Consider the following 55,641-nt stretch of genomic DNA (forward strand, 5'->3'; position numbering starts at 1 on the left):
TTGTCATGGGGTTGGGGAGAACCCAGTGAGGTGGGAAACAGGACCAAGGCAGGGGTGGGAGGATGGGGGCAGAAGATAAACTGGAGTACCATTGCAACATTGTTCACAAGGGTGGGTGGAATACCAAGTACCTAATTTTGTTCATGTGGCTGTGGGGGGCACTGTAATTGCCGTAACTTAGGAAGGGGTTGTAAGTTTCATCATTAAGGATCATTGTAATTTCAAAAAGTTGTTGAATGAACAGTCATAAGTTGAGAACTACTTGTACTAAGAGCCGCGGTGGTGCAGTGGTTAGAGTGCAGTACTGCAGGCTACTTCTGCTGAAAGCCGGCTTCCTGCAGTTTGGCAGTTCAAATCTCACCAGGCTCAAGGTTGACTCAGCCTTCCATCCTTCTGAGGTGGGTAAAATGAGGACCCAGATTGTTGGGGGCAATATGCTGACACTGTAAAACCATTAGAGTGGGCTGTAAAGCAATGTGAAGCGGTATATAAATCTAAGTGCTATTGATATTTCTGTTACTTTGAAATGAACCAATAGCTAAAATGTCCACCCTAAACTTGAATATTGCAGGTTGTATACCACAAAAAAACAAATCTCCTTATTCCCATTCTATGCAGAAGGAAAAGAAAGAAAAGGGAACAGAAAACCAGTTCAGTCCTATAAAATTGTTCTCTTCATGATCATAGAACTCTCCACTGCACTCATAATGATGATGCAGAAGCCTCATGTGAAAATGCCCAGTGCACAGATAACATGAGACCAGAACAGTTATGACATAAGAAGATGCATCCTCAAGTTTTACTCAAATTCATCTTTTTCCCAACAAGGGAGACCCATGTTTGTAGCAGATGACAATCTACACATCTACAAAATTATCTGGCTGCAAGTAAGGTTGCCTACATCTGCTCCTACCAAAGAGACAGAATGGAAAGAGATGGCTTATGACGATGGCTCCTTCCAGTTCCATGCTTCTATTATTAGAATGGGGAGAAATTGCATTGGAAACATCTCTTCAAATTTGTTTATGTATTTGCATGGAGGTGGCGTTTCCTTTTTCCTCTTGGGAAGAAAAATCCTTACAAAGTGCCACAACACAGAGAAATCTTTGAGAAAGAAGTGTTTACCCCATCTTCACTGTTTATCAAAGCTTTTACAGAGGCATCACTTACGCAAAGCTGTGAGTCACTGTCAGAACAGTGTATAAAATTACTGGCACTGTAAATGATTTTTTTTTCTGCATGACAAGAAGGTCAGTAATCTGCCCGTACTACATTAGATCACTAAATGCACTGCTTTACAAATATGACTATAAAAATATCTACAATTAACTAGAGGAACAAAGAAGAGAAGGAGAGGAGAGCCAAGGAGAATGAGATCAGCAGACTGTAACCTGAGTCCATTTATTACAATTTCTATCACTACAATCACTACATTCCCACATCCCCTCCCCTTATATGGTTACACATCATCTCTCAGTTCAAAATGGGAAATATTATTTCGCTAATTGGTAACCTTTAAGCCAATCTGATGTCACATTGCTCTGACCTGGGAGGAATGTCTATGAAATGTGCACACTAAGCTTGAGATGTGCATATAAAATAACAAAATAAATTGTTATTTCCCAACACTGATGAATCTTAAAGCTTCAGTTGAAGGAGACACCAGCACCAGTGCATTGTTATTCTCCCCCAACTCAACTCACAAGTCAGGGTTATTGTTGTAGGAAAAATAGGAGGAGGAAGGAGGATTACATAAGTTTGCTGCCTTGAATTATTTATGAAGTAATAGAGATGGGATAAAAATCTAATAAGTAGTAAATAATAGCCAGCTCTTCAAGGGCAGCAGCAGAAATTACTCTTTGTTTCATGTTAGAGACTAAACCTGGCAAGTTTTTAAATAATACAACAGCCACATTGGTTATATAAAGTAACACAGACTATGGTATGTTGCATTTATTTCAGTTTAATATAGTTGGGTTGTTTCCATGGCCCAGTGCAAAGACACCCGAAAGGGGGCTTTTAGGATTGTAGGGTTGGAAGGGAACTTGGAGGTCTTCTAGTCCAACTCCCAAATCCCACTCCTGGATGGCCCTGCCCACCCCTCCCCTCCCAGGAGTCCCCATGTGGCCCATTTGGGATGCAGGTAAGTGCAGGGCATGCACGGAGGCATGAGGAGGGCAAAAAATGGGCCTCCCGGAAGTTCAGGAAGGACAGAAATGGGCCTGTTTCCAGCTTCCAGAGAGCCTCCGGAGCCTGGGAAGGGCAAAAACGTTCCCCCGCTGTGTTGCAGGAGGCCGACTAGGCCACACCCACCATGGCCACGCCCATCTAGCAACTGGGAAGAGAATCCTTTGTTAAAATTTTTTGAAGCCCATCCCTGCACTTACAACTTCTTGAGGTAAGCCGTTCCATTAATTGTTGTCACTGTCAGGAAAATTTCTCCTTAGTTATAGGAGGGATCTCTCCTTAATTATCTTAATGACCCATTATTTTTGTCCTACTTTCAGGTGCTTTGGAGAATAGATTGGCCCGCTCTTCTTCATGACAGCCACTCAAACTGGAAGACTGCAATTATATAACCCCTAGTCCTTCTCTTTGTTACGCTAGACATACCTAGTTCCCTCAATTATTCATTGTACGGTTTAACCTACAGATCCCTTATCATCTTCGTTGGTCTTCTCTGCACATACAGTGTGAGATATAATATGACTAGGAATTTGGGCTAGGCAAAATCCTTAAATCAGTGCTTCACAATAATGAAGATATCACCTCTTCAAAGGATTACAGCATGTGCATTCTTTGCAAAAATACCTTGAAAGTTATCCATGGCCAGCTCTGCATCCAAATACCAGCACAGGCACTTTGCTTCATCAGTGGTCCCAGTGAAAGTATTATCTACGTAGGCATACACATATTTAGATGTCCAGCAACAGCTTTCAAAGCCTACTGACTTGGTGGGACATTTCTTTTAGGCATTTTGCATATTTCTAATAATTAGTGTAGCATTCTATGACACAGCACCTGTACAGAATTGAAAAGATGCATTACAGAAGATTTTTATGGCCTCGTGGAAGAGTTTGTGGTATTTCAGCAGGCTTGCAAAATTTTAATGAAGGATACGGATGCCCAGACAATGAATGACATAACGTTGCAAAAATATGCTGAGGGATAGGAAAAAGTTGCTGGCTATTGCCTTAATTCACATTTTCTTTCACTTATTTCCCAGAAAATGTATTTCCTTTTAAAAAGGGGATTTTATTGTCGTGGTGGTGGTGGTTGTTTTGCCATATGCTCAGAATAATTAGAATTTGAGTTCTAGGCCAAAAATTCTTTATGAGTGCAAGATGGCAGAAAGTAGTGATTTTTGTCTTGCCTCTTATCTCTCTTTCCATCCCTCTTGTAGGGGTGTCCAACTGGCGGTCTGTGGGCCAGGTGCATCATGCAGAGGCCACATCCACTGCAGCTCCATGAAGGGGAAAAATGTCATGATACACCATGTGATGGTAATATGACAATGCGAGTTTGACACCCGTGCTCTAAAGCCTCTCAGATTAAACACTTACACACACACTGGACATACTCATCAGAGATGGAGCACATGCACAACTCACACACCCATCAATCACTTCAGATCTCATTTTTCTACTGCTTTATAAATAACTAGGGGGACAGGGAATGTTAACACTTCTTCTCTGGGAAAAGGAAAAAGTAATAATTTCCCATTCAATTTAAAGCAAAATTATTTTTAAAATGCTAAATAATTTTTGGCCTAGCACTAGAGAAAAGTGAAGCCATTAATGCTTTCACTCAGGTGTGGCTGGGGAATTCTGGGAGGCGAAATCCACAGGTCTTAAAGTTGCCAAGGTTGGACACCCCTGCTTTGGGCCATATACACTGTATGTATCAAAGCAATAATAAAACTTATCGGACTTCTCTTTTTGCTGGCCAAATCAACCAGATGCTTGATAAGACTTGGTGAAAAAATGTTTACTGCATACTGGAGTAAAAGCAATTGATTGTCCTCTAACAAAATGTAGGTGTAGCTCTTTCTCATATGCCCAGTGCTTTTTTTACTATCTTTTCCACGCTTTAAAGTACAAAGTATGCAGAACACAGAATAATAGAGTTCAAAGGGACTTTGGAGGTCTTCTAGTCCAACCCTTGTTTGAGCAGGAACCCCTACACCATTTCAGTTAAATGGATGTTCAGTCTCTTTTTGACAGTCTCCAGTGATGGAACACCCACAATTTCTGAAGGCAAGCTGTTCCACTGGTTAATTTTTCTCATTATTAGGAAATTTCTCCTTAGTTCTAAGTTGCTTCTCTTTTTGGTTAGTTTCCATTCGTTGTTTCTTATCTTGCCTTTTGGTGCTTTGGAAAATAATTTGACGACCTTGTCTTTGTAGGAGCCCCTCAAATATTGGAACACTGCTATCATGTCTCCCTTAGCCCTTTTTTTCATTAGATTAGACATACTCACTTCCTATAACCATTCTTCATATGTTTTAACTTCCAGCGCCTTAATCATTCTTGTTTAATTTCTCTGCACTTTTTCCAGGTTCTCAACATCTTTTTTATATTGTGGCGACCAGAACTGGATGTGGTATTCCAAGCATGGTAAAACATCTTGTTTTGTCTTTCTTTCTTTCTTTTTAAATATTTTTATTAAGTTTTTTCAGATTTAAAACAAACAATACATAAAATAACAACATATATAAAAACAACATATTTACAGTCTTCACAGTGATGTGACACCTACATTTCCATCAAAGTTGGTATATACATATTTACATTATTTTTTATTTCTACCGTCCAACCAATTGTACCATTTCCCCCATATTCCATATTAACTCTATCTTGCAATTCTAGTGTAAGTTTGATCATTTTTGCACAATCCATTATTTTCTTTATTATCATTCTTATCTCTGTGTAGGTTATTCTTGCTGCTTTTAATACATGTTTTATAATATATTTGATTTCTTTCTTAAATATCCCTAAGAGAAACATTAGAAACAAATTCTATTTGGAGACCAGTAATTTCTTGCAATCATTTCCTTATTTTATTTCAATTTTTTTTTGCTTTGGGGCAAGGCCACCACATGTGAAAGAAGATACTTTGCTTGTTTTTACATTTTGTTTTGTCTTTCTGATAGTGTGGAGAAGCTATTGGTATTAACACATTTGGCATTTCTGCTCTGATAAACGTTAGTTCCCAACATCAAGATTGACCTTTTCATGATAATAAGAATGACTGAAAAACTTCAAACACTAAAATGGATTACAGGAATGCAGTGTGTTATTTATAAAGCAGAAGGAAATGTGATTGTTCACTGTTATCAAAGATGATAGAAGGTGCTACGCTACGGTATTGCTGTTTTCTGTTACACATTACTTTACACTCTTCCGATTTCAAAAGCCCAATGGGAGAAGATCTTTCCTGGTGCCTCTCCTTGGAATTTAATTGACGTATGTGAGAAGCTGGGGAGGCAGCAGGATTAAGTAATGAAAGGCATTCACACTCACAGACACACGCATTTCTCTGGGCCCTCTTGCAGTTAAATTAGTGTAAGAATCAATGGTGGGATTCAAAACATTTTACTACCAGTTCTGTGGGAATGGCTTGGTGTGGCTTGGTGGGTGTGGCAGGGGAAGGATACTGTAAAATCTCCATTCACACCCCACTCCTTGGGGAAAGTTAATGTGAAATCCCATTCTCTCCCCACCCAATAACCTGCTTTCCAGCTCCGTTCTTCTGTGCAGGGCAACAAAAGAAGACCCAGCCGATCAGCTAGGACTTGGGAGGCAGAGAATAGATGGGGGAGGGGCCAGTCAGAGGTGGTATTTGCCAGTTCTCCAAACTACTCAAAATTTCCGCTATCAGTTCTCCAGAACTGGTCAGAACCTGCTGAATACCACCTCTGATAAGAATTCTACATTTCACCCATAAGCAGGGAACATAGAAGTTTCTCTGCCAAATCATCTTCTTTGAAGAAAATCCTGAAAACAAATGTTTTCATCCCATTGAAACAGAACTGGTAGGAAAATGCAGATGTTCTTCTTTCTGACCAATCTAAAAGCTGAACAAAATGGAAGCAAATGTTCTTTTGGGGGCAGGGGGCATGAAAAGAATGATTTAGTTGGCACCTAGGCCAAATGGGGGCTGAAGAGAAAAATATATATCCCCAATTTCGCTCAAGGGATCCCTATGTGACAGACAAGTGGGAAATGGCTTGGAATGTTGGGGCTTCCTCCATTCCTAAGCCCACCTCCATTCTTGTCATGCGATCTAAAGCAGACCATATGCAGATGGCTTCTTCTTCTTCCCAAGGCTCAGCTACCCATGAACACTGCTGTAGAAGCATTCTCTTTGGAATCTCTCTTCTGGAAGTGCATCTGCCCTAACCAGCCCTACTTCATGGTACCTTGGGCCAGAGTTTCACAAGGAAAGTGAGTGTACTACATGGTACCGTACTATTCTCAGAAGTTTTGTTTCTGTGATTTTTATTTTTCTGTTGTTCACCATCCAGAGTTCATCAGGATTAAACAGGGTTATATATGCTGATGATAAATAAATCATGAAATAAACAAAGAAATTGGGAAGAATTCCAGAAGCCAGGCATTCCTTGACTACACTGTGTTAGCTATAAATACTACATGTTGTGACATTTTATTGAATGATTGCAGGAACTGGGTATGTTTAGTTTAATGAAAAGAAGGACTAGGGGTGACATGATAGCAGTGTTCCAATATCTCAGGGGCTGCCACAAAGAAGAGGTAGTCAAGCTATTCTCCAAAGCACCTCAAGGCAGGACAAGAAGCAGTGGGTGGAAACTAATCAAGGAGAGAAGCAACCAAGAACTAAGGGGGAATTTCCTGACTGTTAGAACAATTAATCAGTGGAACAACTTGCCTCAAGAAATTGTGAATGCTCCAACACTGGAAGTTTTGAAAAGATATTGGATAACCTTTTGTCTGAAATGGTGTAGGGCTTCCTGCCTAAGCAAGGGGTTGGACTAGAAGATCTCCAAGGTCCCTTTCAACTGTTATTTCTATTCTATTCTATTCTATTCTATTCTATTCTATTCTATTCTATTCTATTCTATTCCATTCCATTCCATTCCATTCCATTCCAAGCTAGTATTCATGTAGTGTTTCTCAAAACTTGGCAATTTTAAGAGATGTGAACTTCAACTCCCAGAATTCCCTAGCCAGCATGTCTGTCTGGAGAGACACTGTTGAGGAACACTGTTTTAAAATATGTTTTAAAATTGTGATTTCAAATGTTTCTCTCTGTGTGTATGTGTTTGTGTGGGGGTGGGAGGGGAGGGAAGAGTGAAGGAGAGAGAAAGAGAGATGTTTATATTAAAGCTGCCAGCCTGGGAAGAGAAAATACATTTTTATAGTTATTTCTCTCTGGCCTGATAGGAATCACTTTCATCCGATGAATGTTTATTTGCAGAGCAACATGACCAATAATTCTATGGATTTATACTGTTCTTTGATTTAACCCTTTAAAAATGCTTGTGAATATTGAATGAACGCAGAGATGGTTGGTTAGAACTATTTTATATTAGCTCTGGTCCTTCTTGATTGTGTAGTACTTGTTAATATAATACTTAATTTACAGAGCTGCATTGGCTTCCACGGCGTTTCTAACAGTAACATTAGTGTTACTTTTAACTTGGAAAACCATAATGGAAAAACATTCAGGATATCTACTTTGGTGTCTCTCCAGTCTGCTTGAGATGTTCTAGACTAGAGGGAAAAGGGCCAAATCCAATGCTTTTCCCTTGCTGTCCTAGCCCTCTGGCACAGCTGTTATTTCTTAGATTCAATAGAATATGTTGCTTTGAGATCTCGCGAGCTCTCCCTTGCCATCTTTGAAAAAGCAATGAAAACGTCAAAAAGACTTTGGAGACTAAGCTTAGAGTTATTATAAAATGTATGGTTGTGACTGTTTTGATGTTTTGATTTGTAAACAGAGCAGAGATGTGTCATTATCAAATTAGAAATAAATATGTATGTAATAAAACAGCCTACGAGTACTTTGCATGTTGTGTTTCAGAACATTGGCTGACTACCACCGTGGGCCTTGTAAAGTATGAGAGATGTAAACACTTCATAGCAGCTTCTTTGGGACAAAGATTAAAGCAATTTGTCTAAGAAAAATAGTGTGTGCTATATTAAGAGAAGATGAGAATAAATTGCACTTAAATTAATTTAGCTAAATTAGCCAGCATGTTTGAAGAAGCAAAGATAATTGCCTTTACTGCAACAGGATTGAAAGCAAAAAAATACATTCTCTCTCTCCTCACCCTTCTCTCTTCCCTCCCTCCCTATTTCTCTCCTTCTCATGTTTGTCCAAACATTATGGTCACTTGCTTGTCTTTCAAGCTACATATGAACTGAAAGAACCAAATTTTTGGATGTGTTTTGTTTCAAAATGGGAACTTTTGATCAAAGGATAAATAGGTCAACATTCAAGATGGCTTGTTCACAAAATATTTGATCGTACTGTATTCTCTAAACAATCCAGACAATTGGTCATTTTTTTATTCATTTCAAAAACTCTGTTAATTCAGTAATCTATAATGAGCCATTCCTTAGTCACTGAATGACTTTGGAGTGTCTTTTTGCCTTCCTAAATAATTACTGTAATTGTATTACTTATGCACAGGAACTGAAATTTGTGAGACATGAATATATCATGAATATACAAATATACCCTTTTACATCCAGCTGCTCCAAACATTATTTAGAAGTCAGCCACTGAATTATAAGGCACAAATAACTGATGAGCCTACTCCCATTAGCCTGTGAAGTGTGCTATCTGTTGGGACGGAGACCAGGTCTGTGGCCAAATAAAACCCACTGACAATTATTCCTTTTATGGCTTAATTTACACAGAGGCAAATGTTATTGTATAAAGTAACTATAAGTGTATCATCATGGTCGAAGATCTAGAAGTGAACTTCTAGTGCCTAAAGACATAACTAGATTTGATTGTATGGTAATAGAACATCTTCATCATCATTGTCATCTTCATCATTATAAAGTTATAAAGTTTTGCCAAGTTTGATCATTTTAAAATGGAGAGAAAATTGGCTGAGGGAGGGAGGAGGGAAGTTAAAAATTCAGCCCTTCCTCTTGCAATTAATTCTGTTCAGTTGAAGATAAAATATATAGCATAGTCCCTTTGCGCCCTCTTGTGGCTTTCAAATAATTTCTTTTACCTTTGATCCTGAACATTTATATGATGCAAAACGTTAGCTATAAGTTTGTCCTTGTAGAATCACCATGTGAGACAATTTTTTAGCCAGCACTAATTTTCAGTGCTCACAGTCTAACGTGGATTAACTTGGATCCTACGCTGTTCTTCATTTCAGGCATTATGATTCTGTACAGGTAGTCCCCGACTTATGAACACAGTTCAGCCCAACATTTATGTTGCTAAGTGAGACATTTGTTAAGTGAGCTTTGCCTCATTTTACAACCTTTCTTGCTACAGTTGTTCAGGAATCATTGAAGTTGTTAAGTTAGTAAGCCAGCTGTTAAGGGAATCTGGCTTCCCTATTGAATTTGTTGCTTCAGAAGTTTGCAAAAGTTGATTCTGGGACACCACAACTGTCATAAATATGAACCGGTTGCCAAACATGTGAATTTTGATCACATGACTATGGAGATGCTACAATGGTCCTAAGTGTGAAAAGGCCATCTTTTTCAGTGCCGTTGTAACTTTGAACAGTTACTAAAGAAATGGTTGTAAATCGAGGACTATCTGTGCTATACTGCTACTATAATATTAGACATAATTCCTAAAGGCCACTCTAAGCTTAGGAACAGGTTTTCAAGAATGCAGAGAGTTTGCAAAAAGAAGATGGAGAGCATCTCTTGATAAACACAACCTCTTTCCCATTCACAGAAGAGAAGTTAAGATGCAAGTCATTATCTCTGTGGCCCTGTAAGTCAGCTCAATTTTCTCGCATCACGACTGGGAAGCTGAAGTTGATAAAATGCCAGTCTCTTTACTGATATTTAGTTCACTTATTCATAACTGAACCAGAAACTCAGTTTACAATCCCTCCTAGATAAGCTACAAGGGTAGAAATAACCATGATGGCACAATTGGGATCCTGCAGAAAATTTCTTCTACGTATGTTTTTTATAGATTTCATTCAATTTGATGTAATACAATTCATTTTGAAAATGTATTTTGAAAAGGAAGACAATTTTGTGTAATTCTGATGAGTGGAATGGGGTGCGCTTGCAGTGAGTTGGTTATGAGATAGATAGTCAAGGCGAATGTCCTCTTTTCATTAAATGATTATTTTTCCAGAAGTCTCCAACTTCCTTGTTTTCTACATTTCAATTAAATCCCAACAGAGTTAATGAGGGAATTTCTTCCTGGTTTTTTTTTTTTCCAGATCAAGATTATTATGTTAGCTAGAATTGATAGCAACTGAACCCACAATTGCAGAGACATAATAAAGGTAACCAGTAGATGTCACTGTTGTGCAATATATAAAACATAAAAATTGTTAACCTATGTTAAATCTAAAACACATTTATTTCAAATATAGTACACATAATTGATTACATCCAGAGTTACTCACTTACTGAGTAAAGCCACAGTAGTGTGACTTTTTTATGAATAACATTATTTTGATGTCAGTGAGCCAACTCTCTTTTTTTTTGCCCACCATTGGTGTTCAGATCTGATGCCCAAAAATGTATTGTCCACCACAGACATAAAGTGTTGGTACATAAATTCTCAGAAGTAACTTTCCACCATTGATTGATAACTCTAACTTTAACCCATTTTGCAGGGAAAAGATGTAAGACAGCCCAAATAAGCAGATATAAACCACTGGTGTGTGAAAATCATTGGCAGCAAAACCTTTTTGGCAGACAAAAAAAGAGACAAGAACCAATGAGTTATTCGCTATAACTCTCAGTGCCAACCCAAAATGTTGCATTTTTATCTCATTATTTAAAGTGACTTAAACTTTTGTGAAGTAAATTTAGGTTAAATATTTTCAAAATGGTATCAGTGATGGCCAAAAAGAGAGGAAGAGTTATACCTATTCTGGTTTTAAAGGGAATTGCTTTTTCTTTCAGCACTCTAATGATATCAGTCTAAAGACAAATCTCATGAGCAGTGAATATTTCACTTTACATTTCACATATTTCTCCAAGCCGATGTTATAGTAATTACAATCAAAACTATTTTTTTTTCTATGGAAATGCATGATATTTATGAATGCCCAAAGGTGCTGGATGGCTTTCATTGTTGCTCCACAATGACTTCATTGAGCTTCACAAAAATGTGTTTTCACATAATAAACTAAATAATGTTTTACTTTTACTTAATGAATTATAAATGCTTTATGTAATAAATACTAATAAATAGCTTGTAAGAGTTTGTGTATCATTGTGGTAGGAGATAAATATGACAGATAGACAATTGCTGGATTTGAATGGCATACTGAACTACATTACATTACATTGTTATATTGCCTGGATTTGTACTACCTAGCTAACTTCATTTTAGTTTGTTTTAGATTGTTTAATCTCTTTGTTCTGGAGATGATATTGCCATTTAGAATAACAGAATTGGAAGGGACCTTGGAGGTCTTCTAGTCCAACCCCCTGCTTAGGCAGGAAACCCCGTAACACTTCAGACAAATGGTTATACAATCTCTTCTTAAAAACTTCCAGTGTTGGAGCATTCACAGCTTCTGGGGGCAAGTTGTTCCAGTGATTAATTGTTCTAACTGTCAGAAAAAAATTTATACAACAATGGAAGCAATTAGGAAGTGGCATCATCCCATCCAAGTTCAAATTAATCCATAGAATACTTATTGCAAGAGATTACAGACGTTGAAGCCAAATGATGTGCAGGATATTACATTGGCAAAGGACAATTCTTACAATGTGAAAGAGGATCATCTGTTCCAATCCATTTCTGTGCTGTGTCCAAAAACATTTCTGTGGTCTTTGCCCTAACATTTGAGCATCCCTGCATAAAAATGGCAGCATAAATTCCTCTTCAGGTATCTCCCAAATGCTAAGAATCCATTTATTTATCACTGCTAATATGTTTGAGTAAAAAAAAGAATATTTTAACAAAAAGGGAAGAGGAAAAGAGTTTTTTTTTTAATAGAAAGCTGGCAGCTGGAGAACAATAAGAGCAACAGCAAGAACAACAGTAGCCACCTCAGAAGTAGCCAGTCTGATGCCTCAAGGCTGCATTTGTTCCTTGCAATTTCCCAAATGTCTAGGAAAATAATTTTTTGACATGGAAAGAGAAAGGATTTAATACATGCCCGGAATCGTTAGGGTTTCAAGTTAAGTTGCAAGTGAGAATGTTGCAAGAACTGGATGTTGATAGAATTATTAGAGTATAAATGGTGGGTAATATGCAGCAAAAAAATTAGAGAAACAGTTCTAGACTTAAGATAGTCTTCACCTAGTATTCTCCACAGGTGTCCCCAAATTTCCACATCCACATGGCAAAAGGCTGGCTCTCATATTTTGCATTAGATGTGGTTGGCCAATATTGATGTAATTCATCTACTTTCTAATCCTCAAGTCCAAATTCAGGTCAAATTCGGAGACTTAGATAATGGAAATACAGCCTTAGTTTCCAAACCTGCTGCTTTCAGATGTGATAGACCTCAAGCTGCCATAATTCTTCAGTTAATGTAAAGTCCACAATATCTAGCGTGTAGACTACAAGGTGGCCAAATGTGTATTTTTTCTCCACCATGTCTGTTACACACAAGCAAATGTGAGTCCACATGGTTCCACATATGTCGGAGAGGAAACAGATACCTCACTAGAAGTGCTATGTGACTTAGATGCTCCCTGGCTAAAATATATACAATATCTTGCACACATGAAATATTGCTATTTTTCCTTGAAAAGAAAAGAAACTACCCTCAAAATCAATTGAAAGCTATTAAGCTTAATTATTAATGGCTGCAGGTCTGAGTAATCATGTTTGCACAGTCTTTCTGTGTTCAGGTTGAACACAAAACACTGTGTAGTCCAGGCCCTGAGTGTCTAACATTGATTCTCTGTATCGACACACCTTTTGGCTGTTATCACTCAGTGCAACAAGTTTAGAGAAGATAGCCAAGATTAGTCGGAGCTCCATTTATCAGGACAAAGAACCTTAATTCAGCTAAATTTAAGGATGTCACCATTTGAACACTACTGGCACTGAAAAATCACCATTAGTCAATTGGAAAAGGCAGCTTTGCTTGGAACAGCTTATATCCTGAAACAATACATTTAATACCATCAAACAACAACTTCTTCTTATCCCAGGGCTTTGGGAAGGATTTGACAGGTGGATAAAAATGCCAAGTCCAGTTTAAACATTTGGCTGACTATGCAACCCACCATAAAACCATTCGAGATTTCTGGTTGAAAACCCCTTTTGACTTTTGCCATTTCTGAAATGGCATTTTTGCATTGTAAATGGATTTTTGCCATCCATAAATACAACACTGGAATCACAAAGACAGGATATATTTCCAAGCCGAAATTACAATCAACAGTAATACTGCCTAAATTCTGGAAGTTAATGTCATCTAGATGAGATCTAGGAGCATCTTCACATCTGTAACTCTCAGAATTCCAAATCAATACAACCCACTCTGGCTTTTGGACTAGGCTGCCTTAAAATGTCCTTTTATTTTATTGCCATTTAATCGTTTGCAATTTATGTTTTTATTTTGTCACATTTTCAGTTAGTTTATAAGCTGTCTGTCCTTTGGAGTATAATTTATGAGATGGCAAATGAATAATGTGGAATTATATGTGGAGCAGAAAATGGATATAAAGTACTTCAGAACTGTGATCTAAGAAAATAACTTTTCTTAGGATGAGATATGAGTGTCCCTGTCTCATCTTTCATCTTCAAGTTGTGCTAACTTTCCATTAATTGTGTTTTCTTTTCTCCAAACTGTGGCACTTGTAACCGTATTTGCTTGAATTAGAGACAAGTTTGCTCTGCAAATGACATTCACCTTTGCCAGATGGGAATAGCTATTCCCTCCACGTTCTCACAGGGCTTCTTGTTTGCATAGACTTTTGTCAGCAAATATCCCACCCTAAACAAGCGGCTCAGCCCACCTTAGTTTCCAGAGCTGATAGGAGAGTGGTGAGCGGTGTCAAAGGACACCTTCCACCTTGTCTTTTCCTTTCATTAACAGATGCCCCCTCCAAGACGGCGCCACCACATAGTTTACTTCCTTCATTAATCATTTGGGTAGGAGCCTGATATAAACATAAGATAGAAAGCAACAGTTTTGACGGATTGCTTTGGAGAAACATCTCAATTTGCAAGATGACACATTTTTAGCCTGATTGGTGGCTGGCATTGAGTTTTCACTTACCTGTTCTTAACACATCCACAAAATGAGGACAAGATTCAAGGATAATTTCCAAAAAAAACCCACCTCCTGACATGCCATATTACAGCTTTCCTTAATAAGACCCATTCAGATACAGTAGGCTGAGGTTTCTGGAAATTGAAGCTCAGCACATTAGGAGACACTAGGATGATGAAAACTGGGCACTAATTACTTGAAGTTGAAGCAGCAAGTAAATCTGGCCTTTAATCATAATGCCAGTTTGGTCTAATGGTTAAGATGCTGGACTAGAAACCAGGAGACCATCAGTTCAAGCCCCACCTTAGCCATGAAAGTCAGTTGTGTGACCTTGAACCAGTCAATTTCTCTCAGCCCAACCTACCTCACAGGGTTTTGTTGTTGTGGGAAAAATAAGAGGAGGGAGGTATGTTAGATATTGTTCACCACATTGAGTTATTTGTAAAAAAAAAAAAATAAAGATGGGAAATAAATATGTAAAATGATAATGTTATTAATTAAAATTTAGTCTGGCTGTTCTTACAGGTTGTCCCAAGGTACATCAGAATAGAATTGTATAACTATTTCAAAAGCACAATAATGATTATCAACTATATAAAGTAAAGCAAAGGTGGACTATTGGACTTGCAAAAATTAAAACTTATTATGAACACTGAAGGGGGAAACCAGCATAAGATGGGTTGAATTAGATCACTAAAGCTAAGGGAAATATAGTTTAGCATCCTTCCTTACTTCTTATCCTGTGATTCAATTAATCAACCACTATGGTGTGATTACGTGTTGGACTACTTCCAGGTAATCCTGGTCTTTTATGAGATATATGGTACACACTCAAGCCAATCTTTAAATAAATGTTTTTTGTGGATTGTTTTATCTTTTGTGCTATTGTAGTTTCTATGCATAGCAAAGAATGCAAGGTTTCCAATCTGCGCTACTATGAAAACTGGCATGCACATAAGAAGAGACGATCAAGTTGGGAATTGAACAGTGTCTGCCCTGTGAAACTGAGTTGTTGGAGAAGACTTTGCTATAAATATAACAGATTGGAGAACAGCATTAGTGCATGGGATCGGTGGGAAGGAAAGGGATACCTGATCTGTTTCAGCTAATAAACTGATACAGAATAAAGGAGGAGTGAAGGAGTGATTATAAACCTATGCAAATTCTTGAAGAAAACTGAACTAATGAAGCAAGAATGACATCGACAGCTGAATCCTGCAGAGGAAATTTCTAGCAATATGGCCTTTCTGGTACCAGCTGATTCTTCCAGTTATAAGAAGTGGGCTTTACGCTCGTGTTTGAAATGCAGATAAGGGCTTTCATAATTTGCATAATTTGTGGCACACCTCTGAACAACTACTGCATTTCAACAAACTTAAGTATGGAACAAAAAGTTTGTTTGATTCTATCTTGGAGTGTTGGGCATGCAAGGGAGAAAAGGAGCTGTCCACTAAAGCAGAAAGCTAGAAGAGACAAGCCAGGAAACAACTGTAGAATAGCAGAACTGTCCATATGGGAGCTGAAACAGACATCACTTACTTTAAATGGTAACTTCTGCCTTGGCTTACCTTTGGTAGATGATAATGGGAGAAAGATTTTCCTGGGCCATAAAGGCTAGATCATTATTTATTTGTAAGGTAAAGGTAAAGATTTATTTATTTATTTAATTTTTATCCTGCCTTTATTTTTATTTTTTCAAATAACTCAATGCTGCTAACATATTTGCCCTCCTCTGATTTTTCCCACAACAATCCTGTGATGTGAGTTGGGCTGAGAGAGAGAGACTGGCCTAAAATCATCCAGATGGCTTTCATGGCTAAGGCAGGACTAGAACTCCCAGTTTCTAGCCCAGTTCTTTAACCATTAGACCAAACTGGCTCTACATGTACCAGTGCTATTGGTTCCTTCCATATGCCAGATCTCAGGGAGAACACTTGGCAATGGCACCACCCCTTCCATCATTACTGACTTTTAGAAAAGTCTAAAATAGAACCATTCAAAACATTTACTTAAGATGTGTCATCAATACACCTATTATTACTACTATTACCAGATAAACTAAGATATGAAAGCTTTTAAGGTTTTTGTGATTTATCCATTATCTATTTTTTAACCGTATCCCATCATGAATTCTATACAAAACAGAGTGGGAAATAAATCAGTAAAAAAATAAGAATACTAATTCTTAGATTGAGATGGTCCAAGAAGAACATAACCTTTACAATAGCTATTTTTTTAAATTTCATAACTAACTCTAGAGAGTAGTTGATGTAGTAGTTAAAGCATCAAGCTACAAACTGGGAGACTGTAAGTTCTAGTCCCACTTTAGGCAGAAAGTAGGTGGGTGACTTTGGGCTAGTCACTGTCTCTCAGACTTAGGAAAGAGGCTATAGCAAACCACTTCTGAAAACCTTGCCAAGAAAACTGCAGGGATTTTGTCCAGGCAGCCTCTAAGTATCGGACACGATTAAATTGGGGGGGTGATTCTAAGAAAGAAGGGAGGGGGATTGATGGGGAGATACTCTTTTCTTATTGGCCCAACCTCAGCCTCAACATTTCAGAATCAGCTCTTATATACAGATTATAATTCTTAGTATTCATCTAAAAGTATACATTAGATAATCATTCAAAAAACTAGATGCACAAAGTTACTGTATAGAATTTACTTCTACTACCCAGTGTGGGGAAAAATTAACTACAAAAAGGAAAGCACTTTTAAAAAGTTCTTCTCCCAGTGTCCCAAATGTGACAATCAAGTCATTCAGACATTAATAAGCAATCAACTTGACTTTTGACAGATGCATGTAACTATTTTAAGTTGTATTCTACAGGGCAAATGTATGCAAGAATTCCAAACTGTTAAAGGCTATTGTGGATGGGAGAATTCATTTGTAGATCATAATTTCAAAATCCCTTTTGAGAATTCTTTAAAGGTGCTTAATTTTGAGGTGGTTATTCCTTTGCTCCAGTATAAACATGGTGCAGAGAGGCAGATAACTAAGCATGTTTGCAAAAGAGCAATCAAGAAAGCAGTTGTGACCTGCATGTCATCAACAGCTTTTCTGATGTCAAAAGTTGCAGAGCATAGGATGGGAAGGGCTGCCTTTTGACTTCTCCAACATAAGAAATGCCACAGTTTATTTTACACCAGACAGTTCACACATATTGCAAGTTTTGCAATTCCTTTATTTTTCATATTTTCACAGGATGAAGGATTTTTTTTTAAAAAAAGATTGAATCCAATCTAAATTATTTTTAAAACAGGCCTGGAAATCAGCAGGACTTCAGTTAGTCAAGACCATTTTGTATTCGCTTGAATTAAATGATTCATTTTTAGATATGACTCAGTCAGGATAGCAATAGCAATAGCTGAGAAACCTCTGTAACAACAAGAGTTATGTTAAAAATTGACCTTAAGGGGTACAGGTTTGTATGAAAAAGATTCACTTCATAAAAGCATTTTTATTAGGCCTTCTATTTTCAGAAATAATTATAAGCTTTAGCAAAATTTGTTTTACTTAGTTTTTAGGAAAATTGGAAATAATAAATTATTTCTGAAATTTTGCCAGGCAATTGCCAAGAATCAAAACCTGGCTTGGAGTATCAAAAACAAAACAAAATTATAGAAGCACACCTAACCTATCCAAGTACACCGACTGAAATATCTAAAACCGTGGAACTTATCAACCTTTGATTAATTACTTACTTTCAGTTTGACAGACAAATATATCAATAAATCAAAGGAACACTCATAGAATCCCTGCCTTCAGAACTAATAGCAAAGATTGTAATACAACATTTGGAATCTATAGCACTTTCAAGCATGCAGCCCAAAATATGGATGTGGTATATAGAAGATACCTCTGTCATAATAAAAAAGGACCAATTAGAGAACGTACACAAGCCATCAACATCTTCAAAAGAGTAAAATTCACTAGGGACATGTCAGCTTTCCTAGATGTCGTCACCAGCAGAGGTGGTGATAGCAAATTAGAAATAAAAGTCTATTGTAAAATTACCCACCACGAACCAAGTGTTCTGCTACCAAAGTAACAACCCAACTTCTCGCCAGAGAAGCTATGTAAGAATATTGTCTAAATGAGCACAAACAGACTGCAGCAGCCTTGAACATCAGAAAAAGGAAGCAGATCATCTATATAACATCTTCTTAAAAAATGGGTATCCATGCAACTTCATCCAATAGTGCCTGACCACTGAACCCAATATAGCACAACCAACACAAGCTGTGAAAAGGATAATATTGCAATACATCAAAAACTTATTAGAAACAAACTATTACAACATGGCATCAGCATAGTACAGAAACCAACTAAAGCCATCCAAAACATCCTAAGTAAACCAGTCCCAGAAGAAAACCTACAACAGGGGTGTCAAAACTCATGTCATCATGGTGTCATCACGTGACTATCGGGACTTTCCTCCCCCTTCGCTAAATCGGGCATGGCAGGCCGGGAGTTTGACAGCCCTGACCTACAACATATAATGTTTGTAATAGCCACAATTTAGGACAAAGAGCTAGAAGACTAGCAGAGCACAATACCAACTAGCAGTCAGAAGATATGATGAAAAGTTCTTAATATCACAATATATGGGCAGGTTTAACCATAGTTTCAACTGGAAAACTGTGACACCCTGGTCCTAGACCAAGAGAAGCCCTATGTTAGAATCCTGGGACTCTGACAAATTGATCATCAACAGGCACCTAAGGATAAGCAATATCTACATACCATTCAAAAGACACAATCAAAAAGCTAAAATGGAAATAAAAAGACTAAAACACTTCAGCACCAGCAATCAATACCCAGGCAAGCAGAGATTAACACTTAGATTAACATTAGACCAACAAACAGAAAGCAAACAATACCCCAATTAAGGAATAATTCAGACAAATAAGCTAAAAATAAATAATAGCCTAACCAAGGAACAACCAAGACTATACCGCCAACAGTGACAGGGAAGGCCCCTAGTATATTAAATTAGTACCTTCTAGTACTAATGAAGTTACCTAGTTTAATAATGAAACATTTGTAAGGAAACAACTAAGCTGAGAGAGCACCAAGCACCCTGTAGAAGAGTTTATATATTTAAATATTATCTGCTTAATACTTGTGTTTTAGTGCTTTTAATGTATAATATGCATTTATTGTTTTCAACCTATCATAAAACACAATTAAATACTATGCTTGTATTGTACTCTAGGGCTTGAGAATGTGTTCAGAGGTTTGGCCAGAAAATCATAAAATGTATGGCCTATAGTTGTGATTCCCAATTACTGATAATCCATTGATGGAATATAGAATATATTACTTACTCATCTACAAATGGCTCTTTTTCTATGTATATCTATAAATGTGAATGTGTGTATGTGTTCCATTTATGCTACACACAGACACACGTATGGAAGCTGTTGTCCCAATAATTTAAAAAACATGGAAACATGGTTTGCTTTAAAGTTAAGCCTCCTTTAGAAAACACAGATTTTCTTTCCATTTTTGCAAGTTTGGGAGAATGGTACAGGTGATGCCAACCCTGGGAAAACTGGGCCATTATAAACCACCCTGTAATAGTCACGTCTATCTTTGCTTCCCTTTTAACAAGATTAGTCTTGCTTTTCTCCTTCTCTTTATTGGGCTGTCTAGTGGTCACCTCTTTTCTCTTGTGCTAATATGATTAGCTGGGCATGGGGACCATATTGGGAGATACTGTCACAAAGATCTCCTCTTACTTGAGTGCACCTCTTTCCTGAATGCAACATCTTGTGTTAGTCATCACAGGGGGCATTGTTAACCTGAGGATTCAAACAGAAAGGAGCATTTACAACTCCATCCCTCCAATAAAATCTAATTGAGGGAGACATTTAGGAAAGGAACTAGACAGAAGACAGATGTGCTTCCTATCTCAAAGGCTGATGGAGTGCTTGCTTGTGCTGTATAAGGAAAAGCTCTTTAAGATGTTTGCCAAATGCTGTTATTGACGTTTTTTTAAAAAGTGGCAAAGTCAAATACAGATCAATCAGTGCTTATCATTAAAACCATCTTCTTTACTATGTTTTTAAGCATAGCTTCATATGAACAAAGCCTACTGATTTAGAGAACCTTACTTATTAGTAAAAGTGTAATAGAAACATCTTACTTGGTTGTGGCCTGCTGTATTTACCTGAGGAAACGTGGAAACATTTAAGCTCATTTAAATTATTTGTGAAAATTAATAGGAAGGACCTCCATTCCAAACTACCATAAAAAGATTAAAAATCCACCATTTTCTTTTAATAAAATGATCCCTTTTAAAAAAAGAGGTCACCTTATTTTTATTCTTTAGCACTAGTGATTACCATAATTAATATCTTTTTCGATGAACATAAAAAGTGCTCTCGACATGATAAATTTTTAGATGAACTAAGGGGAAAGCTGCAAATAAAATCAAGGCACACATAAAAGTCAAAATAACAGTCTCTGTATAACTCCATAATCAGTTTTACAAATCCGATGATGTTCTAAAACATGGTTCCTCACAAATGGATGTTCATGATTTTAATATAGGACTTGGCATTATGAAAACTTCTATTGGATTCAAGTTCAGGAATTTTTAAAAAAGAATAGTGGGTAGGAAAATGTATATGTATTTTTGCTTCAGTTTCTCTTGATTATACAACAATTCTGTCTTCAAGATTTGCCAAATATGCATATACATATGGTACACTGTATCATCAAATAAGTTGTTTTTGGTAATAAGTGTATCTTAATGATTATTTTAATGCGATACAAATTTCTGGAATTTTTTCAACTGGGAATCCGAACTACAAAATTTTATGCTGTAGCTATACAACTTGTTCTTCCTTTCAAAGGCAATATAAAAATAAACATGTTTTCTTTTTAAAAGGTTAAGTTCTTTTCTTTCTCTTGATATATATTCTTTTGGCTTTCTTTTTTTAATCTTGAAAAGTTTCATTACAGCTCCATGTCTATGTGATTTAGTGTAAAAAATACCCAATAAAATGAAATCTCACTTCCAGTTACCTACTAGATTTCCGAAGAAAAAATATTTTATGCTTGCTTGTTTTCTTACTTTGTCATAGACAATTAGTTATGACTAGGTAGAGACTACAGATAAGGTGAATTATATTACATAATGAACTTCAGAAACAGAGGTCTAAAATATTGGCTCAGAATTGATGACTAATATTGGTTCTACTGCTAAGTATTTTGCATTTAATTAAAAAAGGGCTGTTGACAGGTGGAACGTTTATTAGGCACTCAACACTCATAATTGCTTTGATCATGGGAATTAACCATTTCCCAGTGTATCACTCTAATTGATAGAATGATGTGTCGTTGTTCTTTTTAGAGTGTACTGTGATAGGTATGGGAAAGTGGCCTTGATAAGCGCATTGATACAAAACAGATATTAAAAACTAGTAGTATATTCTACCAAACTGCCTTGAGTGTTTTTAAGAGGTACTACAGTCAGCTTCCTCATAGTGCTGACACAGAATCATTTGATCAGTAATTTTATAGTTCTGTCTGCTCAGATAGCTTTTCTAGTTCCCATGAGATGTTGCCAGCCTCGCTCTTAGGTAAAGAATGCGTCATTCATTTTATGTGCAAAGCAGACAAAGCACCTGCTTATTTCATGTATTGATTATTTTCTTGGGGAAAGAAAACATCAAGATTGAAGGATGGTGTTTTCTCTTTAGACAGGAAGAGATAGAACTAAAGAACAGGCAGTCCCTTGTGACATGGGAACAAAGCAGTAGCTTTTGCTTCTTTCACTATGTTAAGACAATGCAGAAAACCTGCAGCTTGCATTATATTTCCATTAAATCTTCCAGAAAGCATGAGCTAACAGTATTTTAAGGCCATGGAAACCTCATCATATTGAACAAATAGAAACACATAAGCATGATGGTTCAAATCCCTAATTAGAGATGGGTCAGCAATGTTTCCAGCAAAGCATCTGAGATGCTGCCTTAGTTTTCCACAATACCTGGTACAATGCTGTATCAGTAACATTGTGAGAAATATAAATGACATTTATGCAAAACAACTTTGTGTTTAGTGTCCAGTATTTATTGGTTACACGGTGGCTCAGTGGCTAAGATGCTGAGCTTGTCAATCAGAAAGGTCGGCTTGAATCCCTAGCACCACATAACGGAGTGAGCTCCTGTTACTTGTCCCAGCTTCTGGCAATCTAGCAGTTCGAAAGCATGTAAAAATGAAAGTAGAAAAATAGGGACCACTTTGGTGGGAAGGTAACAGCGTTTCATGTGCCTTCGGCATTTAGTCATGCTGGCCATATGACCACGGAGATGTCTTCTGATAGCGCAGGCTCTTCAGCTTTGTAATGGAGATGAGCACGGCCTCCTAGAGCCAGAAACAACTAGCATGTATGTGTGAGGGGAACCTTTTCCTTTACAAGCATGGCTATTAAGAGCGGCATAATCAAAAATTCAAGCCACAATTTTTGTTATTTTTTCCCAAAATAAAATTTAAAAATCCCTCCCATCACTGTTGACAGTTTTATTAATATGACATAAATTATAATTATAGCCTCTCTGAACACCCTATAAGCAATCCAACTATCCTCTCTGGGGTGAAAATAGCTTTCTGTCATCAGATACACTATTTTTCTAAATATTTTGAGAACAAATACAGGTTCTCACTGCTACTTCTCCAAAATACTCTTAGAGATCTTAAACTAAAGTTATCTTATCAGCTCTCTTCAGTTCCTTAATTTCAACAACTTTGAGATGTGTGGACTCCAATTCCCATAATTGGGCAAAGCAGTTAAAAAATGATGCTTCTTCTATTTTCTTAAAAATCTACAATGTCTATATAGGAACGTGTAAAATGCAGATAGGTTCCCAATCAGATGATAACATTAGAATCTGTCCTTTAGTTAATAAATGAATTTTCAAGAAAATTTTTGCACGGAATAGTAGAATTTTAATCTTCAGGACTGCTGGTGGACTGGAAATAGAATGGAAGAAATATCCATGTTATATCAAACTTTTAAAGTATCTCTTAAAATCGTGGAGTTCCGGTTTGAGTCTCTTCGCGGACGTGCGTCATTTTGATCCGTGCTCACTGCTGGAGAGCCCCGAGCCTGCTGGTTTTGGGGCTAAGCCACCCTGTAGAGGTGGTGAAGAGGGGGCAGACTTCCTGCAGGGTTGAGGAGAGCTGCATCTCTCCTCCTCAGCTGCCCATTACTCCCTTTCCTGAAGGCAGTTGCAGTGGTGGTCAGAAATGGCCACCTCAAAGAAGAACTCGACCGGAAAAGAATGTGCAGGAGGAAGATAAGAAGAGAAAGTTTTGGTTGACCGGGTTAAACTCCAAAAAGCAACAACTAAGGTACCCTGGAATTTAAACTATATAAAAAAAATAACATTGTTCCCAAAGAAGACTTTGAAGCAGCGAAGAAGAGAGAAAAGGGAAAGGGTTTGGTTTTTTTTCTTCTCTTCCTTTCCCTATACTGACAGCTAAGAGACTTAAGCAAGAAATTGAAAAAAAATCCACTTTGACATCAATAAGCATTTAAGCTGAAAATAAAATGTCAAAGGGATAATAAAGATTTCTGGATACTTAAAAGCTTTTGAAAGCAGGAAAGGAGAGAAAAAGAATAAAGGGGCAGGATCTGGAAAAAAGGGAGGAGACTGCCTGGAATTAAAAGGAATTTACAGTAAAACTTCAACAAGACTTCTAAAAGATACATTTTAACTGAAACTTGGCAACAAAATAGTAGAACCCCAGGAAGAGAAAGTGGAAAAAAAAAGCAAGAAGAAACAGCTTGGGAGTATTTGGATTACTTGGTGATCTCTGGATTTTTGGTTATTGCATTTGAATGACTAAAATCAATTGGATGGTTGTTTAAAAGTGTTTAAATGGCACCACTTTTAGAAGAACTGAAAATGGAACTTAAAAAGTACAAAGAAGATGCACAAGAAGGGAGAAGTTCTTTTGGCTTCGTATTTCAACTCTTAGAAATGGAGATCTGGAACTATAAGAAACAACAAGAAACGCTTGCAGAACAAGAAGATTGGGATAAAGAAGAAGCCATCTTTAATGAACAAGTAATTTTATGTGGGGGAAAAAAGGAAAGGGGAGAGAATGAAAAGTTTAAGATTTGAAAAACAACCAAAAAAAGAATAGTTTGAAAAATAAGTATAACATTAGAAAGCAACAGAAGAGGGGACTACAGAAGAGAGAATTAGAAGTAGAGAGACAAGGGGGTAAAAAGGGAAGGGAGAAGAAGAGAGGGAAGAAGGAAAGGAAAAGAAGTTATAAAGGACAGAAACAAGATATAGAAAAACAGGGCCTATTTAGAGATAATGGGTGAAAAATTAATTGGAAAAGGGATTCTGAAAAGGTACGTAAGATAGTATTGTTATATTAGAAATAGAAATAATTTCAGAAAATATGAAACAATGTATGATTAAACTGATGGATAAAATAGTTATTGTAATCTAGTGGAATGTTTGCTAATAAACAAATGAAATAAAACAAATGAGAGAATTGAATTAGGAAAGGATGGGAACATTTTAATTATTTAATGATTTATAAAATATAAGTGCAGAGAAATGGGGGGGAGAAATTAATTATCGAAAGCTTATAAGTGTTCCCAAGGAAGTATGATATTTAACTGAAAAGAAATATTAAAGTTAAGATTTTAATGAATATTAATGATAGAACTGAATTGAAATGGAACGTGTGTTTTAATTACATATATTTATAATCTTTTTTTAAGAATATGGTGTGTATTTTAAGAATGTACCAAGCAGAATTCGATTGCAAGTTATGTATTATATTGAATGTTATAACCTTAAGGCATACATTGAAGCTTAAATAAGAGTTGAATGGATAAATTAAAAGATATAAAGGTGTCATACTCCAATTAGTAACTACAGGAGAAAATTTGTTTAATGAGAAAAGATAATATGAAATTGAAACAGGACAGACAAAAGTATAAATATAATGACTTGAATTGAGATGAGATAATTAAAATAAAATTGAGAAAATTAAAAGAGGGGAAAAACTATGTAGAAAATGTAAAACAGTAGTAAGATATGGAATAGAACACAAAAATGAGCATGCAATTGAGTTTGTGTATGTATGAAGAAGTGTAAACCGGGACCATGCTATTTAAAAAAAAAGATGTTTTATTTGTATTATGCTTTTTCTGTGTGAAAACCCAAATAAAATTTTCAAAAAAACAACAGTGTGTTTTATATCTTGTCGTTCAGGACAACTACTCTTCCAAAGCATTTTAAGCGCAATCTAAGCAGTTAGAAACCGAACTGCAATTTTTAGTTTTTAGGCTCGTGTGATCTGCTGTCGTCGGACCGGGGGTGGGTGCGACTTACGGGGTGATTTGTTTCCCCCCCAGATTTTGTTCTTTTTGTTATTTTTATTGGGTTTTTTTGGTGTTTTAAATATGGTTTTACATTTTGTAAGCCGCCTCGAGTCGCCATGAGGGAATATTATATAAATTCAATGAAAAAATATTTGAAAGCAAGAAAGCTTCGTAAGGCTGGTGGTAATTATTTTATAAGGGACAATGAAGAGTCGTGCCAAATATGAGTTCCTCAATTGACCGTTATAGTTTTAAAAATTCCACAGGGGAAAAAAACCCGAACGTTCCATGAAACGGCCCAACTTGATCCAACCCCCCCATTAAAAAAAACAAAACAGAACCGCAGCAGTGCGCATGCGCTAGAATTATTTTCCCTCTCCTCACGCAGCCTCTGTAAGCATTCTCCGCCGATGTGGGGGGGGGAGGCGTTTTCTAAGGGCGGAGGTTCATAACTGTAAAGCTTCAGAAAGCCTGGAGCATGAATAGAGGAGAGGCGGAGTTACGGCACAGTCACATGATTTATGGTCCAAATATGGCCGGAGAGGACTTCGTTGTCGGGGAGGCGACCGCCGCCGATTCTACTACCACCAGCACCTCCTCCACGACGACTCCGTCTCCGAAGCACAAATATTCTAATCTTGGAGAGAGCCGTTACCGTTCTCCGCCTCAGGAGCAGATATTCATCTGCTCGTTCCCACTTTGCGATGCCACCTTCAACCGGAACTGGAAATTGGACGCTCACCTGTGTCGGCACACGGGAGAGGTATAGGAGTATGAACTAAAGAGGGTACCTGGCGCGCCAGGAACTAGAGCGGTGATTGGGTTAGTGGTCGGAAAACAGTTCCTGAAACGACCAACCGTTAGTCTCGAGGGCTGGGCCGAGGGCGGAAATAGAGCTTTGCGGAAGGATGGGCGGCAGTTTCCATTGGGCGGTGGGCGGATGACCAATCATTAAGAAGTAGCTTCTGATAGGGCGGTCGTTGAGAAGCGCATGCGCAGCGGTTACTATGGCAATTGAGGCGCTGGTTCGTCCTTCGGGCGTCTGTCTCTCTGGGTTGCGTGTACCGCAAATACGAATCCGTGGATTGGAGCTCGAGTCTGGATGACCATCGACTGACCTCAGCTAGGCTGAAAAATCTGGGGGCCAAAGGAATGAAACTTGGATTTAAACAGAAATTGCTGCTGTTTGTTTTTATTAAATCCCTTGGGCTCCCTTACAGAAGTGGGGAGCTCCACTTAACCTGATGTATTAGTTTTAATATATGTTAATATTATGATTTTAGCTAATAGATAATAAACGTGGGATAAAAATAGAATGAAAACTTGTATACAAATTTTTACTGTAGAATGGTGATGGACTACATGCAACTCATTTAATTATTTACACTGAGCTGACAGTTCTAACTGCTGCTTCTTGGTCCCCAGAATCACTTGAGGAAGCAAATTATCCTACTGTCCTTTTCTCCTCAGTGCAAAGTTGTATATTTTCCACCAGGCAAAGACTAGCAGAGAAGATAAATACTAATACTAATACCCATTGTTCTCTTCTGGAGCATTCTGGGTTTAAACTGGGCACCAAGACAAAGTTGTCCTCTCATCAGCATCCAGTAGGAAACAAAATAGCCTGACTCAAGATTTTAATCACTGTCAAGTGTCCTTAATACGTGTTACCCTGTTATACTACTGTTTTAAAAACAGATAATTTTTTCACCTAAATTATGGATCAGTTTTGATGGCTGAAAATGAATGATAGGGGTGTCTGAGTAACTGGAAAGTTTTGTCCATTGTGGATCAGGTCAGCCTTTAAAACTTGGTGGCTATAGACAGTAATAGATTGTTAAGAAGGTGTCGAGTGGATTGGCAAAATGAGAAATATCTAATACAACTCTGGGGAAACAATAGTTGCTCATCACCAACAAAAAGTAGAGAAAATGGAATATGAATGGGAACTGAGAAATCAAGAAGTAGACATTTAAAAAGAGAATTGAAACAACATTTTAAAAAATCTTTTTTTAAAATTTATCAGCGCCCCTTCGTTTGCATTTTTGAAGGCTGTGGAAAAGGCTTCACTAGAGGTTCCCATCTTAAGCGTCATTTTCTTACACATACTGGAGAAAAACAATTTGTGTAAGTATATTATCATTTGGGCAACAATTCTGACACCAGTTTGTATAGCTTACAACATAACTAGATTGCAATGTTTCATTGCTTCGTTATATTATAAGTTTTTATTAACTGAATTTATATTGGTATGTGTAGCAGAAAGGAAACAAATCTAGTATTGCTGACAACATAAATTATTTTTTATTTAGGTAGATGTTAATAACTCCTTTATATATTTAGATAGATGTTTAACTGTATTGGCTGAAATCAGTGTATTTGTATTGAGTTATTTAAAATCAGGCATTTGTTCTAGTTATATCTACTACAATGTATTCATTTTTATTATACTTTATTATTTCTATAGATGCACAGTAGATGATTGCAATAAAACATTTACAACAAAATCAAACTTGAACAAGCATGTTCTACGGAGACATCTTCAGAGGAAATACATAGTAAGTGCCTCTATTTCTTTGCTACTTCATTCCAAATATTAGGAAATAGTTTTTGAAATTTATATAATTTAGTGAAGTCTTTTCAATTTTGGCATTCTTAATGTGAACATATTAGACTTTTTGCCATAATCCTCAACCAAATTGGGTAAGGGACAGGTTGATGGTGTATTGAAGTCTTCAACATCTGTTGGAAGTCTCCAGTATCTGGAAAGCACAGTGCTGTAATACTATAGGCCAGTGATGGCTAACCTTTCCATCCTCGTGTGCACACACGCATGCCTGTAGCCATAAAGCACTACGCACGCAACTCCCCCTGCACATGTGAGCAGACCCCCCGTGTGCATGCCGCATATTAACTATGGTTGAAGTTACACACTCTAAGCCTTAATCAGTTGGTTTAGAACCCGTGTCAAACTCGATCACGTCAAGGGCCGGATCTTAATCTATTGTGACATTTTTTGCCTTTGCAAAGTGGGATGCCAGTTTGACAGGCTTAGAATATTTTGTGAACTTAGATCTTGCATACTTAGGTTGTAGATCAGCAAACCTATCCATGGCTTCCTCTTTGCCTTTGCAGTAACAGAAGATGGTGTACATCCCTCTAGATCACAATTTGTTAGATATGAGGCAAGGACTATTTTTCTTGCCATAGTAGATGGGTTACATTCTGAAAGAGGTTTGTTTGTGCAGATTAATTTCAGCATTGATGCATTCTCTAAACTACATTGGATTAATTACTGAAGATTTGGGGTCATTTTTGCTAATTTGTACAATTACATACCCATAGTAAGCCTTTTGATAGAAGATAAAGTATATAATAGATTGTGAGTTTATTGTGGATTTTCTCTGACTGTAACCAAATTGATTTTCCAAATAGTGTGACTTTGAAAAATGTGGACAATCATTTAAAAAGCACCAGCAATTAAAAATACATCAGTCTCAACACACTGGTGAACCATATTTCAAGTAAGTGAAACCTTTTGATACTTTGCCTATTTAGTTAAAGCCTGAGAATGAATTTTATTAATAACTTTAAGGATACTTGCAAGTAGGAATTATAAGTTTTTACCATAAGGAAGATGTTATTAGAGGTCTCCAAATAGGGCTGGCATAGCTTAAATTCATATGTGACAGGAAATATTAAAAAGTTCACTGCTTATTCCTCCCTCTGATCTGGTGAACATTATACTTCTAATATTTTAGTGAAAATTGGTACCTCATGTAAAAACAGTACATTCATGTTCTAAAGCACTTTTTCGGAGTACTTTGTTACTTGTTCAGTTACAAGGTACCAATTTTCATACTTTTTATTTTCATCCCTTCTTCGATTGTTTAAATTGACCTGAGTTTTCCAATCACAGTATTTGACTACGCACCTCAGAAGTTTCCAGTTTTAACTTTGGCTTGTGTTTATTATTTAATAGACAATGACTGCCAAATTTATTTAATGTAGTTATACATCAAAATATATAAAACTAAACATAATCTGTGAATGTAATGGGATATATATGTGGCATTCTTTCACTTCCTGGTCTGAATGGAGAGATTTTTCTCTTAATGTTTTTATTGAAAAGTGATTTTACAGAATGAAGAACTGAAGGGAAAAAGTTTATTTTCAGTTGCAAGAGAGTTTATACCTCACATTTCATTAGCAGTGAGCTTTATTTTCATTTTGAGTGACTGTTTTTTGTCCCACAGATGTGCCCATGAGGAATGTGGAAAGCGCTTTTCTTCACCCAGCCATTTAAAACGTCATGAGAAAATTCATCAAGGTAATTAATTATTCCTTTTGTTTCAGTAATGCTAAAAGAGTAAGAATTGGGGTCATGTAGTTATTTTAACCACGATTACTTGAATAAGCTAAAGGAATTCACACAATCATAAGAAATAAATGGAACATATTATATAAATTATTAGACAGTTGAGGTGCAATGCAAATAGAAAGTATAATCATGAAAGCCAGCTTATCACTTTGGGCCACTCTTCTTCTCAGCCCAAACCAGCTCCAGGGTAGTGGTTGTGGGGAAAGTAGGAAGACTTGTTTGATATGTTCACTGCCTTGAATTATTTGTAAAAATAATAGTGGTGGGGTACAAATAAAAAAAATGCATTTTTTAAAGCCAGTTAACGCCAGTTTTTTTTTTACAGGTTATGCATGCAAAAAAGAGAGCTGTTTGTTTGTTGGAAAAACCTGGTCAGAATACCTGAAACACATGAGACTCAGTCATGTGGGTAAGTATTAAAGTTGCTGTAGTTACTTTGATAATTGAGTCAGCATACATTAATTGATAAACACATCTTAAAAGTTACGCAGCAACTGTTATTTAAAAAGATATGTTACATGTTACAGCTCCATTGACTAGTTTTTCAGTTATAGGTAGACCTGGACCTATGACCAAAATTTATGTTTGCTAAGAAAGAGTTTTGCCCCATTTTATAACCTTACTTGCCAGTTGTAAAATGAATCACCAAAGATATTAATTTAGTAACATGGTTTTTAAGAGAATCTGGCTTCCCCATTAACTTTGCTTGTCAGAAGGTCGCAAAAGATGATCACGTGACCCTGGGACACTGCAACCACTGTAGGTACATGCCAGTTGCCAAGCATCTAAATTTTGATCACATGACCATGAAGGTGCTGCAATGTTTGTAAGTGTGAAAAACTGTCATAAATCATTTTTTTCAGTGCCATTGTAATTTCAAATGGTCACTAAATGAATGGCTATAAGTCAACAACTACCTGTACTCTATTTCCACCTTCAAGAATAAAATAAACATTTCATAAACAATACACCAACCTTTGATTCACAGATTCTTCTCATGCATATTAAGTGAGGTGAATATGTAGATATAATACGGTACATGTGCAAGTAAAAAATGCTCATAGGATCACACGGAAGATTTGCTGAGTCCACTGTCCTGTTTTCCAGCTCTGACTGACTGGATATGTTTGAAAAGTCCTCAAGAAGCATGTGATGTAATATCACACTCATCTGTTTCTGTGGTTTGGTATTCAGAAATGTGCCTGATCCTCAAGTAATATATAAACATAGTAGCTATAGTCTGATTCAGATTCCCTTATAAATGTTTTGATTTGCTCTTAAATTTGAAGTATTGTCTTGTCATTTGTTGATGTAATATTTGTTCTTTAGAATTGGGCAACTAATAAATTCAAATAAAATAACCACTTAAACCAAGTATGTCCAGCCTTTTGACTTTCCACTTGGACCGCACATAAGATACATAATATAGTGAACGTAGATGACAATGTAATAATGTATATTAAAAGTTTAAGATCTTGTGGGGCTGCATTACAAGCTGTCCAGGGCCGGCGTGGCCTGTTTGGCCACTGATTGGACACACCTGACTTAAACAGAACACTCTTCTGAAATTGCACTGCAGCTATGCAATCCAGGGAAAAAAACAATTGCTTAAAGAGTATCTCTCATACTTCAAAATACCATTCCTTTCTGAAACTGAATGCTGCACAGCTGTGATTTAATATGGTCAAGGTAATATAATATATATATTGTTCTTTGTAAAGATATTTCAAGAATTATGCTTAATAGAAGCTCTGCTTCTACCTCTTGTTTTCCTTTTCCATTAGAACCAGTTACCTGTGAAGTGTGTTCCAAAACATTGGTTCGCAAAGATTATCTGAAATGTCATATGAAAACTCATGCTGTTGACAGAGAAGTTTTTAAATGTCCAAAGGAGGGCTGCAAAAGAACATACACAACAGTGTTCAACCTTCAAAGTCATATTCACTCATTTCATGAGGCAAAAAAACCTTTTGCGTGTGACCATCCTGGCTGCGGGAAGATTTTTGCGATGAAAGTAGGCATTTTTAATACTATTATTTGATAAATATTGTTCATTTTCTATTTCAGGTCATAAAAATTAATTTTTATTTTTTACAGCAAAGCCTCATAAGGCACATGGTACAACATGATCCTGATAAGAAAAAGTCGGACACAAAAGTAAGTCAAATTCTTGAATTTTCTCCTAGTAGGAGCTTGAAAAAAATGGAACAAATGTATAATTGTGAACATGAAACACACTGCATTCCAGAAGTTCTCCTGAACTTCTCTGAATAAGTCATAATTTGTTCAAATAAAAAATCCAGAACATTTTTGTACTTCTGGGTTCGGCTAAAACAAAATACAGATTTTCTAGTTCTCAGAACAAAGCTTACAGAGATCCTGAAGTGATGTTATGTGGTAAGTAGGGCAAGGCCAATCTGTCTGAAATTATCTGTTCTGATGCAAATATTTTGCACTTGTATAATAACTAATAAGATTCTCTAGGGAATGGGATATACAGGCATTATTCATGGTAGTCATGTTCTCTAAAATTGCTACTGACTACTGAATTTAGTGATTGCTAAAACCTCAGCTAGGAGGTGCATGTTGGGTGATTCCAATGTTTTGCTACTCTGCATGTGCAAAAATAAGTGGAAGAGCACCAGGCATTGTTTTTGCATTACAAAAGCATTTTTCCAAATAAGTGAATTTGCATATGCAGAATGTGCAAATAAAGAGAATTGCCTGTGTATAAATCTTCAGTAGAGTTCATGCAAGTGGCTCGGTTTAATCATGAAATGATGCAAATCCTCAAGAAAAAAGACTGGTCCCATTTAAGCTTTCATGAAGATTTTCTTAAAGCTTATGCAGTCTTCAGAAGGATGGAAGGCCGAGTTTGTTATTAAAATACTTACAGGCCTCAGCCTTCCCAGATTTTCAGAACAGTGCCACTCTACTATCAATATAGCCACTTTGGGAGTTTTCCCACTAGTTATTCCAGGATAGCCTAAGGGCATTAAATGCAGGGTCTTTTGTACCTGCCCCCCTCTCAATCTCTACCTGAGATTAAGTAGAGAAAGATAGAATCTTGCTCCACTTTGGTGCTTCTTCCTGCTTCCGTGCTTCTTCCTGTTTTAGTTAGCCTTTCCTTCTCCCTCCTTCCAAATTGATCCAAGGTTCCCTTAACCCTGCTGTGATATTACAAAACCCAGTTGGCCAGACTGGTAATAACAGACAGTTTTATTGTTAACTATTCTCAGATTTTAATGACAAAAAAGGGATATTCTATTACAGTTTTTTTCTTTTGGATCTTGCTTCCTAAGAAACCACAACAAAAGCGGAGTCTGGCTTCTCACCTCAGTGGATATATTCCTCCAAAAGTACAGAGAAGAAACTTATCTCCAGTGGAAGAATCTGTGCCTGCAGCAAGCAGCAAAGAGCAAGTTGCTGACGGTTGAAATGCCATTCCTTGACAAGAGTTTTAAATCTGCCTAACAGTCATCATGAGATGCTCACAAAAAGTGGCTTTGAGAGGGTGGTCATTGCCAAGTTTATAGAACTGGTACAGAAGGCTGAAGCAAAATGACTTGTGTTCTTTTCCCATTCCATTTTTAGGAGAAAAAACAATCAGTGCTTGGTTACATCCGAGTCTGTAATGTTGCTTCCATTCTCCTTCTGAATATCTTTAGTTTTCTCCACAAGATTTAATTTCTGGATCTCTTTCTTTGATAAATGTCTCAATATACAGGTACTCCTTCCTTCTGCAGCAATAGAGGGCATGGAGTGATATGTGGCTTTCTCACGCATCGTATCCAAAATCTTATCAAAAAATGTTAACTGAAAATAAGACAAATTGGCTTAATGAATTGAATATTTTTTTTGCATCAGTTAAGAAATGTTGTTAAATACAACCAGTCATTTTATTTTATACAAATAAAATAACAGACCCTAAAACTGGCAAACTAAAATTCAAACAGTACAAACACTGGCTTGCAGATCTTCATGAACATGAATGAAAGTTATATTTCTACCTCTCTGAAAATTTACAGCTGTCACTGTTCCCAACTTCACTCTCTGAAGCTCACTGCATCTTCCAGTTCCTAAGTCAAGAACCCAGGAGTACTGATTTCAAGCTAATATATACTCTCTCTGGTTTTAATGATGCTTCCTTCAAGTAACGGTATAATTTCAATTGCGTAGCAATAAGTGGGACAACATTATTTCACTGACAAGTGTAACAGTAGGCAGTACAAAGACAGCAAGTCAGCATTTACTGTCTTGACCCAGATGAAACCATTTCCTGGCAATCTTTCTCTTCAGACTGAAAACCTAAAGCCCCCTTTGGTGATGCAGAATTACAAGCAGCCCAGCCTCCATTGCAATAGTGAAATATGCTGGAAAGTGGAACACTAAATTGGTCTTTTCCATTTGACATGAAACAGTGATTTTAGAAACAACTTACAATACTATGATCTCTGCCAAGATCATACCTTAAAATGTTCCAATAAACTTACCATCTTTTCTGGTCCATCTGAAATATTTTTTTGACGCAGTATAATTTTCACATGGTACTTCTTGTCAATCCATTCCTGAATTTGTTTTACTTTTGTACTGAAATCGTGTTGCTCTGTAACTGTGGTCATTTTAATAATCTTTTGTTGAACAGGCCCTGTTAAAATAAGATCATGAGTCAAGCCAATTCCTTTCAGTTTATTAAAAGGATAGAGTTCATATAAATTAAAAAGTAAAAGCAGGCACACCCACCCACACCAATCTTGTCCCATTTCAGAGGAAATCAAATAAAATGAAATATGGCCTTACCGACAAAACGCTGCCTACCCCTGGCTTAATGTATTATGTGAGCCAGGCTACCATGGCTTAATAAACCATAGCTTATAATAAACTGGGACTTAGCATAACATCTGAATTGCCAATATGTTTCACAGAAGCCATGCATACCTGCTTTGGGGCTGGCTTTCTCGTCTCTAATTTTGAGACGCTCTTCATAAATTTGTTTTCCTGTCATTAGTCCATACTTGGGTGGATCTGTTTTTTCAGACAGCAGGACAAGATTCATCCCTCTTTCATCCATAATACGAAGTACATTTACCCTATGCATTTCTCCCATGTCTTCGCCATTCTCATCAATTAGTTGTATCCTGTTGTATGGGATTCTCCTCCCAACACTTTCAAATGTTTCTTTGGCATTTTTCTTTTTTGTTTTCTCTTCAATAACTTTTATACATAATGCTCGACTGCTAGAGCCTTTCTTATCATGTTTTGTTTTTAGCCAAATCTGAGCTATTGTTGTGTTTTTCTCTGGCTGTGTCCTGAAGCTGGCAATATACCGTGTTATGGAATTCACTTCTTTCCTTCCAGCCAGATCCAGTAATTTCTTCAGGTATAATGACATCATTCTAGGATGGGAGCAGAAAAATAAATATAATCTTGGAATCAAAATTTATTATTTTTAAGTTCATTGTCAACATCTTTTTAATGTAAAAAGTTCATCATGTAAAGTTATATTGTTTGAAATTTAATTTTAAAAGTTTAAAACTTTTAAACATGTTTTTAAGACACCTTGACAAAGAAAATATTAAACTATTAAATGCTGAAAAACTATCTGTGATTAGTTCATTTTTATTGAATAGACAAAACTGCAGATATTTTTTAAAAGTTGTGTGAATGTGCTATTTGTTCAATAAAGTGAACCCATACCCAAAATATTAATGCAACATAGATATAAGAAATAATATGTGTATAAAACACTTATAACTCATATGACAAGGCTAGTTATATACTGACATTTTAAATTTAAACAGTATGTTAAGATACCGTTGCTTAATACTGGATTATTCAATAAGCTGTTAATCTAAATATTAAATTTAGAAGCCATGGTTTAATAAATGAGATCAAAAAACAAGGAAATGAAATTTAAGCTTAGTGTGATCTAACTCAGGTTCCCCAAACCCTGGGCTGTAAACTGTTCAGAAATGGGCCCATAGTGGCTGTATAACTATCCAAAAAATGCAGCCTTGTAAAAAAAATGTACATTATGTAAGTTTTTTTGCATGTATCGTCTGTGAGGTTACAGCAATCTTTGTTTAACCAGATGTCCTCCAATACGTGGAATTACAACTCCTGTAATTTCTTTAAGATATGTTTATTATAGGAAATTTCTATTCAACACTTCAGGAACACCTCAGTGACGTATTTTCTTTTCAAAACCCATTTTCTGTAATAGAGAAGGCCAAAGAACATGTTAAAAACAATTTACAGACCTCTGAGGAAGTGTGATAGAAAATTGCCTGGATTAGAATAAACTTAAAAGCTTTATTGGTTTTTATTCTGTCATAGAACTCCTTGCAGAATCCTTGGGATGCTGGATCTCTAGTCATTTTTATTCTTAAATTTAAACTGCAAGAGAGCAGCAATCCCCGTCTTTTATCATCTCATTAGTATTGGGGCAGTGGTTTCCAAATTTATGTTCTCCACAAGTGAAGCAGTGATTTTTAAGACTTGTGGACTTCAACTCCCAGAATTCTCCAGCCCGCATAGCTGGCTGGAGAATTCTGGGAGTTGAAGTCCACAAGTCTTAAAAGTTGCCAAGTTTGGGGACCCCTGCGTTAGGCCAGGGCGTGTATCCCAAGCCAGGCGACCCAAGACGGCCGTTTCCTAACCACTTTCATAGAAATAACTCAATCTGCGGCTTCTTTAAAAAGAAAAGAAAAAAAAAGAAAAAACCCCACCACTGCAAATACAGGGGTCCCTGCCTCGCACGGGGAACCAGCGCAAGATTGAGAGACTCACCCGATCCAGAAGCCCCAGTGCAGAAACTGGGGAGGGAGGGGAAAGGAAAGGGCGGGGATGTCCAGAGAGGAAGAGGAGGAGCTCGCGAGCTAAGGGGGCGGGGTTAAAACCTCCCGAAAGCCATTGTCTGAGGGGAGTCTCCGTCGTTCGAGGTCGCGGTTTCCCCGAAGGGTTTTGCGGGTTTCCCTCCTCCTCAAAAGGCACCTGGACCTTTTTTTAATGTTTTTTGCTTGAAAACGTTTCGCTTCTCACTCGAGAAGCTTTCCTCAGTACGGGATGAGAAGCGAAACGTTTTCAAGCAAAAAGAAAAAAACCCAAAAAAGGTCCAGGTGCCTTTTGAGGGGAAAAAAAAAAAAGCACCTCAGGAACTCTTCCTTTGATTTCCTTGGAACCGTCTTGTCGGAGAGCCCACGTCAATCCAAGGGAGCTTGCCTCCTTGCGCATGCGCGCCTTTCTTTCCTCGCTGCCCAAGGCCTGGGCTGTTTCCACAGCAAGTGGCGCTGGAGGCGACCGGGGCGAGCTTGCGTGTTACTCCGAATCCTTATCATTGGGGCGTGTGTGTGCGTGTGATGATGGTGTCCACGTTTCTTAATCCGACAGCCAGTGGAGTAGAGTTGGAAGGGCCATGTTCTACCTTTGGGAGGGAAAGGCAGAGTCCTTGTGGGAGTAAGCAGCCGCCCCGCTCTCTCCGCCAGCCCTCTTGCTTTGGCGGGGCGGACGAGGGGGACCCGCGCGAAGGAAGGGCGTATATACCAGGGGTCTCCAACCTCGAGAACTTTAAGACCTGTGGACTTCAACTCCCAGAGTTCCTCAGCCAGCAAGGCCTTAAAGTTGCCAAGGTTGGAGATCCCTGGCATATACCTTTGTTTTGGCAGGAGCTCCGTTCTCTGAACTTCCTGTTTAGAAGGGACCCTTGTCCCCAAAACTTCAATCCGAGCTACAAATATTTTCAATACCTTTGCTTTCTCCTGCTGGCAGTTTCATCAGAGCAAGGAAGTAAGCAGTGTACTAAAAAGCAGAGGCATCACCCTGCTAACAAAAGTGTGCCTATAGTCGAGGCTATGGTTTTTCCCAATTGCAATGTATGGCTGTGAAAGTTGAGCCATAAGAAAGGCTGAGTGCCAAAAGAATTGAGGCCTTTGAACTCTGGTGCTGGAGAAGACTCCTGTGAGTCTCTTGGAGACCTAGAGGAGATCAACCCTGACCGCTCTTTAGAAGGCTAGATCCTGAAGATGAAACTTAAAATACTTTGGCCACCTAACGAGAAGGAAGGACTCACTGGAGAAGAGCCTAATGCTGGGAAAGATTGAGAGCAAAAGACAAAGGGGACAACAGAGAATGAGATGGCTGGATGGCACCACTGAAGCAGTAGGTGTGAGCTTAAATGGACTCTGGAGGATGGTAAAGGACAGGAAGGTTTGGAGGAATGTTGTCCATGGGGTTGCAATGGGTCGAACACGACTTCGCAACTAACAAAGGAAATACGGAAAGTAGATGAGCAAGCAAGCAGTTAGTACTGGCAGTTGTTCCTCACAACCATCGCTTGCCTTGCCCAACAAGCGAGCCAGTGATCACTGCCTAGAGTCCTTTGTCTTTGTTGCTTCATTGCCTACCTGTCTTTGGGAGAGGTTCAACCGATCCCTCTTGTCCCCTTCTGCCCTTGCTTCAGGATTGGGGTTTGGCTAGTGTAAAGAAAAGAAGAATTAGGGGCAACATGATAGCAGTATTCCAGTATTTGGGAGGTTGCCACAAAGAAGAGGGGGTCAAATTATTCTACAAAGCACCAGAGGGCAGAACAAGAAACAATGGTTGGAAACTAATCAAGGAGAGAAGCAACCTAGAACTAAGAGGAATTTCCTATCAGAACAATTAACCAGTGGAACAGCTTGCCTTCAAATATTGTGGGTGCTCCATCACTGGAGGTTTTTAAGAAGAATCTGGACAGTCAGTTGTCTGAAATGATATAGGTTCTCCTTCTTGAGCAGGGGGCTGGACTAGAAGACCTCCAAGGTCCCTTCCAGTTTTATTCACTGCTTCAAGAAGCAGGCAATGGCAAAAACTGCTCCCAAAGTCTTGCCAAGAAAACCTCAGGGACTTTCCCAGACAATTGCCAAGAATCAAGACTAACTTGAAACCCCTCCTCCCCGCCCCAAATAATAAACCATGGGTTAAAAGCCACTGGCTCATGAAACCCAATAAAGCAAATCGCATTATTAGCTAAAATGTTATGTAGGAAATGTGGCTTGCTTGTTTGACACTTAGCACATTCTGTGATTCCAGCCTTTCTCCTTTTAAGATCTACGGACTTCAACTTGGCTAAAAATGACATGCTATAAATACAACCCAAAAAATGGACAATTAAGTTAAATTCAATCTAACATTAACTAAAAATACTGTTAATGTGTTACATGTATTTAACATTTTGCTTGTCTATCACATTAAAAATTATCTGGTGGCAGTTTGATTTAGAAGAAGAATTGAACCTGCCTGCTGGAGACAAACCTTTTCCAAATCAGATGTGCTAGAATACAGCTCCTGTCATCTGCAGCCAACATACAAATATGAAGCTTCATATGGAATTTCTCACTATCTTGAAGGCTAGAACTAGTACAAAACACCTCCTTGTTTTGTGTAATGCTGCAGAGGGCACTGCTACCTTTGTCTTGAGAGGAAACTGCTGTTAGAAGCTTCAGCTAGGACTTTCAGACCATGTTTATGGGAATATGCCATGCGCATGGAGATGTTGTAAGAACTGTACTATTTCATAGGATTCTCTTATGGTGCATTTTATCTTCTTGATTATTTGCTGTCTTAGACATTGTGCAGAAAGCAGGATGTAGATTACAAAATCCAGCTCTTTGAATTGGATTGGAAAAGAAGGAAGAAGCCTTGCTCCTGATAGTGCATCAGAATTGGGTGCTTCAAAGAACGGGCTCTTTGTTAGCTCTACCATATCTGGCTGCAGAAAAATGAACCACCACTACATGCAATATTTGCTGGCATCTATGGGTCATTATGAATTTTGTAGCTTAGTTGTGTTTGCCTATCTTTTTTTGTAAATGTTAATAATAGAACCATAGATTTGTTTCTTAGAGATCATCTAGTCCAACGTCCTATACACCCCAGGATCTGCTAAAGCATTTGGACAGATGGCTGTCCAGTTTCTGAAGACTTCTTCAAGAAGCAACCTTTGCTACTGGTTAACAGGTCTCACCGTTAAAAAACAACTCCTAATACTCAGATTTATTTCCCTGTAGTTTCAACCTATTGGTTCTGACTTCTTGTACAACAGAGAACAAGTCCCTGCTCTCTGTTATTTGACAACCTTTTAGATATCTGAAGACTGCTCTATTTTCTAAATCTTGTCTTTTTCAGGCTAAACGTATTCAGTTCCTTTAGCCATTCCTTGTAGCACTTCCAGAACTATGCATTGCTAAATTCTGGATCAGTTGTAGCTTCTGAGTGGCTTTCAAGGGCAATCCTACATAGAATTCATTGCCAGTGTCCAAACAAAAGGTGACTAAGGCATAGGTGACTGTAGGATTAGTCTCTCCATTCAGGGAAGGGCACAGTGGGCACCCGAATCTGTCTAAAAACCCTGCCAACTACAGCTCTCATTGTTTTTATTTTTTGTTTACTTAAAGTTGCAAGTCTAGGATGATACCCAAACAGTGTAACAGTTGTACCTGTACCTGTAAACCAGTGTACCTGTTTATGGCAGTGCAGGCCCACCTTGAACTAATGTCGCCAAAAAGGAATCCTTGAATCATAGATGATAGGAGCAAGTGATGCTGGAAAAAATGACAGGGCCCAAATATATGTTGAAGGTGTCAGGTTTGCACCTGTCTGCTATATTTGGTCATAATTGTCCAAACAAAAGGTGACTGAGGCATAGGTTAAAACTCAGGCATCCCATAATGTAAAAAGTTGCAGTCAGGAAACTTAAAAAAAAACCCCATAGAAAATGGGTATGGCCTTTCTGCAGTTCTGACTCAAGTTAGTTTTTATATCTTCCATAATCACAAAATTAACTATATTCACTAGTTCTATAGAAGTCTTTTTCAGATTAGATGAGGTATTGAAAAAGTGAGCAAGTTTTGGAATGTGGCAGAAAATCTACAGTTTAATAATTTCAAAAATATAGGAAATATATTTTCAGCATCAAAGTTGAAGTATTTATTTAATGATTCATAATCATAGCTGTATATAGGAAATGGATTGTGACAAGTGTGTTGGGAAGTTTGTACTGCAGCTCCAAAATGTCCTTTGATTTGCATATTGTTGATAGAGAAGAATAGAGGAGAGTCCGTGTGTGTGTGTGTGTGTGTGTGTGTGTCTGTCTGTCTGTCTGTCTGTCTTTCTGTCTGAGCATACTTTCCTTGGCTTTTTCCCAGGTAAATATATCCATCCAGAGAAGTAAAAGGATATTTTCATTTTTATGCGAAAACATAAAATAGTTTATACTTGGCATCATCATGATCAATCAGAATGGAGCTGGAAGGGACCTTGGAGGTCTTCTAGTCCAGCCAACTGCTCAAGCAATTTGAGACAAGTGGCTGTCCAGTCTCCTCTTAAAAACCTCCAGTGGTGAAGCAACCACAACTTCTGGTGGCAAGCTGTTCCACTGCTTAATTGTCCTCACTGTTAGGAAGTTTCTCCTTAATTCCAGTTTGCTTCTCTCCTTGATTAGTTTCCACCCATTGTTTTTTGTTTTGCCTTCTGGTGCTTTGGAAAATAAGTGGACCTTCTCTTCTTTGTAGCAACCCCTCAAATATCGGAATACTGCTATCATGTCACCCCTAGTTCTTCCTTTCTCTAGATTAGCCGTACCCAGTTCCTGAAACCGTTCTTCCTATGTTTTGGTCTCCAGACCTTTAATCATCTTGGTTGCTCTTCTCTGCATTTTTTCCAGAGGTGAAGAAGATCAGCAGCATCCTACTTTTCAAAGGTTATAAAATAAGACCAGAACTGTTATTTATTTCCAGTTCAACCAGAGGCTTACGGCAACATTCAAATGCTGACAAAATGAAGTTTACAAAAATCCCAGCCATCTTTTATAGACTGGGTTGGGGAGTGGTGGCAGACGGGGAATGTAAACCACAGTACCATTGTAGAAAAACACTGCCCAGATTTTTAAAAGAAGCTAAAACAAGCCCCATGGGTTTCTTTGGCTGGCAAAGCTATAAAGTGACACAAATTACAGACCTTGTAACAAGTGTCCTAAATGTCTATTTAAACATGGCAGCTCGGCACAGGCTGTTCTGTTGTCCTTTGGATGCATTGTTCAGTAGCTTTTCCAAGTTGGCTGAATTCAGCTGCAAAAGATTTTTGAAAGCTGCTTTGTTGGCAGGCTAGGGGGACACATCCACAACCTTATTAAAGTAGAAGTGAATGCTCTCCTTATTTTTTTCTCCCCCCCCCCTTATTCTTTTGGGGGTTCCCCCTTGTTTTTCTTCTCTTTCTTTTTTTGCAACAGTAAATCTACTAATTTTACAGTCAGTTGAACAGCAATAGATTAATTTGTTTAAAGTCTGTATTCACAAAGCCAATGTGAAATTCACTGCCTTGAATGCCCTAAGCTACAGTGTGGGTTTTTCTTCTTCTTTTTCTTCTTGGAAGAGTAGACACCATTGCAGATTGCCCAAGAATGATCCAGGCAGTTTGCTGTCACCTGCTTCTCAGCACCCAGGTGCTGACCTCTCTGTTTATTCTCTACCTTCTGACAGTCAAGCAACTGTGTGGAGCTTTTGTGTGCCACAGAGACTTTTTTCCGAGTGACAGGATCAGTTTTCTTGAGCAATCACAGGAAGCTGAATAAAGAGAAGGTTAAGGGCCACTGCGAGGGTCAGAATGGGTTAAATTTAGTTAACATCAGAGGTTATAGCTTTTAACAAGGAGCCTGAGTTTGAAGATGCAATTTGTTTCTTCTTTGTCAATCATTTTTTTTTATCTCTATTGATAGTGACAGCTTAACAAAGTTTTTATACTCTGGCTTTTTTTCTCCTCTCCTTTATCCCAGAGAAAAGCGCTGCGATGGTCCAAAAGAGATGCAGGTGGAAAACAACTTTATAAAGCTTCCATGATTTTCAAATTGAGGGCTGAAAGTAGGTTCCCTGCCTGGCCAAGTCAAAATTAATTTGTAGATGTTAAAAAGACAGACGTGTTATTGGCAGAAGCAGGAATTGGTGGTGGCAGTCTGTTTTCTTGGCTACATTATAATAGCAAAGTCTTTGTATGCAAAGGTTCTTTCCTAGACCCTTTTCATTATTTTCTCTCTGCCTACCACCAGGAGGGATCTAAGTGAAATCTTCTGAAAAAGATTCCTGATAAGATTTTTTTTTCTTAAAAAAACACACAGAATAGTGCATTATGTTTGCTGCTGGTTAGTATATAAATTAAACACTGTACTAATTACTTTAGGACAGGCCAAATGCTTCTGTGGTTTCTAAAATGTTATTTCTCAAAGTTAAAATATAAAATAATACACACATATATATATCCATATCTGATTTTATTAGATGAGGTGGACCGGTTGCTTTTGTGGTATGGAGATCATAACTTGGTCCTCAACACCAATAAGACCGAGGAGCTTATAGTGGACTATAGAAGGAACAGATCAGACATCCAGTCCTTGTTTATCAATGGAGACCGAGTGCAGCAAGTGGCCAGTTTTAAGTTTCTGGGTGTTACCCTAAAAGAGGACCTGACCTGGGGCACCCACATTGCAGCCTTGGTCAAAAGGGCCCAGCAGAGATTATATTACCTGAGACTTCTTGAAAAACAACAACTGAATGACAAACAGCTGGTGACCTACCACTGCACCATAGAGAGCATCTTAATTTACTGCAATTGCCAATTGCACAGTGGCAGATAGGAAAGCACTCCAGAGGATTAATGTCATTGCCCAGAAGATCATGGGTTGCCCTCTCTCCTCTTTGGAAGAGCTTTATAGCTCCCACTGCTTTAAGAAAGTTCAAAATATTCTCAAAGATTCATCTCATCCTGGGCACCCTTTTTTTGAACTATTACCATCGGGCATATGGTATAGGATAATAAAAACAAGGACAAATAGGCTGAAAAACAGCTTCTATCCCAGGGCAGTAACTCTATTGAATTCTACTGTATAGTGCAGGGGTCAGTAACCTTAAACACTCAAAGAGCCACAGAGCTGCTAACAGGAAGCCTCCTGTTCAATTCGGGAGCTGACCTGAAGTCCAGTTCCCCCACCATAGTCTCCTCCTAGCATGGCATCCTTTTTCCTCTACCTGTCCTAACTGAAAGCCCTATCAATTGTGGAGACGACTGGTGACAGGGAGCCACAGCAGAGGGATGAAAGAGCCACATGTGGCTCTAGAGCCGCAGGTGGCTGACCCCTGGTATAGTGCAATATTAATGCAGTATCAGGGGTTTTCAATTCAATGTATAGAATGTGAAGGAGGTGTGTTTGTGTCATAATGTCATAATGTACACTGAAGATAGTATTTAATTTTGTTGTATGAGGTGCAATGACAATAAAGTAAAGTAAATTATTAGCATGTAATTTTATTTTGCCATTTCCAAAATTTGACTCATCACCTAGTACAATATTCTTTATATCTTCAAAGATACTGATGGAGATAGTGAGGCTGACTACATGATCAAAATGTAAATTGGAAATATTTTGGAAGCAATCAATAAAATCAGTTTTGGGGTGTCAGTTGGTTGACCATGCCTTATGTATTTGCTTCCTGACATTCAAAATTTTCAGCTGGTATCAGGAAATTTCTGAAGCTTTCCCACTGCCATGAAGTGAGCTTGGCTCAAACAAAGTGGTCTTCCTCATCAACAATAACTTAACATGTATAGGCTTGTGATATGAGATTCAAACCTATACAAATTAATATCATCATCAACAACAACTACAACTGCCTCAGGATTAAATAGAGAAGGTAAAAGACCCTGGTTCTTCCCAAAACATTTTAAACTGTTTGAAATTATACAGTTATACAATAATCCTAACTAATATCCTGGAGGAAATAATGGTAAATACCAAGAAGCAAAACTTTCCATGAAAGGTGAACTTATATAGAAAAATAGTTCTGGGGAACAAAAACTAAGAAAAGAAGAGCAACCCAAGACCATTTAAAATAAGCCCTGGTGGTGTCATGGTGAAAATGCAGTATTGCAGACTAACTCTGCCCGTAGCCTGGAGTTTGATCCTGACAGGCTGAAGAAAAAACCATTCTGGCACAGCAGTAGGCTAGCCCCAAATTTAAAACAGAAACGGCTGTGAAAGTCTGACTCACAGATGAACACAATACAATAGCCTGATTATGGCAGATGAGATTCTGCTGAAATGTTGCTACAACTTTAAAAGCACAACTATAATGACGTGGGAAAATACCCGAACAAAGCTGAATACCATACATGTATGTACCCGCGAAAACTTAAGAAAACATACACACACATATATATGTATGTGTATACACACGCACACACACACACACACACACGTATGTATGTATGTATGTATATATATTAAAGCTGTGTTAATCCATGGTTAACCTAAACATGGTTTCTCCATTTTTTAAATATGCATGACACACTGAAATCATAAAGGATATAAATTGCACAAAAAGCTAAAGTTAGGATTATCAGATATCTAAACAAAAATTGTAGACATGGACAATTGCAAAAGGAGACAAAGAGGGTGGAAAGCAAGACACATTGTTGAACACTGACACCTTTAACAAAGACTACAATAAAAAGAACTACAAATAATTTTTTAAGACTACATGTATACTTTTTCCAGCATAAAATAGAAAGACTACTTTTTCAACTGTAATATTTCTCTAACATATTTTTATTTTCAAGAGCACATGCCAGTGATAATATAATATAATATAATGTGCTTTTCCAATTTCACATGCAGAAACATAGTTGATCTACCAACTATGTGAGTGATGGATTTGAAGGAGCTGCTCTGAAATTGCTTGCTAGAATTAGGAAAAATATGTAACACAAATCCAAGCTGTTGAGACTGTTGACAGATGAGGGAAAGAAAGAAGCGGACAATTTGCAAGATCATAATAGAAACCTTGAATGACTAGTATGCTCCAAAAAAAGAAAACAAAAAAACAAGATACTCCAAAAGCCAGACATTGTGAGGTCCTTGGTGCTCTCTGAGCTTGGTAGACAAATCAGCCATCAACAGGCTCATAGAGCTAAACAACATCTAGATATCACTCAAAAGAGAACAAAAAAGGCCAAAAGGAAACAAAAACAAAACAAAACAAAACACCCCCTTACCTACAATCAACATCCATATGAGAGATTAACACCAAGATTAACATTAGACCAGCAATGAAATAAGCAATACCCCAGTCAAAGAACTTCCAGTGCACACAAACAAGCTAACAGTAAACAGCAAGGAACCACCAAGAACATTCCCACCAACATTAATAGGGCAAGTCACTAATATATAAAAATAAGTGCAGAGAGAGAAGGCTATGGCCATGATCATATTATGCAAATTTTTCTACAGCATTTATCCCAGTCGTCATTAACATAATATCATACACTGTTTCAGGCAGCTATTAACTGATCCTGGACATTTTTCAGAGCAAGAATGAGTCTAAAGGTGAGATGGAGACTAGAAATGTAGCTGTCATGCCCCTTTTCTTTCTAAATACACAAGTGGATAAAAGTTAGGAGTCTGATACATTCCAGATGAAAACTCACCAAGGCTGTCATCAGATGTAGTGATAAAAATTAAAATGGCAGCCACATGGTGCAATTTTTCCCCATCCATATTGAATTAATAGAGTGCTTCCAATAGTTATTTGAATTCACTGGGAATTGGACACTACAGTGACCAAACCAGAGGTGGAAACTAGTTTCCTGGAATTTCTTTGATCCTATTGAGTTCAAGGACAAGGATGTGATGCCTTACTGTCTGTGGTTGCTTCTGACACCTTTAGTCCCAGCTGGAATGCTTTTTTTAGTACTGCCTAATCCTCTGGAACTAGTTCTACCTTGCAAGTTGTGGCTGGTTTTCCTCCATTGTAGTCATCTTCCAAAAGGCTTTAACAAATGGCTACTGCGACAATATTTTGGAGCTTAACATCTTTCCTTTGTTGCCCAACCAAATGACAGTGTGCTATTCTGTACTGTCTTTTCAATGAATGTTCTGATAAGATTTTATTATTTTCATTGTCATTTTTTAACCTGAGCTGGCAAATCTTCTAAAAAGATGTAATTTGTGATGGTATACAAACAATGGAAATAAGAAACAAGTATCTGTGCCACACAATTCATTCCACAGAATAGCTATCATTTTTAATTCATAACCAAAATTGCTTTAAGTAATAAATTTAATTAAAATGTTATATATACCACTTTCATAGAAATATCTCAAATGTTCCTGATACTTAATATTATTCTGATTCTTCCACATTCTTTTAACAGGATAGCGTTAGATCAATATTTCAGGTTGTGGATCTGTGATTGATAATTATGGCAATTAGCTAATGAGAGAGAGTGAGTTTCTGGAATCTCAAACATCCAGGCAGAAGGAAATTAGATATCAACTGAATATTAGAAAAATTCCTAAAAAATAATATCAAAACAATTTAACAGTGGAACCTTGTTACTCAATGTGTTCAGGCAGAAGTTTGATTGCCAATTGTTGGGTATGCTTTAATTATATGATTGATCCAAAGTAGGGCTGTCAAACTCACGTCCCATGCTGGCCATGCCCATGCATGGTTTAGCGAAGGGGAAAAAAGTCATGATATGTCACGATGCCATGATGATGCGAGTTTGACACCCCCGATCAAAAGCTTCCTCTTTTCTTAGGATTTTAGGAAATTAACATTTGTATTCATTTTAATATGATTTCTAAATGCCCACAGTTCATTACCAGTGGAATGCATCACCTTAGATACTTTCACAGCTGCAGCCAACACTCTCTTGCCTTCTTTTTTAATTGACATCCAACCTTTGTTATTGTGTCAGGTATAAATCTACAAAAAAAGAGCTTACACTGAAGATATTGTATTATTAGACTACCAGATTGAGATGGCAAAATGTGGGACAACCATCAAAAGCAATAAGACTTTAGAATTTTCTCTGTGTGTTTGCCAATGAAAACAGGTGGTTAATGCAGAAGTTTGAACTATTAGTCTATATAGTTGCATTATTTAAAGAGCTCTACACTATTGTTCTTCCTATTTTGATTTCAGATCAAATTCTATATACTATTCAAACTGTCATGTTTGTCAATAACCTTTAACTGGATGAAACAGTACATTATAGGACAACCATTTTTGAGCCAAATTACCTCAGATGGTCTAACTTACAACATGTATCCAAAATTTAGATGTCCTGACTTCTGTAGAGTTGAAATTTGGTAAATTTGATAAAACATTTTAGAACATAGGCTATTTTCAAGGCAGAGACAACTCTGAATATCTCTCTGAATTTTTAAGAATTTTTCAATGAAGACAGTACATTAGAGGTTCTGCCATTGTTGAAGGCATTGAAGAATCTGATCCAGAAATATCTCAACAGATCATGGTGTGTCTAGTCAGCACAAAAATGTTCAGTAGGTGAAAATATTTACATACAGTGTAACTAAAACTATTTTAACTGAACATCAAAAAATTGCAGTGTTGGTAATGATTTATATATTATATTATTTATATATTATAATGTAATTATTATATTATTTATATATTATAATGTAACTGTTGGACATGATTTGTAGGCAGCAAGTTATCTTGCTTTAATAAAAATTGTGATAGAAAAAGAGAATTGGCATTAAATTACGATATGTCACTTAACAATTATTCAAAATTACAGTGGGCCAAAATGAGTCTCGATCATGCATTGGGCATGGTCTTTCCTTTACAAACTGCCTTGTACAGATTGTTCCATTGTTAGCGCTTTACTGCTATTCTTAAAACTGCTTAAACATTATTTTTCCATGGAATGTTACTTTTCCAGTGACTGCTATTTTTCCCTTCATTGCCATTTCCCAATGACCTGTTCCAATCAAACTCCTCTCTTTGCTCTGTGTGTGTGTATGTGTGAAGGCCATTTTTAAGTTCCTATTTGCATTTTAAAATACTTTTAGTTAAAAAGATCTTGCTTGCATATGAGTCCCAGCATAGGCTTGGCCAATATTTAAAGTTGTGGCTGAGTTCAGCATAATTTTCTACCTTCACATGACCCACTAAATGGTAAATTAGTAATAGAGATTGAATTTGCAGAACTCCTAGTTAAGTCAAACATGATTGGTAGTTATGGTGTCATATTGAGTGAATGTAGCCTAAACCTAAGCCATAACACTTCGGGTTTTATACTTTTAGGTTATTTGAACTGCAAAGTTTTTAAAAATGAATTTCATATAGATTTTATCTAGAAAAAATAGAGATGTTGGATATGAATGCTTATTCAGTTTTGTCATGGTGTTTGGATTTTTGCTGTTCTTGTGTTGATGATCGGGAAGAAAAAAAATCTTCTCCTTCTCTTTCTCCTTCTCCTTCTCCTTCTCCTCTTTCTGCTCCCTTGGCCCAATCTTTTCCAATTCCACACCCTTTTGCTTCTGGTGGTAGTAATTAGATCAATGTGCTAATGAGAACCCTTGGTGGAAAGACTGACAGGACTAATTAATGGGTGAATTTCACTTTAATAAATGTGTAGGCAATTTTCTAAATGCAGATGGCCCAGTCCAGCCTGGTGGGAGTTCTGTCTACAGGCACTTCATATGGTAAGTGTCTGAGAGAAGTGGTTAATTGGTAAAATGCTACATGATACTGATTAAAAGAGAGCTAATGGCTGCCTTTGCTTCCAATGTATTATTCATTGTCAAATACTGTGAGAAACCTCACTGCCTTTTAGAGGTCCACCACAGCAAGATATTTTCAGAAAATTGGATGGGTTCAAAGAAGCACTACCTATCTGCAAAATAAGCTGCCTACATTATAGATTTCCCACACTAAAAGGTTATTTTGTTTTTCATGGTAGCATGAAATGAACGTATTTATATTGCTGCATCTATGTGGAATACACGTATCCTCTCTGGACCTGTGTTGGGAGAAAAGGCCATAATTTAATTTTGATCTCCAAAGGCCTCAGGTATGGTGATGACATCATCAGAAGGGGTGGAAATAAAAGATGTAACCATCCTTGAGAAATTGTGAAAGTCTGTTATGTAAATAGGTTTATTATGCCTAGCAAAGATTTCATAGACTTATTTGTCTAATGTTTCATATATACACGTGCACATCATTCACATCAAAATGTGCCACTAAAATCAGTATTTTGCTCTGAAGTATTAATGACATAATCTTGATGGACACTGAGGCCATAAAAATGGGGAGAAAATTGCATGTATCTCATTGGTTTTCTGCCGTACAACAACAGCTTTGAGACTTGCAAGGTTGGTATTAGCTTTACAAGGAAGACTAGACAGGAAATATGAGCAGGTAAGCCAATTCCACTTCGCTGTAAAGTTAACGGGACATTTCAGACATCTTGCAAGTCTGAAAGAACTTCTCTCCTCCACTCCCTTTTATAGCCCCCCCAAGTAGGCTCTTTTCTGAGCCTCTTGTCCCACTCATATTACTGTTGTAGGTCCAACTGCCTTTTATTTGACAACTCCCTTGACAGCATTCCTGTCTCCCAAGGTTATTCCCACATACCATTTGCTCTCATATGTATTCTGTCCAGCGAAGTTCTGGAACAGTTTCTAAGATCATGTCAAATTCCCTTGGAAATGCATGCTATTGTCAGAATGTGGCCTAAAGATCCAGAATTTGTCCAGATGGAAGGTTATAACATAGACCATTGACCAGGTTGAGCTGCCAATGGAGAAAAACAATAATTGATTTAATAAAACATGACTTAATGTATTATGTGAACTGAGTCCATTAAAACTCCAGGCTAGACCTGAGAGTCAGGAAAAATGTTCAATATTTTTTCCAAATTAAGAAAAAATTAAAAGCAATGTAAATGTAAGTTTCAGGGCTGGTGCAAAGAGGCCTGGTTTTATATTTTCTGACATAGAATTTGCTTTGGTCTCCAAGTGGTCACAAACTCAAAATCTCTTTATTTTATAATAAATTAACAAATGGATGTCAAATTTAATATTCTCATGTAAAGGTATAATTAAATGTAAAAAATGAAATCTCCTCTCAAATAGAACCTCTGGCTAATTGTATGAATAAAATGTCCTTAAATGTTTGATAGCACTTTATTATACCAATTGCCTTTCATTAACTTTAATACAATGCTAACTGGCTAGGCTCTGTGATTCCAGCCACTGATGACTGATTGACCAGAGATGTACTGATCGACCAGAAAGAAACACAATTGTACTGGGATAAAAAATGATGTTTTCCACATCTGATTGGATGATGCTTTGCCTCAGCTTACAATGACTAGTTGTAATTCACTCCTTGTAGGTGCCTCTGGGAATGTTACTCTGTGGTATATTTATACAGTGCCCATGCTGGTTGAGAATGATGGGAATCCTCCGTAACTGGGAGTTAGTTAAGAAGACTGACCTAAAGCCAACGGTGTGGTTGGAACATTATTAAGTCAAAAGCACTGGCAGATGAAAAGGAGCATTGTTACGAATTCAATGGATCAAGATTTGATTTGGCTTCTAACGGAATGCTTTGGAATGAGAGTTCCTGTTTCATGTCAGGCCTGATCTAGGGTTAGACTCAAACCCCTTCGACTCCTATTATGAAGACCCAAATAGTATGTGTGCATTTCTGCATTCTTTCACATTAGGGTTACATTTGCAGGAACATCAAGAACACCTAATGGGTCAAGGCAGCGGAGATTTAGGAGTGTTTGTTTCCTTTCTTTTGCTAAATTGTTACTTTAGAATTTAGAACGAAGGATTAGGTTTCCCATAAGTGGTGCGGTGGCCTAGAGGTGGAGCTCTTGCCTCACAATCAGGAGGCCATGAATTCGATCCTAGGTAGAGGCAGATATTTCTCTCTCTCTCTGGGTACAGTGAGAATATATCTGCTGAACAAAACTCCGCATTGGCGACAGGAAAGGCCTCTGGCCAGTAAATGCTCTGCTATCTCCATTCAGTTGCCCAGACTCCACCCCGCAAGAGATTGTGGGATGGTTAAAAGAAGATGATGATTAGGCTGTGCCACTGATTTCTTGTTTGAAGCCATTGAGAACAAACAAATGAACTGTGATAAGTGCAGACAGTTTTTGTTTTTAGCATATTCTCTTTAAGGATTTCAAAACACTAATACTGAAAAGCTTCAGTGTTTCCATTCATCAAGTTAGGAAGGCAGTATTAGGATAAAGAAGACTGTTGCAATGTGAAGAAAATGTCACCAGGTCACTAATTGTATCATCTCCTGCAATAGATGATAGTGCAGCTAATAGCAAGCTGCCACCTCCAGGGATTGCATAGGCAACCTGGGATTAACAGCAAACAGATTAACAGAGTTGGAAGGAGATGGTAAACAGTTTTCTGTGATTCAAAGATAGACCTGTCAATCCACGAATTTTAGAGCTGGAAAAACCATTTAAGCTGAGACCTTGGTCTGTGCAAGAATCCAAATTAATTTATCTATGACTGATGGTTGCTAGCTACCATGCAACGCATCCAGTAAAATGCACCATCTCTATGGAAAATTGGTTCCAGGGCCAAATTGCTGCTGTTTTTAGTTTTCTCTAAATGAAATTTAAATCTGCCTTCTTAGAATTGAAATTCATTATTCTGGGCATACATACAATCTGCATTCTTCTTCTGTTTGATATTCTTTGCGGTATATAGAGCCATATGGTGCAGTGGTTAGAATGCAGTACTGCAGGTCTAACTCACTGCTCATACCAGGAGTTCGATTCTCACCAGCTCAAGGTTGACTCAGCCTTCCATCCTTTGGAGGTTGGTAAAATGAGGGCTCAGATTGTTGGGGGCTATATGCTGACTCTGTACACTGCATAGAGAGGGCTGTAAAGCACTGTGAAGCAGTATAGAAGTCTGAGTACTATTGCTATTTGGAGAGTGCTCTCCATGTTTAATTAGTTATTAAATTGATCCACTTTCTTTGTGTGAACAATGTAGTACATTAAGTATGAACAATATAAATTAAGCAAAGAGGATGGGTTAATTAAAATAAATCTTATATGTTTATTACATTTTTAATTCAACTGCTGAAGTATATAGTATGCATTTGGCTGATATTAGTTGTCAGACCTGTATGTTGCAATGGCTGAACAATGAGCACAACTTCCAAGAGTTTGGAAGAATCCCAAAGCTAAGGATATCTTTCTTAGGATCTGATATTAGGATGCTATATCATTTCCTAATAGATTACCTTCACCTATACAAATATTCCAGACAGAAGTCATCAGTATTCTTTTATTTCTCATTAATGTATGTCTGTGTGCATACATATACACAAACTTCCATGCATATTTATTTTGTCTTTGTTTTATTTTAAATCCCTTGATTGTTTCAATCTTTTTTTAACTGCTTGGCTAGCATCTTGTCTTCATACTGGGTAGCCTATTCTTTCTGTAACCAAATACCGTTTCCCTAGACCAAGATGGTAAGCTTTTTCATTGTAGTCCATTGAGAAATGTTGCCTTGGACAGCAAGATGGGCGGTATATAAATTTAATAAATAAATAAAATGTACTTATGATTTGGAGCCCAAAGACTAGATAGGTTAATCTGATAGGCTAGATATTCCCTGGCACATAAGTCATGTGATATTCCAATCTTCATTTTAAGACACCTTAAAATTCTTGAAGTATCTAACAAAATCTTCCAAGTTGTCGGATCCTTTTGCTACTTTGTGCAGGCTACTATGCGGGGTAATTATTAGATCATTGCATTCACCCTCTGTGTTGTTTGAACCTTAGTGGGAAACATTTGATTTGCACTTTCTTTCTTGTCTTACTTGATGTTCCCTTAAGCTTGGACAAACATTATTGTCCACTTGGGTAGCACCGGCATTGGGGCTTGGAGAAGAATGTTTACTCCTAGGTCTCTTTAGGACTTAAAAGGATGAGAACTGCCTCCTAATTGCCCAATTAGTCCTAATGTCACCTAGTGTTGACTGTTTAGTTACCATGTATTGTGTACAGAACTAATTGTGGTGAAAGCAAATGAATGGGAAGGAAACAAACAAGCTACTAGAAAATAATTACATGGAGTGTTTCTCTTTAGTACCTGTAGAGCAGATTTCATTATAGTCAACAGCTTCTAAAGCTGCTCGAGATAGCAGTATTTGTCATTTTCATAGAAACTTGATAATGACATTAATTTATCTTAATGGTCTGTTCTATTGTTATAAAAAAGTAAAATTAGCTCAAATTGTCTTGCTTTTGCTGGTTTTGGATGGCTCCAAAGGGCCCCACAACAGCAGATGAGTAGGCAATTTGGTGTGCTTGACAGGCTTCCAATAATTTGTTATGTGGAACATGAGTAATGTTAGGGCCATTAATGCTCATTTTCCTCTAAATTCATTACTGCCCTTTTCCCTTTTATCTTTTTTCATGCCTGGGCCATTTTTCTACATTTCAAGTGGCTCCACCAAGCCTATTCATATTCTGCTGTAGTAGCTATTAACATTCTGAACATAGCGAACGGCAGGTAGGAAAACAACTCTTTATGAAATGATGAGACAGCTGGCCATTTGTGACCCAAGTGCAGGTAAAGCAAGGCAGGATGATGATTAGCAAAGGCCATAATTAAGTTCAATCTAATTGTAAAGAAATTTAGATGCTTGCAAAGATTAAGATGGGAAACGCTTGAGGAAATGTCTAGGAAGACACAAATGCGTTCATGAATCACAACGGTAATAGCAACAATGGTGCTGATGACAATAATTTAGGGCTACTAGTTACTTTTCTTTAGCCTCACAAGACATTTTTATAAAAAAAATACATTGACTTTATCAGCAGCATATTGTATATTTAATTTTTATTTACTGGAGAAATTGTCCTGCTCGAATTAGGTTTGTCAAGATGATTAACCATAAAAACAAACTAGGGAGCATTTGCCCAAGTACTATCAGCATACATCAGTGTGTTTGGAATTTTATCAGTTCTCAAATTCAGGTTCTTTCTTTCTCCTGCTATCTTACAGAATCAAGTTTTCTATTTTAGTTGAGAGGCAAAGCAAGGTTTTTGGATTTTTTCTGTTTTTAATGCTGAGGGTATCTTTTCCTGATAGGGAAGCAGCATATCAGTGGGCGATATCAATGAAAGAAATAATAAAATAGGGAAACTTTAATGCAATCTCGCCAATACATGAAAGATCCAAATATGTGAGGAGCAAGACTATTGGTGTCACAAGCTTTGTAATCATTCAGCCCTGATCCCAAGATGTACTAATGTAATATATGTTCGTTGTGTTTGTGTCCTATATATTTGGGCTGTACCATTAAATTGTGTGTGTGTGTGTGTGTGTGTGTGTGTGTGTGTGTGTTTGAAAAAGTAATATGAGAAACAGCACTTCAGCTCAACTGTGACAGAGGGATGGGAAGATCAAGTGAAAACTTAACATATTCCAAGAATTGTTATTTGCATTCAGGGACTGTAGTGTCTGAGGAAATAGCTTTTATGTTTAATTAATTTACTATGTGTGCAAGTTGTGACGGCAGAGCACAAACTAAAGGACAAACCATTTGTGAAGTTTATACTGCTTTGTGTAGTATCTCTGGATTATGCTGAGT

General features: G+C 37.4%; 2 protein-coding genes across 3 annotated transcripts; one reads left to right on the plus strand and one right to left on the minus strand.

Annotated features, from left to right (window-relative positions):
- The first annotated feature begins 26,277 nt into the window (after positions 1–26,277).
- Positions 26,278–34,108, plus strand: GTF3A (general transcription factor IIIA). Its single transcript, XM_026708815.2, has 9 exons — positions 26,278–26,528; positions 27,792–27,892; positions 28,233–28,323; positions 29,201–29,289; positions 30,022–30,095; positions 30,472–30,555; positions 31,931–32,160; positions 32,244–32,303; positions 33,449–34,108. Exons 1-9 carry the CDS (start codon positions 26,280–26,282, stop codon positions 33,581–33,583), a joined length of 1,113 nt encoding a protein of 370 aa, XP_026564600.2. The 5' UTR covers positions 26,278–26,279; the 3' UTR covers positions 33,584–34,108.
- Positions 32,201–37,344, minus strand: MTIF3 (mitochondrial translational initiation factor 3). Of its 2 annotated transcripts, none has more exons than XM_026708818.2 (4): positions 36,936–37,344; positions 35,085–35,542; positions 34,640–34,794; positions 32,201–33,962 (listed from the first exon to the last, which is right to left on the minus strand). In XM_026708818.2, exons 2-4 carry the CDS (start codon positions 35,539–35,541, stop codon positions 33,753–33,755), a joined length of 822 nt encoding a protein of 273 aa, XP_026564603.1. In that variant the 5' UTR covers position 35,542; positions 36,936–37,344; the 3' UTR covers positions 32,201–33,752. The 2 variants fall into 2 exon arrangements, with proteins under 2 accessions (XP_026564603.1, XP_087793329.1); XM_087937203.1 differs by lacking the exon at positions 36,936–37,344 and adding an exon at positions 36,178–36,199.
- Between the last annotated feature and the right edge of the window lie 18,297 nt (positions 37,345–55,641).

Source organism: Pseudonaja textilis, chromosome 7 (assembly GCF_049901715.1).
Source record: "Pseudonaja textilis isolate UNSWEBS1 chromosome 7, rPseTex1.2, whole genome shotgun sequence".
NCBI lineage: Eukaryota > Metazoa > Chordata > Lepidosauria > Squamata > Elapidae > Pseudonaja > Pseudonaja textilis.

Coding starts and splice junctions, on each gene's coding strand:
- MTIF3 (XM_026708818.2), bottom strand. CDS start 35,541: ATGATGTCATTATACCTGAAGAAATTACTGGATCTGGCTGGAAGGAAA. Junction 34,795..35,084: donor GAAAGCCAGCCCCAAAGCAG/GTATGCATGGCT, acceptor TTATTTTAACAG/GGCCTGTTCAACAAAAGATT. Junction 33,963..34,639: donor CAGATGGACCAGAAAAGATG/GTAAGTTTATTG, acceptor TCTTATTTTCAG/TTAACATTTTTTGATAAGAT.
- GTF3A (XM_026708815.2), top strand. CDS start 26,280: ATGATTTATGGTCCAAATATGGCCGGAGAGGACTTCGTTGTCGGGGAG. Junction 26,529..27,791: donor TGTGTCGGCACACGGGAGAG/GTATAGGAGTAT, acceptor AAAATTTATCAG/CGCCCCTTCGTTTGCATTTT. Junction 30,556..31,930: donor CATGAGACTCAGTCATGTGG/GTAAGTATTAAA, acceptor CTTTTCCATTAG/AACCAGTTACCTGTGAAGTG.